Raw genomic sequence first — 50791 nt, 5'->3', positions numbered from 1 at the left:
TAACAAAAATATGCCGGTTTCCTTAATGTTAACTACAATTTTAAAAACTCAGTTTAAGAAACTGCAATTAAAACATTGTTAAAAAAACTACAACATACATAAAGACATTTATAGATATGAAGTGAATGGTTTAAATTTGTTTAACTTATTTACCCAAAAAAATGCAAAATATATTATACCTATTTGTGATTATCTTCGTCGCGCGTTAGCTTGATTATTTTTATTAATTTTTTTTTCAGCTAAAGAAGCATACTAAAAAAAAAAAAGCAATTATGACCTTAGTCCTTACACCATGTGTCATGATCTAAACAAGTTTCGTTTCTTTTTCTTATATGTGCTAAATTTGCTGTGCTGCTATATCTGCAAAATTTGCTTGGATTGTGACCTTTGTCTCGAAGCCACAACTTTTTTTTTTTTTTTCAATTTCTAGTGTGTTTTTGCCTTTTTAACAAGCTAAACACACGTGGAAATTTAACAAAATAATTTAATGATTTCTCACATTTCAAGAAAAACAAGTCAAACGCAAACCACTAAATTTGATTTTATACATTTTTGGTGATAATTCAGAAAAGAAAAAACATTAAACTGGAAAAAAAGGCGATTTTATTAAGAACATGTATTACTGAAATCATAATTATGCTGTTATCATGGGCCAGGTTTGTTAAAATTGGCCTAATTTGACGGGGCAGGCTGCACATATAAGGTTAGCTTCGTTGATTTTTGAAAGAAAAAAAATGTTTAAGGACAAGAGAACTACTCAGTTTTTTGATGACGATAAGAGAGGTAATCTATTTTTTTATTTTAATTTATAGTGAAGTAATCTTAATTCAAGATCAAAGCATGTTAAGGAGTTATTTTTGTTTTTTCGGTCGACATGCATCTTAACAAGCTTTAAGCAAGCTTACAGATATCTGGGATATGAACGCCAAATCCTTTTTGTTGACGTTTTGAATATGTTAATTGAGAAATATTTCAAGACAAAAAAAAAGAGAAATACTTAAACTAGAGTTTTTTTTTTATATATATCCGTTTTAGCTTTCATAATGTAAAATAATAACCAAGTTAAGGACTAAAGTCTTATTCATTAAATATTGAAAAAAACTAAATTGATATTTAAAATCTTCAAATATTAAATTGATATCTTTTGTATTTTCGAGGAATACTTTCCGTATTTACATCAATATAATTTTTTATTTATGATCACAACTCACAAGTATTCTTCACAATCATGTCACAATTTTTTTCGAACAGGAAACATTCATAGCATATGAAACTAATTCTTTGAATGATTTTTTTTAATTTCATACACAATTTAAAGATATTCGGATATTTAGCGCACCTGAAACATCCACCTATTGATTGTTAACTACTCAACCGTGTACAATAATTTTGTGATTATAAGGTTTTAATTTAGCTAAGATTGATGATTATAAGGTTTTAATTTTAAACTCGTGACCGTAGTGTCTGATACACGAAACATAGAATTATTGTTTTGTTAACTCTAGATTTTATGTCTCCATTTGAATTAATTTACGGCTTTTCTTAGATGAAAAATGAAATGAGTAAAGTAGAGAAATATAGGATCAAAGTTTTTGGCCATGTCTTCGACTCCTCGTCAAATATTTTTTTCCTTTGTCGTCAGATGATGGCTAAGGTGCTATTTTCTTAGAGAGGCTACATTTTCTGTTTGTTAAATTTGTTCAGAAAAAGAAAAAGAAATTAGAGATAATGCCCCATGCATGTTAGTTGGTGAGTTTTCTAGCTTCTTTGAGGATAAACCTATTGATAGTGACTTCCCTTATGGCTCATTCGGAGCTTCTACAAGCAACATAATGGACTTTATGGCTTGCAGCAAAATAATTTAACACGTTAATTTTATATATATTTAGTTAATTAATCGCTTTGTTGAAGACTGATATTTTTGCTTGATTTGATCAAACAACCAAAGAAGGAGAAAATAGACATGCCCAAAGGCCAAAGTCCTTATCCACAACACCCATGTTCTGTACACACTAGTTAAACTTCTTCATTTATGTTCTCAAACATGATGGAGATATAAGTTTGACGGAATGGAAAAAGTGAAGGAAAATGTCACCAATTCAAATCTTTCAATATTTCTAACAAAAATTAATATTTGTTAATAAAAAAAAATTCTCCACTCTCATGGATGAAATACAGAAAAGAACACGAGTGGCAAATATTCTTTACTTCTTGATGGAGAAATTCGCTATTCTCCTTAATATATACTACCCAGTGGTTGTACTGTGAAGACACTAATCAACGCAAATTTGAAGAACAATCAATCAAATTAATTTCTACGATGGAATGAACATACTGACAAATTTTATAAACATGCATTTAGATGTTGAGGGAAGAGTTTAGGAATTGCTATGTTTCGAACGTGGAATGGAATAAAGGAGAACTCCGGCTATTTTCTGCTGGAGTGATAAAACTAATTTTTCAAGATACAAATTAAGATCCTTCAACACATGATTTTTTAAATACAGATTTAGAGATTAAACTATCAAGCTCATGACCATATGCTTAAAGAGCATGATTAATCATCTCTCAGATCATGTTCGTTTTGCACGCAATAATGGTATTACAAAGAAGAAAACCATTAGAACCCCCTCCCACACAAAACAAAAACAAAAATATACAGACATAACTATGTAGCATGCATTTGGCATTGTAAAGAGATAGCAGGGTTTCAATTTTCCTTAGCCTTGCCTTAAACTACCCTTTTCTTTTCACAAGTACAATGGAAGGATCAGCAAACCGAACAGAGAAAGATCTAGAAAGATTATCTGGTTCATCAAGTGCAGTCCCTTGATCGAAATTCTGAGAGTAAGTGTATTGATCATAAGGGACCTGAAAGGATGATGCAGACTCAAAAATCTTCTTCTTCTCTTTCTTGAGCTTCATCCACAACAATTTCCACCTCAACTTATTGCTTGTTCCAGTGGCTGATAGCGAGTTTATATGCTCAATCTCATTGTAACTCTTCCCCAATTGGATTGTTCTCCTGCCAGAATTGCACCAACCTTTGATATCCATGGAATCACTTATAAAACTCAAAGTCACACGCCAAAGAGTGTAAATAAGCAAAGTGAGGAGTGACAAAAACTTTAGAATATAAAAACCCACATGGCTTTGGATTGGGTATTCTATTGGAACCTTTTTATTTTATTTTTTGGCTTCAGTTGCCAAAGTAAAAGCTAATTAACCAGCTAACCACAAGAGAATAAAACTATATATTTGGCTTTAATTGAAAATTATAGACACCCACACCCTGATTATGGGGATCACACTCTGCATACTAATAACTCAGGCACGTGACCGACTGCATGTAATTGCTACGTGGAACTGTTTACCGAGGCAACTATGCCATGTGGAACAGCCTTGAACTTGATATAATTTTCATTATTGATAGATATCATGCATTTGGACACATACATCATGGATCATGCTTAGAAGCTCAAGTTCCAGTTCCGTTGACTTAATACTGTACACTATCATGCATATGCCGCATGGATACCGAGATTGAGCAGCACTCTGCAACTTGGACAAACACCGTTAAAATTAGGCTAAAATGATGTCTAATAAATACACAAATTTTACTAGGTTAATTAACTACCTCCTGTAATCAATTATCTGAGACCATTAATTGAATACCAAAACACGAACTTTGGTAATAATTGATTTCCCAAGGCATGCTAACAAAAAGTAATTGATTACCCTGTTAAATTAATTGATTACTATACGACTTTCTATATTTTCGAGGCCTATTTGATTTGTTATATAAAGGGAAGGACCCCTTCCGCATTTTTTCATACAAAATTTTACTAGTTTACAGTGTTATTATTCTGCCAAAGTTTCTACTCAATCTCATTGATTTTGGAGAATTCTTGAAGCTCTCGTTGAAGGGAAGACACCAAAAAATGTGTCTCTGAAAATTGTGATTATAATTTTGTTTTTTTTTTTTTTGGCTTTAGGTGAGGTATCTCAAGCGACTAGGGGTGAAGAATTGTTCAGAGGGTTTTGTACTTTGGGTGAAGGGGTCCAAAATTTCTTCAAAGTGAGGTATCATGTTGAAATTTAGCGGAAATTCCAAATTTTGACTTTGGTATTGGACATAACTCTCAGTGAAGGAGTGAACCAATATAAAAATCAACTTGTGCAAATCTTTATCCTATCTCTTTATTGTTGTAATTTCTTATGATTTTTGGTCGATTGGAATTATAATTGATATGAATATGATTGTTTTGGTATAGTGGAAATGATCTTGCAACTTATTGGTTCATTTTGATATATGGAATTCTTTATTGTGATATTTGTGATTATATTGGCTTCTGAATTGCATTCCTTGCATCAAAGATTGGTTGTGATAATCAATTAGAACTTGTCACCATTTGCATTAGAAGCTTTCGTTAGAATTTCAGAAAGATTGCATTCTTAGGCATTATAGGCTATAAACTAAAAAAAAAACTTGTCATTTCGATCAAGCATTGAAAAAGAGACCTATGGGGAGTCTTTAGCTGGGGGGATATCCTTTTCCCGTATTCTTGCTTTTTAGCTTTCCTTTTGGGCTTTAAGCCACGATGATTTTTTTTTTTAAAAAAAAATATATAATTTTAAAGTACAAAAATTGTTTTGTTTAGTTCTCCTCTCTCTAAGTACATATTACCCATTTTCATAACCACATTTTACATTAAGAATTCGGGCCTTGTTTAAAGCCTTATAGCTTTGGGGATTAATTTTCAAAATAGAGTTCTAACATAAATGCTAATTAAATATGTGACAATCAACGAATCTCCAATTTTGAATGGAGTTCTCGTGTTTATTTTGTATCAGTTTTTTTTTTTATCATATCTCTTAAATTGATGATGACTTTGGCATAATTAAGTTTGGAAAAGGGGTTTAATATCAAAATTCACAAGAAAATATTTTTGAAAGACCAAAACTAGAGCTGTCAAAATTAAGCGAGCCAAATGAGGCAGTTGGACATATGAAATACAAGATCAAAAAGTACCAAACAAGGTGTTCTATTTTTTTTTCTTCTAAAATTTAAATAGAATTAATTAGGTAGAAAAAAAAAAGTGGCCCATTTTGACCTGCCGAGCTGGGTTAGACAACTTTGTTTGGATAGCCACTACCAAAAGAAGTCCATTAGAAAAACGGTCGCTAACATACTTAGGTATCAGCGACCAAAATGTCACACTAAAGTCCAAGTATGAACCGTTAGCGACCGAATAGTTTCTGCCGCTAAACAGTCACCAAATATTTCAGTCACTAATAAAAATGTTCCGTCAAAGAGTCTTTGGTTGATTCTATATTGGGAACCAGAATAGAGACCGTAATATTGGTGGCAGATTCAATTTCTGAAATGACAAAAACTAAAATCATTTGAAAATAAATAATTATTAATTCAGTCGCTAAGCTGGTCGTTGTTTTATAAGATAGCAACTATTTCTTCCGTGGCTAAATCCGGTTGCAGTTTTGCATTTTTCTAGTGAGCTCTAATAAAAACCATTCTAGTAATCTCTAGAGTAACATATTACTCATTGGCTATTGTCAAATTACCTCAAATAATTAATCAATTATCTATGACCCATAATTGATTGCCAAATTGGGGTATTTTTAACTTGGTTGGAGTAATTGGTTTTGACCCATTGAAAAAGAGAGACTAAAATTTTCAAAAAATATTTTTCTCAATCCTCTTTCCTCTCGTGATATTACTTATTTACGTATTGGCAAGTTTCTATCAAAATTATTACTTGGTTTAATTACTGTTTTTAAAAATGAGTAAATTTTTTTTCATAATTTTAAAAGAAAAATAAAATAGATGTTCTTCAAATACATTGAAATTTTTTTAAAAAAATTTTTACTTGTTTAGGAAAGTAAAAAAATGAGTTAAAAAAATACAAATATTATATATTAATTAAAAATAAATTAATTTTTATCAAAAAATAATTTAAAAAATTTGAACTTTTTATTAAATGAATTTTTAGACTTAATTGCACTTTTATTTCTTTAAATATTAAAATTGTATAATTTAAGGCCCTGAGTTTTATTTGTGCTAATTGGATTTTCTAGACATTACAAATGCACAATTTTAGTTTTTTGGATTTCAATTGTGGGTCAATTAGATCACTTAGGTATTACAATTTTAGTTTATATAAACGAACATCATTCTATTTAATATATGCGAAATAATATATATAGCCAAAGGACTAAAATTTCACAATTGTTTTTATTTTATCTTTTTCTTCTTGTTTTTTATTTTTATTTTCACTCAAAACATTCATAATCTAGATAAAGTTCATTCCCGTAGACAAATTTAATTGAAATGGTTCAGATCAATGGAGATAAATCATAAAGAAAATGATGCAACGACACTTGTGTGTTTCTAAAGATTTAAAAAGAAATAGAAATAAAAGAGAGAAAATTATAAATATAATAAATGCTAGGAGTACAATATAACAAAAAAAAAATAGATATATAAATAGTGTCAATTAGTTCATGTATCATTGCACAAATCATAAAGGGTTATTATTAGCATCCATTAATGTTCTACTTTATCTCAGTTTTATCTTGTTTTTCTTTTTATCTTTCACTTTATTTTGCCAACATATAATTTATGACATTTATTATTATTTTTTCTATCTCTCTTTGTTATCCTTGTAAATCAGAAAAATGGAATAAATACTTCCAACATTTTTTTAAAGAAAAAAAATTGAGCAGAGGAATCTACTACCTCAGACAAAACAAAGAAGATGAAAACACGTGAATAGAATTATGGATCATGCTACAAATTAAGTAGAATTTGAAACCTAGCTTGGATCCGCTTTTTAACCAAAATTGGGGGTAGGTAAATTACAGATCTAAATATCTGGGCGATATTAAGAAGAATTTCAACGAGTTATTTGACTGTAATTCAAGAGAATTTAAAGCACCTCTTAAAATCCATACCAAAAAAAGAGGAGGTCCTTTTTCAGATTAGTTATGTGTGTTCTCTGAGTACGAGGAGAGAGAAGAAATAGATGTGATTGAGAACAAGTTAAATAGTGATTCGTAGCAACTGAATTTGGAGCTACACAACACAAGCATTAATTATTACCTCTCTTTAGAGTATATAAGCACTTACATAGAATTTAGCACATGATAAATTAATTAACTGTGCAAATTCTGAAAGTACTACGTAGTTATTGATGGATAAACATAAGGACTAACAACATAGACACGAACCAATGGATCGAGAGAGAGACATAAACGAGAGGGTAGCTAATTGTTGTCGGAGCGTTTCATCCAAGAAGGTGGAGATGATGAAGCTGCGACTGATCGATGAAAACGGCACCGGAAGGAGCCTTCATGTGTCGTTGGAGAACAGAGGCACTGCCCTTTGGGCGACGACGTCGTTCCACTGTCACTTTCCGGTAAAACCGAAACACGGAGCTTGCTGATCTGAACCTGAGATTGGGAAGCCATGAGTGACGGCGGTGAAAACTGAAAAGCTTACGAGGTCAAAATACCTTATAGCACAAACTTCGCTTTTATACAAAACAATATCAATTTAAGGCTACACTGGATATTTAAGAACTACCTTTTTTTTCACCATTATCCTTTCTTGAGGTAACTTTTATATATATATATATATATATATATATATATATATAATAGGGTGGGACACTAAATATAAAGTTCTTTGGAGATTCATAAATTTAAAATATTTCTTCAAATTATAAAAGACATTTTAGAAGCACTTAGAACTTGATAGTTGGAATTATTAAAAAAGTCCGCTAACGGCTAACCAGTCATATCACTTATGGTGTGGTATCTTATTATTGAATATAATTGATTCTTTACAAATAAATTTAAGTAATTTTATATTTTTGCATAAGGAAAGTGTTGAAAAATATAAATGTTAAATATTTAAGAATACTATCTTTTGCTATTTGCTTGTGGAGACAAAATAGGAGAAGACAACAAAAATTAACCCTGGGATCCACGTGAAAGTCGATCTTTTCTTCTTAAGATAAAGAAAATAACCCTTTCTAAGTTTATCCATTTATTTTCTCTTTCACGTGGTGCGGGACTTATTTGTTTCTTCTCGTTGTATTTTAGGGGTTAAAAAAGTATTATGTCATTTATTTACTTAATTTTTCCATTTTTCTATTCAACCAATGAATAGAAAGAGAGCTCAATTTTTTTTATATTTTTTTTCCTTTTTCTTTCAATACAAACAACTTATAAATATATTTATTTTTCACTAGTTTTCCTTGTCATCCCTCACATATATTTGCACACAGTGAGTAATGCTTTGCCTTTATCACTTATCTGTCCGTTGTGTAATTAATACTTATTGATCCAAGTGATAAAAGATTTAATTCTTTTTAAACAGAGTCTTAAGTATGAGATCCATCCTCTTAAATGAGTCTTTTTACACTACACACACAAACACAAAAAAAAAGTCTCTAAAGAAATTTAGCCAAGCATGCCCCAAGCTAATATCATTCTTGACGCTGAAAAACATAGACTGACGAGATAATTTTTGAGACTGTAATTGGAGTTGCCCTAAAATGAAGGAAAGTATCTTACAAAGATAGGACTTATAAGGAGTATATGTGAGGGTGTGAATGAGAGTCATATTATACAACGTACAATGTATTAATTTTTTTTTGGTGCTAATTAGCGCTAGAGATCCTAATTAAATTCAATTCAGTCGTCCCTTATATACAATTATGTGCATAAAATAGTCTCATAATTTATAAAAGGTGTATTACATTAGTTTTTGGATAAATTACTTTTGTATCTTCTGAATATCCTTTTTTATATTTTGTTATTACCTCCTTTAATTCATATTGAGAGAAGTCTTCGTAAAATAAAAATGACAAAAATATTAAATACAGTGTTGTTAATTTATAAGCACAAAAGCATAACTTGATACAAAATTGATTAAATTTAAAAGCTAACTCATGGAGAATTTCAAAGAAAAAGTTATATATATATATATATATATCAGCTAACTTACCAGTCCAACCAACAAACTACCAGTCTTGTATAATCGTGGATTATTGTTTTTCAGCCTTAAAGCTCTCCCTTTTGTCATTACTAACACATATTTGCCTTCTCTTTTCAATCTTAGGTGCACTAAAGAAATTTTCTCCTTTTTTCCCCCATAGATCATCTAAGCTATGGCGAGGACAAGAAACAAGAGTTTACAAGCAAAACTGGTAGGTATGTCTTCCCCACCCCCACCCCTTTTTTTGATTTAATATGACGACGATCAGCTCCATTTAAAAAGTAGAAATAGCTCTTGTTTGACATATTATTTGGCCCTAAATATCACATATACTATATAGGACAGGACAAGCAAGTATTGCTTATTTAAATTCAAGTTGTTTCTTACGTTAAACTAGTGTTGGATTAAGAAACCGTGTCTGATTGTGATCGTACTTTTAATGTTTGTTTGATCATTGAAAAATGTTCTGCTTGCCCAGTTCCCCCCTTTTTTTGTTTTAAAAATTTATATTTTTTGGTCAAAATCGTTTATATACGTTAGTAGAAGTACAATTCTTGGATATAAAACCCTACGTGTATTTTGACCAAGTAAATCTTTGGGTTATGTGTGCATTGCCCACCCTTCTCTTCTGAGGGGACAAGTTACATATAAAACCATTCATGTAGAAAAATAAGATTTTTAGCTATTCATTCAGTTAGCGACTATATTAATGACATGCAGAGAGCTATTCAAGCTATATATAATACCCTTGCATGCTCTCCAACTTATGCATTCCGCTTAATCACATTTTGCAAAGTCGTTGATTAGTTCTAGCTAGTTGAATTTTGCATAACGTGTGTGCTTCTTCAATCTGCCAAGTAAAAGACTATGTATTTATGTCTATCCCCATCCATTACTTTTTTGGCCAGTTACCCAATGTAGTTTGGTTGAGAGAAAGAAAACTTCTGAAATTTGGAAAGTTCTATTGTGTAGTTGAAGTGAAAATGGAGAAAAAGTAAAGAGGAAAGAATATTTCTAAATTTTCTCTTTGGTTCAAATTTCAAATTTTTGTTCCCTCCCTCATTTTCCTACTATCAAAAGGACAAGCATTATGCATAACTGGCAGAAGATTAAACATGATTAGATCATCTATGATATCCAGGTTCTTCTTGGGGACATGGGGGCAGGGAAAACAAGTTTGGTTCTTAGATTTGTGAAAGGTGAATTTTCCGAGTACCAGGAATCAACAATTGGAGCAGCATTCTTCACTCATGTGTTGTCTTTAAACGAAGCGACTGTAAAATTTGATATATGGGACACAGCAGGGCAGGAACGATACCACAGTTTGGCTCCTATGTACTATCGAGGTGCTGCTGCTGCCATTGTTGTGTATGACATTACAAGCATGGTAACTAAATACTGTATCAACTCTCCTTCTCTCCACATGCTTTAACTTAATAGAAGTATATCATTAATTCATTATTTTTCTAATGTACGTATCCTTTAAATGATTCAGCATTATGTTTTGCTTAGATAATATCTATTAGACTATTACTACATTTACAGTGAACATGTTTGGCTGAATAAATAATGCAAACTCTGGCACAGGATTCTTTTGTACGAGCAAAGAAGTGGGTTCGAGAAGTGCAAAGACAAGGTAACTGTCCAAATGTATATATCTTTTGAACAAACTTTTAAAGCATATTGAGCTTAATATAAATTGTCTGATGCTAGAACCCTGTAAACATGTGGCATATACCATCACGACCATAAATTCATTGGTAAGAGTAAGATTTCAGATGATAAATATTGGCTGAGGGCCAGAGCAATCCACTAACATCTGAACCAGATTTCTGCATGCTTAAAAAGTTGTGAACTTAGGCTAAATTGACTTCTATATATCATTCTGAAAAAGTTCATCACAAATTCATAAAACGGTACTAATTTGATAATTCACTTCAGCAAATTCAAGTTTGACAATGTTTTTGGTGGCTAACAAGGCTGATTTGGAAGACGAGAGAAAAGTCAGATATGAGGTATTTCCAGTGAATTGTTCTCATGATTTGTTTCAGTACTCATCTTCTTTTATGTGATGTACTTTGTAATTGTATTGATGGTTGCAGGAAGGTGAGGAATATGCCAAAGAAAATGGCTTGTCTTTTCTTGAAACTTCAGCAAAAACCGCACAGAATGTGAATGAGCTTTTCTATGAAATAGGTAAAATAATTTCCCATAAACCCTCTAAAGTATTTTGGGCAAGAGGCAGTATCTCCTACGAACTATGATGCAAGAGCACTTGCATTGTGTGCTCTGTCCTTCTGTTCTGTTCAACAATATTGCAATACCAAAAATAATAAGAAGCAATTCTATCGGTAATGTTTGGATAAATTTATCAATAAATATTTATAAGAGAAGAAAATTAAAAGATAAAATAAAACAAATTTTTAAGTTAAAAAAGTAACTTACGGATAAGTTAATTTTAATTTATACCAGAAATTTAATTCATTTCATCTTCTAAAAGTACTTGTTGATAATAAGTTTATGGAAAGAGGCACTTAGGAGTATAACCAATCACTAATAATGGTTATTAACGTGTGTTAAGATTGCTTGCTTAGAAATTAAAGAAACATTTTGCAGCAAAGAGATTGGTGAAAGCTAACCCTTCACGTCAAAGTGGAATGAAGCTGCATACCAGACCTGGAGAAACAAGAAGAGGATTCTTGTGTTGTACTTAATTATTAATGGCTTTCCTCACGTCACGTGTCCATTGTTGATGTCTACGTAAATGTAATTGCTCAGACAACAAGAACAAAGCCATGTTCGGTGTACATTGTAAGATCTCACGCCCAAACTTGTTCTTTCTTTTTATTTATTTTTTCTGTTTCTGGCTTACATGTACAACGTACTCCTTCCTTTCTGTAAACACATTATTTATATTACCCACTTGTTGGTAACGCTTAGTGTTGGTCAAATTTTACTACAGGGAGATAAAGCACTTTTAGATGATTCCCATTTCATTCACTATAGGGAGACAAACCAGAAATTCAACCTTTGGCTTTTCAATCAAAATCACAATTTCTCCCTTTTTTCATTTTATGCATTGAAATTCATAAAAATACTTTCCAAATTTTTATCCAAAAAGCTTGAAGCCAGTTTGAATACGGAACGCCAATGATGTTTCTTAGTTCTGCAATTTTCTCCTTTTTACTTTTGTGTCTCAGCCAAATTTTGATACGGTATATTTATTTTTTCTGCTCGCGCTCGCAAATGAACAATTGGCCAGAAGCAACAAGTTTTTATTTTCCATGTAATGTGACTTTAAAAATTGTGTATTAAGAATTTTGCCATATATTTGAAGTAAAAATGAATTAAAAAGAAAAAAAAAAGAAATATAAAGGTGAAAAATATTTTTTTAGATTAATAGAAATGAAAAAGTAAAAGAATGAATAGAAAGGAATAAATAAATTCTCTGACAATTCTTTTAATAATTTTAAAATTACATTCAAATTAAAAAATTTAAACTTTTTTTGATAATAAATTTACAAATTAACATCCCTCCCTAGGTCGCTTTCCACCTTACCGAAGGAGAGGAGATTTATTTTTCTTGAGTAAAAAAAATCACCTTTCTTATTCCCTTTAACATATCATAGAAATTTGAAACTTTTGTATTATTTATTGCTCTTTAGTTTTATCAAACCAAAAAAAGGATTACTATATAATTTTTTACACTGAATATACAATTATACACTAATTATAAAAAAATATGCATTGAAAACTCTTAAAACATATATAAAAAAGAATTTAATGCTGTGTAAAATAATTTTATAATGTAATGTATAATTTTTTTTCTCATATAAAAATTATATACTGCATATATAAAACATTTAAGTACTACTAGACTTGTCTATTTACTCAAATTTGACCAAACAAAAGGAAGACGCAAAAAGGACTTTTCTCCATTGCCTCCGAAGGTAATGACATCCTTGGCATGTCCAATACTTTCTTCGTTGAGTTTTTGGATTTACCTTGCTTTCCCTGTGCAGTATGGTTAAACTACTCTTTTTTTTTAACGGTATGTTTAAACTAATTTGATTACTCGACACTTAAAAAGTACTTACATATGTTTAAAGGATACGATACTCACTAAGGTCAACATAAGGTCTAAAATATATACCAATTAATTTTTTTATTGATGCGTTCATTTTGCAATTTGCATATATATTCGTTATAATTTTTACGTTTATTCTATTTGCTTGATAGAGCCAAACAAGAGCATTAGTTTTCATTTCTTTTAATTTTTCATAACATACCAAGATAAATTTACTTATTTAAATTTATCTTATCTTCATTTTCTTTCTTTATTTTATATTTCAACCCAACTAAGTAGTAGTATTTCTTCATCACTTTTGCACCATTTTGCCATGATACTGCACTCCACATGCTCCCAAGTTCCCAACAAAACCGAATAATTTTCCTATTATCTCAATCAACCATAGAAAACTACTTTGACAGAATCAAGGGGAAAACTGAAGCTTCTTGCCTAATGGAGTTTGCGTTGCGGCAGAACAATGTTCTTGTCCTTATCGAAATGGACGAAAAGCTAAAGACTGTGCATGCAGATTGCAGTTGCAGCAGGTGTCAGCTTGTTTGTGGGTTTACCCTCCAATGCGCATTATTATTCATTTATTCATCGAAAACATAACTCCATGACCTCAAAAATCGAGAGAGAGAAACATTTTCATTTCATTTCTACGATTACAAACTACACGAGGAAGAAAAAATATAAAATTTCCTACTGGTGGTGGGAAATGCACCACCCAAGTTTCCAAGGAAAAACAAGCAGAGTGTACAAATGCCAATGGAAACAGAGTGTAACTAGCTAATGCAAGAAAGCCTAGATAAAGTAATAATATGCGCCTTACTAATCATTATTCTTAGAAAATTAGTTAAGAAATTAAAAAAATGTTATTATAAAAATCATGAAAAAACTTAAAAAATCATAAATAACACACTTTTATCTATTTTAATAATTTTTTAAATTTCTTAATCAATATCTTTTAAGATATTAGTTAATATTTACCTAATAATAATAAAAAAGATGAATTGCAATCATGCCATGCCATGAAGGTACTCATAGCTTCTTCTCACCCTGCTGCTATGCTGCCACTACTACTTTATTCACAAAACTACCCTCGTAACAAAATCATAATTACCATGAAGGAGAGGTACAAGGGGAAGCGGAGGATGAAGAGAGACCATTGTTGCTACGTGAATCACTGCATGAAGTGGCCAAGGACCTTGCGTCTCTTAGGGAAACGGAGGAAGCCTCTGCAGGGAGCTTCTTCATTGGCGTCAAAGGTGGGGTACATGGTGAGTGAGTAACACAAGCCTCAGCTGCTGCATCATCTTCCTCAAAAGAACCACTTCTTTCCAAGCGCGAAGGTGAAGTGTCCGGTGTCTCAAATGGGGTGTCTGCTCCACTCCCTTGGCTCTCATAAATGGGGTTGGAAATGTACACAAGGTGTTTTTCCCCGTCATTGCAAGGTTGTTTATCATCATCATGACAAAGATTTGATCTTGAGGGTGCTATGGATATGAGGGATGGTGGTGGGGAAGGGCTTGAATTTGACTCTTGGGGTTGGATTTGGATTTGAAGAAGTTGAGAATAGTGCTTCTGCTTCCTTGGCCCAGCTTTGTCTTCTTTGCAAGAAACTGCAGGGAGAAGGATGCTTCTTGGAGCTTGGAGGACTCCTTGTGCATAAATGCTGCGGAATGGTGGAGACTGTTGTTGTTGGGGGAGTGAGGCTGTGTCTGTGTGAGAAGGTGAAGCATTGGCTCTGGCGGTGGGAATAGTACTGTTGTTGGAGTTTCTGTTTCTGAGGTGGCGACGCCGGAGTAAGAGGGAACAGTAGAGCTCAGCTAGCAGCACAAATATAAGGACTAGGACCACTGCAAGGGTCACCACCATTACCAAGGTTGCACCCATAATCACTTTGGATGAGCCCTTCATCTTCGCTTGACTACTCTCTCTCTCTCTCTCTCTCTCTCTCTCTCTCTGTCTCTTCCTTCGTAGAGAAGAGGCACGGTAATATAGGGGGAGGTAAGAAGTAAGAACAAAGTCCTTTTTGGCGGGAAACAGTCCTTTTGCCTTAAGAAAGGAGGCTTGGATGCAGACGGATGCGAATCGTAAAAAGAGAAATGGTCCTAGGGAACACCAAAGGCTTTTTGTTCTGAGCTAGTTTGGTTGGACTTTTGATCAGTTTTGACATTCTAGATCAGAGCTGTCAATTTGTTACTAATTTACTGCCATATGCATTCTCGCATGGTAAAACTAACAAAAGTTTTACATCTGCATTATTCTTCCTCGATTCAGTAAAACTCTACAGATTAATTTCACTGCTTTTCTTTTTCTGAGTGTTCCTTAAAATGGGAAGTGACACATTAAAAATGACCTTTTGCACAACTTTAACCCCATGCCACATTCATGCATTAAAGTGTGAGAAATCACTTTATATTCATGTGAAGTAACAGAATTATCAAAAATTATCAAGCAATTAAATAATGTACGTATAAATGTGCAAACAACATTATCTGAAGAAAAGAAAAGGTGAGTAGGAGGCTCTGAATAGCGTCTGTCTCAGCACCATAATTTTCTTCTTACAAACACTTCTACAATCATAAAAGACAACTTGAATTGATGCTCCGTATTATGACCTATGGCCGCATCTGTAAAATAATGGCAAAGTTACTATTGTCAACCAACACAGACGGGACCATCTATAATGATTTAGCACAGCACCGAAGTAGTCAGCATTTTGCTATAAAAGCACCACCATGCAATCTTCATTCTTCAGTAATACCAGGCACTTAACATTGTAACAAGATTAAAGCGTGATGATCATAACGAGTGCAATCATGCCGATAAAAGAGGAGCATTATACTTATGCTATCCTTTATCATGCTCTTAAGGCCGCAATCCTAGCTGCTAGATCATCACAGTCAGGTAACTTAGGATGCACATGCCGAGCTTCCAGTGATCTAACAGGCTCAAATGTAGCAGCACGAGTAAATACTTTCTTCTTAATTTCCGCTTCTCTGTGTTGTTCACGAGGAAGAGAGAATGATCGTGATGCATGATGACTAACCATCTCTGGTGTCTCATCAGATCCATATCCGCTTCCATTCTGCAGCAATTCCGTGGTTGAGTCATGGGCATGGTGGACTTTAGAGTTTCTTTTTAATTTTTCAGGCACAAGGACGGATGGCTTTTTGCTATAATGGATCAGTAATTTATCTATTATCCTTTCCTCTTCTGCATTTTGATACCGCTCATCATCAAGCATAGCTTTCAGACCACGTCTTGATTCATCTCGTCTCCTGCTTCTGCTCCTTGATTTTCTATTAAGTCCAGAGTCTTCATTAGTGGCATCGTAGTAACCAGGTAGTCGTGATCTTGACTGCCTTCGCCGCATAGATCTTGGTTTCACCACTGGGACTTCTTCGGAGATTTCTTTTTCACGACTCTGTTTGCTCCGTCTCTCGTGTCTATTGCCCTGCCAATCCTGGTCAGAACTATCCAAATCTATTTGAATCCTCCTTTCCAACACAGAAGCAGCATCAGGCTTCTCATGTGCTGAATGATATGTAGAGATGCCACCACTGTCAGTAAGTGAAGATATCATATTGGCTCCACGTGTGCTGCTCTGCTGCTTAGAATTGGGATGTTTAAGATATGGAGGCGGAATGACATTACTGTAGCAGGGCTTCAGTGTAGGTGTTTCATCCCTTTGATTTTCTCTCTCGGATTTATCAGTCCCAGGTAGGCCAACATGATTAACAGCAAATGACTCGTTCACATTACTCTTGAAGCGCGACCCCGCATGACTAGAAGACTTCCTAGAAGTTGTAGTGCCCTGGTTTTCTCTTAGAGGGGTGGTATTCCCCATACTATCTTGCAGCTTGGAACCACCTTTAAATTGTTCAACTGTTTTCTGCTGAGATGGATGTCCAATTGATTTTAGCATACTACCCTGGTTTGCTCTTGAAGGGGTGATATCCGCCCTACTATAATGCAGCTTGGGACCACCTTCAAATTGTTCCACTATTTTCTGCTGAGATGGATGTCCAAACGATTTTAGCATACTGACCTGGTTTTCTCTTGGAGGGGTGGCATTCCCCCTACTTCTTTGCTGCTCGGAACCACCTTCAAATTGTTCCACATTTTTCTGCTGAGATGGATGTCCAAACAGTTTTAGCATACTACCCTGGTTGGCTCTCGGAGGGGTGATATTCCCCCTACTATACTGCAGCTTGGAACCACCTTCAAATTGTTCCACTGTTTTCTGCTGAGATGGATGTCCAATCGGTTTTAGCATACTACCCTCCTTCCAACAGCCTTTGTCACTCTTCTCAACAGTAATCTCTTGCCTTCCTGAATTATCATGGCCATCCCTTTTCCGAAGAACTTCATGACCATTTAGTGGCTTGAAGCCATTTCCAGGGAGTGTGGATTTAGAATGAAGATCGTGGTCAAGTCTGTTTAAGACAACAGCTTCCTTGCCATTCTGAAATCTGCACTCATTATTGGCAAGATCACAGTTTTTCTCTAACAAGACATCATTCCTTACTTCTTTTTGGGTAAAATCCTTCCCATGTGATGGTTTATCATGGTTAGGCACACATGCATTGTGGCCCTGTACAACAAACATTAGCAATTTTACATACGTTCTCAAAATTTGAAACAAAGTAAGAATTATCCGAGTATTCAATTTTGACAACGAAACCAGTACAAAATGCAGAAGACAGCACCTGTGCAGTAGCACAGGATCTCGACATCCTCAGTTTGAAAGCCTTGGAGTCCCAGTTTATTGAAAACTCTGATGCAATCTCCTGCATCAAGCTGACCTTGTTCTCCAATGTAGAAAACTTGAAATTCAAATTTGCAGCAAACTGATAATTTGTAATATTTAGTCAGTACAGGAAACCAGAAAAAGTCATTAATTGTATTCTAACATAAATGAAAAATCACCTCTTGATTGACATAACATTCCATGCAATTCCCATATCTCTCCTGAAATATTTGCCTAAGGTCACGTAACTCTGGTAAATCAGAAAATCTTGCAGCCCCAAACATCAGAGACGATACAGCCATCCTACATTCCTCAGGGCAACCACTGTAAAAGAAATGGAAGCAGTTGTGTCAGTTATTCAACTTCTGACTGATCAAAAAAATTATTCAACTTCTGAATTTATGGGAAAATGTACAACGACTACCCAACCATAACAATTTCGGGACGTTTGTGACAGTTACAGGTGTCCAACCCACCATTTTAGTCAACCGAAAAATAAATAAACATAACTCCAACCGCCCCCTCCTAGATCATAAACTGAATGCATCATTTATTCTGACCAGTTCATCTCACCAAAATCATTACTAAAATTAATTCATTGCTTGGGAAAACTGTAATCGGTACCTAAACATGAAAAACTGCACGCGCAAAGGCAAAAACTATGTTCAACCACACACAGAACAACTACACGCGTATAAACCTGTAGATGCACACTCTTGTATGGTGTAGTCAGTACTCAGTAGGTTGGTGACCATTAAATAGACAGAAATTAGAAAATCTTTTCCTCTAAAAATGATGCAATTTCTACAATTGTGATTGTTGATCAGACAATAAGGAAAGAAAAGTTGCTGACGATATCAAAAGATAAAACACTGCCACTAACTTACCCATAATCCTCATCTCCAGAGAAGCATGGATATGATAAGCTACACTTAGTTCCTAATTTGATTTTTATTATTCTTAATTTTTTATTTCTTATAGTGATTTTTTTAATTTTTATAATTTATATTTTAAAAGTAATTTTTTTAGTCCCTATTATTTATATTTTAAATTTTTTTAATCTCTATATTTTAAAAGTGATTTTTTTAATTTTTATATTTTATATATTAATTTATTTTTAATTCTTATCATATGTGAGTAATATTATCAATTACAATTAACTACAAAAATATTAGTAAGTAATTCGTAACTAATTTATCGTAAAATAATTTGTAATAAAAAAATAGTTGACAATTTATAACTAAAAAAATAATTTATAATATTAATAAGTAATTAAAATATAAATTATAGGGACTTAAAAAATCAATTTCAAATTAATAAAAACTAATAAAGAATTAAAATACATGTTATAAGGATTAAAAAAATACTTTTAAATTAGAAAATAAAAAAAAATATAAATTATAAAAACTAAAAAAATCACATAAAAACTAAAAAGATAAGAATGGTGAAACTAACTTAACCTTAAATTAATTTTAAAAAATGACTTGACTTAAATAAAACTAGGCGCAGCTGCATTAGATATAGGTTGAGCCCCCTGCAAAAAAAATGACAGTTTTTAAAGTAAATTTAGGGACCTTTTTATTTTGCCCTTCTCTCAAATTTTCCACGTTTTTTTTCTTCTTTATTTATTGAAACTCATTCGTTTTATTTGCGACCAGTGAGATGTGGGATACGAGTTTGATGCTTTCTATTTTATAAATGATTTTATAAATAATAAACCATTATTTTCTATTCTTCATTTATATTCTTTAAGAATTAAATCAGCGCATGTGTATCCATACCATGCATCATATATCCCCATTCAGCCGACGAATTTCAGAGTAAAATTGGTTTTCGGCCATAGCAATTATGTTACTAACGAATAGCACTGGCAGGTTGACTACACAAGTCATAATTCTGAGTTTAAATGATCATTATGAACAAAAGAGATAGAGAGGATATCAAATATCGAAGCAGAAATCGAAAACAAACTAATACCTCAGTTTCTGCATCGCAGGGAGATGCTTCAACACAAACTCACAGCATTGCTCAACGAAACCATAGCAAGAGGACAGTGTTAACTCAACCACAAGTCCTTCAGCCTGTTAAACACCTCACAACAAGACAAAACTTATAATTGAAACAAAATCATCAAACACAATTAAAAATCTATTCTATTGTAATCCATTACTCGATGCTGAACAAATTAAAACACACAAAAAAGTAAAGGTAAAAAAAAAAAAAAAGAGGATCAATTACCCTTCCATAGGCATTGATATCGAGACCGTTGAGCAATAGATCAGCAATATCTTTCTTCAGAAACTTCTCTGTCGCTCTTCTCTTCCTCCGTATCACATCGATCCGACTCTTGGTCAATTTGATCAACGATTTGCTGAAAACAAAAAAAGCAGCAGAGGAAAACACGTTTATCGTAGTGAGAAGCATAACCACACTTTCTTCATCAAACAGAGCACAGAGTGCGAACCATTTAGCGGTGAAGCCTCTGCCGAGTATTCCGTCCAACATGTTGGAAGATATCGACTCTGTGGTTTGACTCAGTGAGCTATTGGACTCGGAAGCTCAGAACGCAAGATTCGCCATTGCCGAAGCCTTCGTCGGAGAGTAACACACACTGTCTAGTTGCAATGGAAAAAGGGGAGGAAGAGAGAGAAAATATATAAATAAATACTAATGAATGAAAATAAATCCAGTTCAGGAAAAGGATCTTTCAGAAGCCACTTCTGCTGCGACGATAATGACCTTTGGCTGTTTTAATAAAGACGAAGGTTAATGCGAACGTTGGAGGGGTATTTTCGGTAGTTAAAAGGATTTTTATTACAGTGCGGATGGGAACATGAAATTAGAATGGAACCGAGTGGTTTGGTGACAGGGGAAAATTAATGAATGGTGAGGATGTAAAGTGAGTTGCTGAGCTGGATGGCACATTCGGATAAAGGAAGGGACAGAATGGGCTAAGGGGTTAAGAGCCGTTGTGCTGCGTCGCGTTGCGTCACTCTTTAGATTCTTAGTATTTAACGGTTTAACCTGAACCCGGAAATTCTCAACTCAAGAATGTGCCTCTTCTTTTTTTATTTCTTTAAATGTTTTTTATACACTGTAGTTAATTTTTATGGAATTAATTATAAATAGTAAACTATTTAACGCATCTGCGTATAAAAACTTGAATTTAAGATTAAGATTTGAGCTTACTGTAAACAACCATAAGATTTAAGCTTTTTTTATGTATAGGATTAATGTTTAAGCTGGAACAAATCTTTTAAATCATCTTGAATATAGCTACTATTAATATGGTATGAGTTTAAGTTAATGTTGTCTATATATAAATTTATTTTAGATGGGGTAATATTTTATATGAATCTATGTTTAAGTATTTAAAATTTAATAAATTATTTGTATTTGGATATTTATGTTGATAAACGCTTATACAGTTTTAAACTATTTAGATTCATTGCTACATGAATACGTATTTAGAAATTAAATAAAAATAAAAATCATTTATGATTAAAAATAAATTAAAAATTTAATAACTAACTAAATAATCAATATATTAGCATTACATATATCACAAAAAATATTAAAAATAAAAAAATCACAAGGAATCATTTACCTATTTTTAGTTTTTAAACACTGAAATAATCATTCTATTGGCCAATTTACTAAGGGTGTAATTTTTAAAATTAGGGGTGGATTCTGAAATATTATCCATTTTAGAATAAATCCAACATATGTTCCCACTTCTAAGTGGAAAGTCGTAGCATTTGTTACTACTTTTATTTTTTTAATTGAATTCGTACATCTTTACACAACTAAAATTATTTTTTTAAAAATTTATGAATTTTAAGTTGTATGTTTTTTTTAAGACTTTAAAATTGTATTTTTTTTTTTTTGCTTTTGTATGACTTCCTAGTAATTAAGTTTCTTTTTTCTTCGACTTCAAAGTTATTTTTTTTTACTTTTAATTTTTTTTTACTTCAAAATCGTATTGTTTTTTAAATTGTAAATAATTTTTTTAATTTAATTATTTAATAAATATTTTTTTTTACTTTTTTTATTGAATATTTTGCATATGGTCTTATTTAATATTTAATATATTTTTTAAATATTTTTTTACTTAATATATCTCATATATGCTTTGTATTTGGTTTTAAATTTAAATAAAATCATATACAAAAATATCAAATAAAACAAATTATTTTAAAAAATATTTATTTATTATATAATTAAATTAAAAAATGATTTACAATTTAAAAAATAATAGGAAAAACAAAAAAAAATGGAAGTAAAAAAAATGACTTTAAAGTCGTAAAAAAATTACTTATATTACTTTGAAGTCATAAAAAAACCTACAATATAGAGATAATGATTTTTTTTAAAATAATTGAAATAATAAAATAATTTACGACTTTAATTTTAAAAAAAAAATCATAACTGTTTCAACTTTCAACTCATAACACTTAAAATGGATAATAATTTAAAATCGATTCTCAATTCTTAATTTTGAAAAAAAATTACCCCACTTAATAAATTGTCCTCATTCTATTATGTGGCCTTTTAAGAGTACAAGTTACCTTAGTCCTTGCCACCCACCTTAAAATTTATATTTTAGGACAATCACAATCCAATAAATAACTCTATTTATTGAACATGTAGTTCCGTAGTTGAGTTACATTTGGGACTTGGAGTCCAGCTATGGCGCTACATGCACTCAGTGACGGAGCAACAAATTTGGACTTTCCCATTAGGTTAGGCCTAATCCAAGTTTTGTACTGAGGCCCAGTTCCATTATCAAAAGAGCCCACAATTCCTTTGGTGAATGATGATTCATTCCTTGCGTGACGGGAGTTGCGAATTGACCCCAATTCTTTTGTTATTAACTCCTAACAAGGGACGGGTACTTTTTTATTTAAAAAAAAGTATCTTTTGTATGGAAATACAATCCCGATGTATAATTGCATAATGGAACGAAATTGTGTTTATGTTGTTTATGGATGGAGTACCAAAAAATTAAACAATGAAATATGTCTTATAATTGAATAACAAAATTTGGTTTTCGTTGTTTTTTTAAGAAATGTAGAAAAAAGTAACAAAAACACAATTCTGTTTTCCTTCCTTTTGGAAGGGGATGTAAAAAAAAATAAACAACAAAATCATGATTTCATTTTTTTTCGATCCAAAAATAGAACTATGCTTTCATTCTTCATTTTCTTCTTCTTCTTCCTCTACAAGTTAAGAATTGATCTAATGGTGGTGATGAACATCTGGGTCGATGGATCTAAATTGATACAGATTGAAGGTGTTTGGTCACAGTGATGGTGAGAACACGCAACGCAAACAAAAATGCATGGCAAAGGGGTCTCACAATGTTACAAAGGTGCGGTGGGGGCAGGGCCAAGGGGACGTGCGTGTAGATCTAAAGTTAGGAGCGGTGTGTGACACTATTCGGACAATGAGTGACACACGACGTTATTGTGACGATATTGGAATCACTAAGTTTAGATCTAGACAGAGGTGGTGGTGCAAGGCGTTGGTGTGGGTGATGGGTTGAGTGGGGTGAGAAGAAGGTGGAGGGAAAGAGGGAGGGGGAAGGTTTTTTCTCACGTTTATATGGACCAATAGCAAATGGATTGGGGTCAATTACAACTCGTTTGTATGAGATTTAGCTCATACTCATACATGTGTTTTAACCTAAAACAATAGATTCAAGTAGTCAATTTTTTTCTTTCTTGTTCTTCTTGTTTCTTTTATTTTTATTTTGCTCCTTCTTTTATTTTTTGGACACACCATTTACTGATTGATTGTTCTTGATAACAGCGGAAAGGAATTTTAAATTTTTGAAAAGAAAAAAAAGAAAACTTAAAAAGTTATAAAGTTAACATTGTGGTTGAAGAGAAGAGGAAGATATCATTGGTTAGAATATTTTCTATTAACAAAAACTAACAAATTAATCATTGAAAAAAAAAATCAAATGTTACAAATAAGTTGTAAAATGTCTTAGAAAAAGATCTATTCTTTGATTGTTATTCAAATTTATAATAAATAGATAGTTTTCAATATATACTATGTTGTAATTAAAATATATAATAAATAAATATATTTGAACATATAAATTATACGTAAAAAATATATATTTTAGATTTATAATAAATAATTTATACTGTGATACAAGATTATTTTAAATTATTGATATTTTTTAAAAATAATATTAAAATTTAATTTAAAAATAAACATGATAAATTAAAAGTATAGGAGGTACTCTCATTCAATATAGGTATTGTAATGTATCTATAATCCATTATTTATAATCTATAAAAATTATAATAATGATACCCACTTTTCATGTCCATAGTTTTGGTCTATTTTACTCCTTAACTAACATTATAAACAACACCATTATTATCTTAACTTTCATCATCTTTCTTTTATTATATTTTTATTTTAAAAAATATAGAGAGATTTGTGTCACTCTTCTCCTAGTATATGCAGAGGATGTTTAATTGAGAGAATAAAAAGAGCGGGAGTCTAACCCTCTAGTATATTCTAATTATAATATAATAATAAATTTTTTATTTTCTCACATGTCTTTGTAATATTTGATAAGTAAAAAGTCTTCAACTAGACAATAATCTAATTAGTCATTTGTCTTTTGTACCTTTCTTTCATAATTAATCAATTGTCAAATTTAGGATTTTAAAACAAAAACCATAATATTTAAGTCGTAGAATCGTACTATTATTTTTTTAATGGATGTGATTAGTGGATGACTTAAGTTTCGTCCACAGTCTCAACTCTCAAGCTTAGTCTCTTTCCATATGGTTGCAATAATATATTAGAGTGGAACAGATCAGAAAGACAATAATATATAGTACAGAAAAGTAGAGGCAATACAAATATGGTAACTAATGTTGCATGGAACGTGCAGGATAAAAGACAAAGGATTTACACCACCTTCCACTCAACAATCATGACGATTTATCTTGATGTAGTTTGAAAAGGATTAAAAGGAACAACAGAGACAAAGAACACAAGACTGATAAAGGAAATTAATTAAAGGATGATATTATTTGAATATATTTATATTTTAAATATTTTATTAATATCTCTTATTCTTATTTATTTTTTTCTATCATATTATAGTGCTTATTATATTTATATTTTTTTTCTCTATACGTCAAAAGGCATTTAGATGTCTAAACATCTTTTCCTTGATTAAGAATATGGAGTTGCATATATGTAAATGGCATATCAGAGGAGTAAATGAAAGAGACCACGCAGAGGTTGAATGTGGTGAGAGACTAAGTAATTAATGGAGTATATAAGAAAAAGGTGAAATAAAAAAAAAAGGATCTGTACAACTTCCCGCTGAATAAATATGACTTTGTTATAGTACCTAAAGATATCATCATAGGGAAATTTGACTCTTTAATAAAAAGTGATGGATACATTTTAAGGAGGAAAATGTATACTTATGAGTAAGGCTTATAAAATATAAATAAAATCTTGAATGGTGAGAAAAGAGTATCAAAGAGACACGAAAGTCATACATAGAAAACATAATGTAATTATACATTAATTTTTTTTAATAAAAATAATAACACATCCTATTAAGTTTTAGGTGTAATTAGATTTTGGTTTCTTCCTATTACGATTATAGTGTCTTCTGTCTCTTAATAATTTATTGCAGCAATTGAATCCCTTAATTTGTTTATTTTTTTTTAAAAAAAAAAACGATGTCCTTTCAATCCATCGTGCCATCGCTAACAAAAGTTTATTTTATACACGACATGGCACTAAGTTAACATCTTGATAGATACTGCAGTGAGTTTGGGTGTGGGTTGTTTTCTCCCCCCTTCAGCAAAAAAGAAAAAAAATACAGTGAGTTTAATTCATTTAAATCTTTGACATAGATAGATTAATATAAGAGAGTTTTTATGGTGCACCTAATAATGTAGAGGTTATGATATTGTTAATTTTTTAACCGATCAAATTATATGCCATTTTTCTATTAATTATTATTTTCTTATTTTAAATAAGTCTTTGATTATTATTTTTTAAAATTTTTAAATTGTAATTTTTAAAATTAAAAAATATGATTAAAGATAACTTTAAGAGTTTGAATTCTAAAATCTTTTTAGTTATTTTCAACACTTTTTATAAAAAAAAAATATTTTGGAGTTTAGGGCTTAAAAATTTCTTATTGTTATTTCTTAAGCATAGATTTTATAAAAATTATTGAAAGTAATAAACTAAAAAGATATCTTAAATCATATTTTCTAATTTAAAAGTTATAATTTTAAAATTTTTAAAAATAATAATCAATGACTAATTTGAAGAAAAAAAATTAATGAAAAGATGAGATATAATTTGATTGATTAAAAAATAAATATAATCAAAATCCCCCAAATTATTGAGGGCACCATAGAAACTCTTAGTATAATATTACAAATTTAAATATAATAATATGATTTGCTTAAGTAGATTGAAATCACTAATGGGTCATTGAGATGCTATACGTAATAAAGTGTAATATCCCGTACATAAATAGTAGGTCATTTGCTAACTTTTGTTAGTAATTGGAAGATAAATTGATAGAGGGATATTTTTTAATTGAAAATTATGATATCCGGTTGCTGCAATAAAATATCAAGGAACCAAAATTGAATGTGAACCATATTTTGAGAGATAAAGCTGAAATTAAGTCTTTATATTATAATAAGTTAAGATACCATCTCTAGGATTTGAGTCACAGTTTGTACATAATAAGGCCGAAATTTTGCCCACTCCCAATATGTGTTGTGTATTTGGTTTTTTGGGTGATGAAAGTTTGTTTGTTGTTAATGTTAGTTATCATTAAGGTGGAGTTGTCCCACTTATAAACCAAACTCCTTTAACACTCATCAGCAGCCACCAATTCAAATATATATACATACATGTATACATCGAATCCCAATACAAAATCCTTTTAACTAGCTGTCTATTAGTTTCTGTTTATGCCCTGCTACTCTGTTTTCTCATCCATTCAACAAAACCAAAGTTCATACTCTTTTCAGCCTTGAAGCAAATCATACCCTTACAAACCATGTTGATTTGATCTTCAGATCAATCAAACCACAGTTTATCTCATCTGTTTCAACTTCACTCAAAGTACTATCATGTTTTTATTTTATGCAAAGTTTTAAAAAGCAGTCCGCCACTGCAATTTTGGCCTCAACATCAAGGTGTTTGAGGTCTGTCTGACCACAACGTGACTGCAATTGTGGTTGCATTTATCCACAAAATTTTCCCTTTATCAAGAATAGTCATGAAACCATGATTGTGACCGCAATTTAAAATCATGATTTAATGGTTTCACTTTGTCATGACCTCGTGCACCCCTTGAAGCTTATTCAGGCTTCAAATTCTTGAAATTATACCCCCCTCCCCACCTCTCCCTTTGATGCTTTACATGGAGTACTTGAAGGAAGTGGAAGGAAAAACTGTGCATGATTATCTTGAGGTAAAGATGGGTAAAATGACAAAGCCAATAGGTGTGGAAGGACCAGTGATAGTGGGTGCTGGTCCATCAGGGCTTGCTGCAGCAGCATGTCTTAAACAGAAAGGCATTCCAAGCCTAATCCTTGAAAGGGATGATTGCTTGGCTTCAATGTGGCAGCTCAAGACTTATGACCGACTATGCCTTCATCTACCTAAGCAATTCTGCCAACTCCCTCTAATGCCTTTCCCCCAAAACTTTCCCTCTTATCCAACCAAACAACAATTCTTGGCCTATCTCAAAGCCTATGCTGACCATTTTGACATAAAACCAGCTTTAAGCAAGACTGTGATCAGTGCCAACTTTGATCATAGATGTGGGTACTGGAGGGTGAAGACTCAAGGTGTGAAAAAGGAGGAGACAGAATATGTTTGTCAGTGGCTGATAGTAGCCACTGGAGAGAATGCTGAAGAGGTTGTGCCTCAAATTGAAGGAATGAGTGAGTTTGAAGGGCCTATCTTACACACTAGCTCATATAAGAGTGGTAGTATGTATTGTGGGAAGAATGTTTTGGTGGTTGGATGTGGTAATTCAGGCATGGAAGTTTGTTTAGATCTCTGCAACCATCATGCTCGCCCATCCCTTGTGGTTAGAGATACAGTGAGTACACTTAAAACTTATGATCTTCTAAATGACATACTCAACATCTTCATCATATATATTCTTCCTTCACTGAACCTATTTAATAACATAATAATTAGAGTTTATTTATATATCTTGTTACTTTCAACCAATCAGAGTAAATAAGACTTTTAAGATAATTACCATTAAAGTAAATAAACTAATCATAACCATTTATAATTGGATAAAAATATAAAAGCTTTTACACCAGCAATATATTGACTATTTACTCATTAATTATTGTGTTTATATATATACATTGGAAAGCATATTGGGTGTTGCTCTTACTTTCAGTTGACTGCTCCTCTTAAATCCAGTTTAAATAAGTGTTCCGGTCGAAATCGATGTAAGACTCTTGTTCAGCTGGAAAAAGTGACGTGAACAGAGTCAGCTAATGTATTACGTACATTATGGAGTAAATCATAATATGAAACTATGTTCTGAAAGACGTTTATCGTATTAATTTTTTAACGATGATGATCAGTGGCCACGCCTAAAGTTTTTAAATGTGTATGTTGTTGGTGAAGTCAGATTTCAAATATGTATTCTATTATTCAAATTAGTCTCATAAGTTATTGTGAGGGCCAAATACAAACTCCAAACGTCATTTTCATTATTAAAGAATTAGTATGACAGAAATTGATTCTCCGCGAAAACAAATTTAATTCTTTTTTAAAATTTAACTCAACTATTAACTCTAAACAAACAAAACTCTTTAAAAATGTTTTTTCTTAAGAAAAAATCTCAAAAATGTTTTGTCATGGTCCTCAATAGTTAGCATGCGCAAACAACGTCAGACACCCAAACCTTTGATATTGATAGTATGTTCTTTTCTCTCATCGAACCATTTTCTATGGTCACGGGAATCACCGAAAGCATGAAAAGATGATGGTCACTAATTTTTCTAGAAGTTTACAAAGCAACTTTTAAGATCTTTAATTTTAAACGTGATATTTTCTTTTTACTGTAGGTGCATATCTTGCCACAGCAGATGTTTGGGAAATCAACTTTTGGTTTATCTCTGAGCTTGCTCAACTGGTTCCCCATGCGTCTTGTGGACAAATTTTTACTTCTTATGTCACATCTCATTCTCGGGGACACAGCTCAATTTGGACTTAATCGTCCCAAAATTGGCCCTCTAGAGCTCAAGAACTTGTGTGGCAAGACCCCAGTTTTAGATTTTGGCACACTTGCTCACATAAAAAGTGGAAAAATTAAGGTTAGACTATTCTTCCTATCCCAATCAAATCCAAAATAATTTTCATCGTGTTCTGGTTCTTGTCAAAGTCAAACAAATTTGCCTTTTGGTTTAAGGTAAAGATTTAAAAGAAACAAAAGAAAAAAGACTTTTTTTTTCTTTCTCTTTTATTGTTTCCAACATTATATAGTCTAATATGTAATAGGTTTGCCGCGGAATTAAACAACTAGCACAACACAAGGCTGAGTTTGTAGATGGAAAAATAGAGGATTTCGATGTGATCATTCTAGCAACTGGATACAAAAGTAACGTACCCACATGGTTGAAGGTGCAGAAAACAACAGTCTTATGCTTAATGTCATCGATGATGTTAATGAAATACAATTAAACATATAATGATTGGGCTTTTGAAATTTTTTTGGTCACCAGGGCAGTGACATGTTTTGTGAGAAGGATGGATTGCCCAGGAAACCTTTCCCAAATGGATGGAGAGGTGAAAATGGACTCTATGCTGTGGGTTTCACTAAACGTGGCCTTCTTGGTGCATCTTTTGATGCAAAGAGGATTGCAGGAGATATTGAACATTGTTGGAAAGCTGCTAATTAATACCATGCGTGTGTAGGAGTTGATGCACTTTATTATATGCAACGGAATCTTTTGTGTATGGATGTACGATCGAAAAATCCCAAACCTAGATTTAATCATTTTAAGTGATAATTATAATGACTTGCTTGAATTAAGCGGTAATTATATTTTGATCTTGTTTCATTTAAATATTACACTTTTTTTTCTTAATTAAATTAAAGAACACCAGTGTCTTTTAACTAAATGAGTCAAACTAATTTTATTTGTGTTTGAAGGTCATTAATTAGCTCAAAATAATTTTAGATATGAAAGTAATCGAATATAAATTCTCTTACTAATTAAATTATTTTTCATATGTGAACATCCCAAAATTTTATACTATTTGCGTAAATCTTATAAGTTTTACTTTTCTGAGTGTATATATAAATTCATAGTGTAATTCTTTTTATATTATTATTTAATTATAAATAATTACCGAATGATAAATATTTTAATTTTAATTAAAAAATATTTTAAAAATCATATTAAAAATATTTTTTATTAATTAATTGTATAAAATAATTTTATAGAGACTGAAGCATACAAATATCAGAGACTAAAATGGAAAAAAAAAAAGAACAAAACAAAAATATACCCTATGTTATATTAAATGGAGTACAAATTTATTTAATATATATATATATATATATATATATATATATATATATATATATATATATATATATATATATATATATATGGCAAATTTTCTGTATTTGAAGGGTACCGGTACCTTGTTTGAGATGATTAATCAATATTATAAATTTATGTACTCACGTAACATGCACTTTATAGGTAATATGAAACTAATAATATGACTTTTTTGTTAACGAATTTGATGTTTTTTATTTGTTAAATGAATAGTAGGATTACTTTTGTTACTTATATCCTATTTTCAATTGTATATTTTTTCATGTTTGATATTATATTTTAAAACAAGTTGAAATACACCTCAATAGAATATTTTGCAAGTATAAAGTTTAAAACACTATTAAAATTAAATTGTAATTTATTTATGGTGAAGTTTAATTCATGGATAATTATTTTTTTTATTAGCTAGTTTCGGATGAAAATAATTTGCTGATACCCTCTTAAATATACCAAAACAATCACCAGTATAACTTCCGTGAAGCAGCTGGGCAGGGGACCATAAAATATCTTATATTCTGATATAGAACGTTGAGAAAAGCCCTTCTAAGAAAGAAAAATCCAACGGTTTCAAAAGAAAAAGCTCGTTAGACTTTGAAAGTGGCCCTCTGGTATAATTATCTATAAAACTTAGGCATATGTTATATTCTTTTCCGAACTTTACATATGTAAAATGAAATTACTTTAATACTTATCTTCATCCATAAGGCCTCATAGTCATGTCTTTTCCATTAGAAATTAGGAACTCGGACCACCATTGCTCCTGCTCTTAGAATTCCACAAAATCCATGCATTTACCACAATTTTATTCAACCTGGCCATTGCCAGCACTTAATTTTGGATGGGCTGGCCGATGGATTTCATTGAGATGTCAGGGTTGAAAATTGAAGTCCAGTGCACATGGATGTACTTAAACGTTGAATTCAATGATGAAGGGATATATAATATAATTTAAAAGCACGTTGGAAGCAGTTAAAGTTGTAGCGACTATTTGTGAGAACAAATCAAAGTTTTCGACTAGAAGATGAACGAACAGTAGGAGACTTGGGTTCCATATATTTTTCGTGCATAGATGGAATCGTTTAACATACTTCAACATATATATATATATATATATATATATATATATATATATATATATATATATATATATATATATATATATATATATATATATATATATGTTTTTGAGACTGATTTTGAATCTTCGATGCATAGAAGATTAGTAGCAATTAATCTTTCGTGCAACCCGGATATTTATTATGTAATACAGGGAAGATTAAATAACTTAATTAGAAAGAGGGCCTCTACCTAGTAGAAGTTATTGCTACAAAGAGATATTCATATACCTCAACAGCTCAACTAACTTGACTATTATCAATAATGACAAATATAGTTATTAACGTAGGGTGTTGGTTAGGGTTTTAAGATAGGATGCTGGTGTGTTCTATTCCGACCGAATTGTGTTGGTGAACACATAAGAATGGTTATATATATATATATATGCACCGGTGAGTGGTGACCATTCTAAAATCTCAAATCTCAAACCTGTAGATAGAACATCAGCATCAAGGGTTTTCTTTTCTGATGATATATATAGTCCAGGCAAGGACCAGCAGAAGTGTGCGGTGTGCCCTACTAATTATTGCTTGACCCATCAGATTTCATAATCACATCCCCTTCATTCCTCTGGCGCCCACAACCCAGCTTGATCTTCTTTTGACCTATCCTTTTATCAAATCATTATTCATCACTTCTACAATAACTTATAGAGGAATATATAGATCGACAAGCATTTAATGCAAAAGTTTAAGATAATGTTGCCATTTCTTCTCTTTTGGAATTCTTGAGCCTATGTACAATTTTTTTTTTATATAGAAAACAAATATCTAGTATTGGAGCTTATCTTGTTTGAGCCTATGTGTTCTTACCAATTTCTAGATGTTCCGAAGTACTCTAAACGATCTTCTCACGAACTACTCCTTTTGGTGTCTACCTGATCTCCTCCACGCTTGGTGGGAGTACTTGCAATAGGCTACCCACTCTTAAGTTAGAGTTTGTCCAGTTACGTATTGTATTATGTCATAACTCTTAATTACTTACCAAGTATCCCCTTTAATTTGCTTATATTACGGGTACGAAGAGAGGTTACCAACTCATTAACTCCTCCTCAACTCTGCTTGTCGATCTCTCTACTAAAGTGCACCAAATATAGAACAGGACTTATATACTAGGTTTTATTCCATAGTTTAATTTGTCTACTAAACATTAGGTTAAATTCAGCAATATCTGGTACATCGTTTAAGAAGAGAATCACGACCTATGTGCTTAACCTATATAAGATAATATTTCACGCAACATTTTATTAGAACAGTAACGAACTAATCTGGTTTATCTCGATTCACTCTTTAAACTAATCATTCCAACTCGATTTACTTAAAGTTGATTTCAAGAAAAAATAGTCTAATCCAATCAATCACAATGGTTATATATATATATATATATATATATATATATATATATATATATATATATATATATATATATATATATATATATATGTTTTTTAAAAAGAAAATTAAAAAAATATATTTTTTTATAAAAAATAAATTTGAATAAATTAAAAAATTATTAGTTAAATTGAATCTTCTACCATTCACACACCACAATACACATATTATCATAATTAAGCTAGAAACCTAGAACTATAATAATAAAGATTTGAAAATAATCTTGAATAAAATACTAAATAAAATAATGTTAAACAATATTATAAAATTTTAGACGAGGTCAAGTTTTACAATCAATTGTACTTTTTTTTACTCAAGTTGACCTGTGGGTTTAAACCTATTTTAAAAGCTCTAATATCTATATAACTTTACAAGAAGCGATAAATAATGACTAATCTTATTTTTTTAATATAATTTATTTCTTAAGTACTTTTTAGAAATTAAATCTTAGATCATTTAATTTAAGGATATAAATTACTTTCACTTGTGTCAGATTTTATTCGATTACATCTATTAGACGCATTGAGGCAAATTCAATTTTGACTTCATTTAAAAATCAAAACTACCCTATACGTTTTGGTATTAAGTTAGACTCAGACCGTATAGATCAGATATATCTAATTTTTGCGGCAGCTTGATTATTGCATACGGTTGATTAAAGTGACTGCCAACTTGTAACTAATATATACCTTTGGAATTTATTATATATAAAAGTTTAGTTTTAAATGTGATTAGTAGATTTCATCACCATTAACTAACTTTTTTTTTAACTAGCGTTAAAATTAATTGATTTTGTTCACATTTGACTTTGGAGGAGTATATCGGATAAATAATGTAAAAGTGTAAATACACATATGCATGACATAGAGGTTAAGTCTAATTGATTTGAATATTTTGGACTATATATCTCATGTTTTTCAGTCTCCGGCCATGCTAGTTTGAAGCTTCTAGCTTTTTAATTAGTTTATAAGTTTCAGTTAATCCATGAAAAATTAATTTCAATAATACTTCACTTAATTTTTTTATAAAAAAATAAATTTTAGTGTATTTTATACTAATTTGTTTCTTATAGATAGGAATGAAAGAAGTATTAATTACCCATTTTAATTTACATTTCTCTCACTTTTCATTCCATCTATCTTAGTTTGTTTAAAAGTTGTACGAAAGTATTAAATAAACAGAGTTTTTCTTAAATTTACAAACATAGCTGAATGAAAATTTCCATACGTTATAATAGACAAAGGACCATAGTCCTCCCTGGGAATTAATGAGAAATTTGCCCTACGGCAGTAATCTAGCTAGAATGCTACATGGTCCAGATCGCTATTCTGGAGTGCAAGTATACGCATGCATGGTGCACATATATATGCTCAAAAATATGGACCATGTGTTTTCAATATGTATATTTACTACCTTTAATATTTGTGGTCCAAAAAGATTTATTGTAATAATAACCGTATAATTGGGTATTCTATATCTTTCTGCAGGACCATATTTGCCATTAGTTTAATTAGATGAAGCAACGCATGACCACCGACAATGAGGATGACTAATTTTGGGCTTTTAGACTCACTGTTACTTCTTGCTTAAGTACCTAATTATTTTGCGGAGGAAGAGAAACATTTCAAGCTTAAACATCTGATCTCACCATGTGTATGTAGGACCAACCAAGGTAAGCCCTAATGTATCGCCGACTAAATACCAGATGCAAGATCATAGATCTTGCGCACGTATGATCTATTTAAGCTTTTTTTTTTTTTTTTTACAATCATCTTATTTAAGTTAGAAACTATAAATTTATCTAATTAATTTTTACGAGACAATGAAATCTGCAGATTTAATTGGCTTGCGCCAAAGTAACACTCCATAATAATTAAAAGAAAATGCTGAGAGTGATGGAAAATAAGGCGTCCATTATTTATTCTGCTTTAAAACGTTAAAAAGCTTTTATTAATTTTTCTATTTTGTTACCCGTACTTAAAATAATGTTAAGAAAACATAAATATAAGGATGTGTTTGGTTTGTATTTTTATTTTCTGTTTTCATTTCTTATTTTTTGAAAATTGTTTTCATTTTCAAAAGATTAAAATTCTGAAAACATGTTTGGTTTGATTTCTTATTTTCTGTTTTCATGAAATAAAAAATACTGGAAATTTATGATATATTGATTTCTTCTCTTTTTGTATTTTTATATTTATTTAAAATTACATTCATTATTACCGCAATTTCATTTTACCAAAATGAAGTTTTTGTTCTCGATTGAAAACACTCAAAACGAGAGTTTATTGTTTTCATTTTATGATTGTTTCCTATTTTCATTTTTAGTGAAAATATTTTCAGAAATCCAACCAAACACTTTTTTATCACCGTTTTCTGTTTTCAATGAAAATAAAAACAGAAAACAACCAAACCAAACACTCCCTAAAATTTTATTAAAAAATATTAATTGTATCAGAAATATATAACTTATTTATTTCTTTTTCTTTCTAACATCTATTTTCTTTGCTTATAATGAGAATAATGAGATTTGAATTTAAAACTTTGTACAAACTTACATCACTAATTAAACTAATCCTACTGAATTGCTGCCCTTGTGAGTCTCTTCTTTGTAACTTCCATATTCTTAAGAGTTTATCATAACAATATCTTTGGACAAAAAGAAAAGACTCGCCGATGCACATGGTATATATATATATATATATATATAAGAAAAGAAAATGTCATCTGAAATTGGTTTGATCATGTACAAGAAGAAAATGAGAGATGATGAGTGTCGAAATAGCGGTTTACAAATTGAAGACTGAAACATACGAACTGAGAATGAGAAGCTTTGGGACGTAAGGTTACTTTCATGGATGTGGCATACAGTGATTGCTTCATTTGAGATAGAGATCTGGCGGCTTAAGCAATTATTTATAGACACGAGCTTTGTTAATGTCTTGATTTCTTGTGGCAATAATATAATTAGGCCGTAAAGACAGGGTTGTTCTTCCAAATCACGGAAATTGTTTTCCTTTTAATCCATAATTGTATAAGTAAAATTATCCTTATAGTCACAAAGTCTTGTATCAATTAAAAATAAAAATCATGTATCATTAACAATATTTTTTCTTTTCAATCTCACTAAAGTGTCTTTTACAAAGATAAAACCATAAGCAAACAATATTTCGAATACAAAAATCCTAACGATGTTTCCAAACTTAAAGTCAGACTAGAAGTAAAGTTGAAAATTAAGGATGCGGTCCTGGCTGGTGGTTAGAGGAAGAGATATATATTTGCTAATCATCCTGTGCAAAACAGCTCAATGGAGAAGGTTAGGATATGATGGAAACGGCCACTTTATTACGTAGATGAAAAGGGCAAGTCATGCAGGCTGGAGTGGAGTGCGTGTGAGCGTGAGCATGACGACTCCTCAGAAGCTAGCATTAGTGAGGGGATCGCAAGAAGAAAGGGTAGCAAAAGAGAGGAGTACTATATGTGTATTTCAATGAGTTTATGTTTGAAGAATGCATATCCTCCTTATAACATTTTTTTACCTCAGAATAATTAATAATAAGCATTAAATCATGATTAAAAATAATAAATGGTTAATATCAAAATATTAAAAATTCAAATTAAATCTAATATAGCCACTAAATTTCTAAAAAATTTCACTAAACAAATAACATTTTAAAACATTCTAACAATCATTAATCCATCATCATGACTATCATTTTCACTTTTAAGACTGTAGTTGTTACTACCACCATCAAGAGTCGGAGGTGGTATCAATTAATGACAATAATGATGACAATAACAATCATAGTGATAGTTGCAATGACAATCATGGTGATAGCAACAACAACAACAATCATGACAACTAAGGTGTAATGATTGATAATAGTAGTGATAATGATAATTATTATGATGATGATTACAACGATGGCCATGGTAGTACCTCACAATGATAGTTATGATAATGGATTAATTAGAATATTTATATATTTGTTATTTAGTTAATTTTTTAAAGATTTTGATAATATATTATATTTTTATTTAAAATTTTAAATATTTTAATCTCAATCATTTATTATTTTTAATCTTAATTTAATATACAATTACTATTAATTATTCTCATATTCTTATATAAAATAGTAGTCTGAGAGTAAACATACTCTATTTTTAAATATTAATGTGTATAATTAAAAGTGAATATTTGAAACAGTTTGTATGGAATTATCTCTACTTTTATATCACAACATGTCAAAATTGAAGGCCTCCTATATGTTTACACCTTCAATCTAAAAGAAATAGTTAACACCACTACGTACTTTCATCACTTAAATGTAAGTTTTACTTTAAAATACTTTAATATATAAGTATTAAAAATAAATATGAATATAAAAGATAACTTAGAGTAAAAATATACAGAAAAATAAATACTTCACATCAAAGCATATTAATATTCACATAAAAATTTACTAGTATTTAATTTATCATATATATATATATATATATATATATATATATATATATATATATATTAAATATTTTACATAAAAACATACAAATATCGATGTTATTGTATAAAAATTACAAATTACCAATATTTTCAATATAAATTTATTTAGATTATTATTTTATTTTATTTTTATTTTCAGTTATAACTTTTTTTTTAAAAATAGTTAAAAAAATAAATTTCTTAAAATCAAAAGTTATAGTATAATATTATTGTTAGAATTTATTTAATATAATTATATAATAAATAAAATTTATAACCCATGTGATGCACGAGTCACTACATACTAGTGTGTATGTTGAAGAAAAGATTGATTTGATTAATAAAATGTTCTTTTTATAGTAAAAGTGTAAACTAAAATATAAAATTAAGTACATTTATTTAAAACATTTTACTTTTAAAATTTTATTTAATTGTTATAAAAATGATTTAAGAATTTACACTAATTAAAAAAATCAAGGAAAATAAAATCCCCTTTACTTGAATAACTAATTAAGGATAAAAAGATATTAATAAATTGATACAATAGCTTAAAACATATGTCACAAAATTATTAAAACAAATGACTACATGATAAACATGCATATAGAAGTTATCTTACTCTCTGTACCAAAAAAGAAGTTTTCTTACTCTAAACAATGATAACTCAAATTTATAACATAAGAATAAATTGCATATTTATTCCCTAACTTGTTATTAATATTGTAATTTTTTTATTCGATATAATTTGTTTTGCTTTTCCTCTGTTGTTTTCTTTTATTCATCCTTCTTTGAATCATATTGTTGACTTTATATTAGTTGAATTGGTAAAGTGGTACATAGCAATCCAATACTTGTGAGAATGATGTTTTATCTTATATATTTTTTGTTACTTTTGTGATCTGGTGTACTTGCCAAATATCAACACATCTTTCAATTGAGGAGGGTCATGCTAGGTTTACATGGACCACCACTTTCAACTTGTAATGTTCAATCATTAATTACACCAATCTTCTCTCCACATGCTCCGGATTCCAAACCAGAGATGTTACACTTAATTTCCACTTTGGTGAAACCTCTCTTTCTGTCTAACTCACCTTGAGGAGCCTTCAATTTATTATCACTCATAACAAAAAAAAAGAAACCTGTAAGGACTAGAGCAGGACAAAACAAAACAAAACAAACTAGCTACTACTGCAAATCAGTACCTGATATGCCAAACTAAATTAGATCTACAGTAAAAGTTAATTAATCAATTTGAAAAATCATGTGGTTTTCTCGCTACATGGTTTCACGTTATGACAAAATCACTGTCTATAACCTATATAATTCTAGCTATATGTAATGTGACAGATTTTGTTAAATCAATTACCTGCAATGAAGATAACATTTGAGAATTGAGTTCAGTTTTGAATTATGTCGACCCCATCATACATTCAATACTTATGTGTCTTCCGGTGTGTCTTAAATTTCTCATCATTTGATTCTGATTGCTTGTGTAATAAAGGTAGCCAGACAGGGAACTTTTCGACAGATGAAATGGAAGGAACAATTTATCATGCAGGCCTCATCTATGTTTTAATGTTAGTATTGTGTGTAGGAGCTAATAATGAGACCAAAATGGAAATGAGGGCGATTAGAACTAGCTAGAATAATATATGTTGCTAAAGAATAAAGATATATAAACATTCATATATATTAAGCATCTCATTATTAATAATAATAAGGAGATCTAGCTGACTGAGTAGGGTGCTTAAGTTATTATAAATTCTCTGTATTTGTGTTAGATATGCACCTCTATAGCATTTATTATTTTTCATCTCTTTATTCTTATCAGTTATCACATCATATTATTGTATCTATATTTTTCTTTGTAGATGTCCATGAAAGATTTTCCATTCCTAAGGAGTAAAGAGATGCCCCTTAGCTCTTCCATTTTGACAGAGACATCAGCTAAATAGTGGCCTCCTCATTTCCCTACTTCTCTGCTTGAAAGAGTAGACTTCATCCAACCAAGTGGAATTCAAAGTGACATTGACCCCATATTCTTGGAATGTCGGTGGATACCACCAGTGGACTCTTCTATACCCTATGAATATAAGGCCAGATGCACATACAATACAACACCCTCCTTTATATGCACAATTTCGTAAATCATTAATTTCCCATATTCTTGGCATTGATATGTCACTTAGATTCTTGACCCGGCTTTCCCTTCATTTTCTTGAACAATATGTAGTAGATACAATGGGATCCACTTTACGTAGTGGAGAACCTTTGAATCTGTACTTAAAAGTGTCATACTTTCTCAGACTATTGGACGTTTGTTCCAACCTCGAGTGAGTGTGTCTTTTCTTTTTCCTTTTGTTCAGTTCAATTGAACCATGTGACCATATCCAAAGCACATGCGTTGGTTCCTGCTATATTTATTAACATCATGGCCCAAGTGCAAGTAATCATCTCTCCATTTTAAGAGGGAGAATTGCCTTTAATCTATCTGTTGAGAATATTTTGTAATACTACTGAAAAACGAAAATACTTACTTGTAATCATTAGATTTAATTTCACGGCTGAGATTAGTTTGAGAGGTTTCAACACCAATTCATATTAATTCTTATACCATTGATATTGATAGATATAATATGTTTCTTTAATTTAATATTGTATTATTATTTAAATTCTCCATTTGGTTCCTATAATTATCTTCATTTTAAGTTTTAATACGAGAAAATTATAAATTTTAATCCTTATACAAATTTTTATAACAATTTATCACCATCAGAAAGTTTTTTGTAGCAGCTTCATACCCTAGGAAGTCTTTGGTGTTAGTGGCAAGAACTAGAACATTGGTAAACTTACATGTGTAGGAGTTAAAACTTACAATTTTTTCGTACAGAAACTAAAACTTAAAATAAAAACAGCTATAAGAATCAAGTAAATAGTTTAACCTTTGTTATTTTCAATGAATATTGTAAAATTTTAGAATTCATAATTTGATAATCAAACGGTTTCAAAAGTATATACACTGTCATTTTCACAAATTTCAATAACGTCTTGAAATATTTTAAATTAATATAAAATTTTATAATTATGATCTATAGGACAATAACTTTCATTCTAATAATAAATTTTAAAATACAATTACTATTAAAAGTTGTCCAGTAGTGTAAGAATTAAACACACATATATATAATGCCCTTTATATATACATTCTACCAAACATTACCTTAGTTAGTGCTCTTGGGCAATGAGTTCTCGGCTTAGATGTTTCTTGTCAGATTTTTTATACCTTCAGAACAGATCTGCCGTGTCCAAAAACAGCTAGGGCTTATTGGTATTGGGCCGAAATTGAAGTGAGCAAGGTATGACTGAATGGGTTAAGGCTCATTTTATTTTCTAGAGCAATTACTATTTATACATCTCCATCTTACTTATATACCCAGACCCTTTTGGATTTTCACTCTTAACACTTCTAATTTTTCTGAAATTTTACGTAATATCTAAACCTACCATTTTTAAAACCTTTCCCTTTTCTTCCTCCCGCGCTCTCCAGCTCACTCTTTACACATCCAACCCCATCTTCTTCCTCCTCATAAGCAGCTCACAAGGAGAAGCAATGGAAGAGTAATGAAAGACCAATGGGGTAAGGAGGAAGATGAAAGAAGAAAATTTTATAGAAGTGTATAATTACAATTAAAGTATATTTTAGAATACAATTTCAAAATAAATAATACCAATATTAACTAAAAAAATATATTATAAATATACAACTATTTAAAAATATTTTTTTAAAAGAATACAACTCAAACCCATTCTTGAAAATATAAAATCAACATAGGACCAAAGACGTTCATTAATTGTAACGGGACGTACCCCTACTGCAGTGCTATTGTGTTTAGATGTAAAAGAAATCGATCTTTATAATGGTGGAAAAGAAAGCCGAAGCCAAAGCCTTTTATGCCTTTCCGCAGATTGAGCTAATAAAAGTCTTCAATATTTCACCCTTAAGAAATACAGCAGTTTCTCAAACAAATAATGCATTCTGAATTTTAACATCCAAGTGCATGTCATATGGATCCTTCGATGATTGATCAACGAAATATATAGTTATTGAACAACAACAAAAAAATTTAAATTTTAGAAACACCAAAACATCCATGGACAGAAACATTGCAAGAACAAGACAGAGGCAAGCCTAAGACTAAGACCTGACTTTAATACTAGGAGTACGAGGTGTAACAACAGGCCTCACACCCAAAGGAGCACCAAAGAACTCAGAGTAGATTTCCATGAAGAATTTATCCACAATTTCAAGATAGACCGGGCAAGTGAGTCGAGAATAGTAATGAAGAACCTCTTCAATGTCCAGTGCATAATCCACATCGCTCATGTCCAGCATCTCCAGTTCTTTAAGCTTCTTTTCTGTCATGCAATTTCCATTTCCCTTCCTACCCTTTGTATGATCCAATTTCTGTTTCTCCCTATGATGGGTTAGGCCCATCTTGTTCTTGTTCTTTTTCTTGTCACATTCCTCACTTTTCTCAATCTGATCATGGCTTGCATTGTTCAAGCTAACGAAGCTTTCATTATTAAGTACCTCTTGGCCTTTCTTCTTGCTTCTTCGCCTTCCCTGCTTTTCCTTTTCTGAATCCCATTGCTTGGTGAAGTCACTGTAGAACTTCTCCAATTCCTCGTAGCATGGGTTATTATTAATGTCCAGAGAACAAGAGCATTGATTATGTGGAGGTGTTTTGGGAAGCTTTTGGTAACCAGGAGAGAAACAAGACTTGAAGTTCTCAAGAGCCCTTTGAAAGAACTTCTTGGTGGTGTTGGAAATGGAGCTTCCAAGCAGCATTGATGATAGATTTTATATATGCCGTGTACTTTGGTGTTGATAAGGGACACAGCAGAATGTACCTGCTGCTGTGTAAATGTGATCGATGTTCGGATATGAATGAAATGACCTTAGTGAAGATTTTTCTTTATACAGATGATATAAGGAGAGGAGCCATGAAAGATTCTTTAGCTTTTTTCTTTTGAATGATCGATGGCCTCGGCTTCCTTTGCTTTTTTGCTCTCTTTTGTCTTCACACGCTCCTTTGTTGCCCTTGTTTACTTTCTGCTTCCTAACGGGGCCCCACATCCTCCATAAGCCAAATGGAATTTTTAAAGCTTTGTTGCTTTTGCTTTTGATGAAAGGAGCGGGTGGTTGTTGACTTGTGTCTCTCTTGTTCTATATTTTATGGCTGCTTTTCTCCTAATCAGTAATCACTGATCACGTTGGTTGGCTAAATTCACTGTGCTGCAAGGTTTAATTAACTTTCCTGTATACCATCAAATTGAGTCTTTCTTCTTTTAGGAATACGAGTTTTAATTGTATTAAACACTGATAGGGAGAACTTTATTCCCTTTAGGCTATAGTGGTCTCGCCTATTTCAAATCCAAATAAAGACTGACTTAAAACAAGTTGATTGTTGCAAAAGTTTGATTACATCGTAAAGACGTTAGCCAATTTTTTTATTACTTTGGATTCTTTAGGATGTTTTAAGACTTGAATGAACTAGATCATAACTTTCTTACTCCCATTATCCACTTTATCCTAAGTAAAAATTTATTGAAAACTTATGACAAAATATATGTTCAAAAAATTCTAGAGTTGTGACAAAGGAAAAGACTTGTCTTACCTACTAACGGGGAGTGTAGAATAATGGGAAGACATTCTGACACTATTCCTTGAGACCTTCTGAGCGGAGCTAATTAGTACGAAAAACATCAGTATAAATTCACACGAATTTCAAATTACTTCATCACAGTATTTTATAATAATTCAGGTAAGAAAGAAAGTAAAATTTGTGTCTAATAAAGTTATACCATTTAAGATTCGTGTGAATTCGTTTATTTATCTTTCACACTGAATATCATTTTCCTATTATATATGGTTAGTTATAGGAAGTTTGTGATTCTAATTTTAAATATGTATGTATATATTTCTCATTAATTACTGTATTTGGAGGGGAAAAATCAATTCATATATGTATATATATATTCAAGCATTAAACAAATGTCGTATAAATGTTACTTGACATTATTAGTAGGGCATTTATATTATTTAGGATGTTACACACACATACATGCTATCGTAATGGTTTAGTTGAAGGATTTAGTTTTTAACTAGAAGTATACCCCTGCTCTTGCGCATTGAGAGATAATAAGAGATGGGTGAAGAGATATAAAAAAAGGACCCGTCTTGCATAAACAAATATGACAGTAGTAGGCAAGAGTTTCACATTGTTTAGAAAGCTTTCAAAGTGACTAGTAGAAGTGTGGAACCTAGTAGAAATTTGATTATTTATCTTTTTCTGTGTAATTTACTTTTTCTTTAAAAGACTATACAATTTACTTATAGCTTTGTAAAATATATATAGATTTGAATATATTATAGACAATCTAAATAATGAATTTTTTTATAGCTTGAAAGAATATAATTATAACTTATACCCTAAACATAACAAGATGTGCCAAAATTTAGAAACATCGACTCAAACATTACAAGGAAACAGAGGTACAACACAGCCCAAAAAGAACACCCACCAAGAATAACTTGGAAAATCTTGACAATATATTTAATGTGTGTTTGAATGGATGTTAATAAAATTAATAAATTAAATTTGATTAAAATTAATTTTAAGGTGACTAGATTTATATGTTATTAAAAATGATGGTGCAACTTTTTTCTCTAATCTCGGGTTTGGAACCTGCGTCTGGAAAAATGAAGAGGATGTTATGTTAGTCAACAGTCTATACTCGTGGCTATTTCTTAACGAATATATGATTGATTACAATCATTGTGGTCTCCGTCTAAACCTTTCATTTTTATTTTTGTTGATTTCCTTTCATTTCTTGGTACGTGTTCCCAATTACCCTAACGCCCCCGTTAATCGTTTTCCCTCCTCTATTTTATTTTTTCTATCTTCCTCCTTTTCTGGGTTTTGTCTAAAGAATAATATGCTGATGATGGCCGATGCTTATTTTGGCATGCTAACTCGTTGCTTTAATTAAATGCTGTAATTCTAAGTTTGATGTTATTGTGAATAAATTTTCTCGTGGTATTTCTATTACTATATTTCTAAAAGGTAAATGATAATAATTATTCTTAAAATATTCGTTAAGAAATTAAGAGAATAAATGTTTTTTTATTAAAATATGTAAATTATATTATTCATAATATCTTTAACGTTTTTTTTATGATTTTTATCATAAATATTTTTTCTTTTTAATTTTTTAACTAATGTCTTATAAATATAGTTACCCGGACCCTTTATGAAATTATACGTTTGCATATACAGTTCATTATGAGTAATGTTACCTGCACAACTTCAACATACATTCATAAATATATGCACTAGGTACATGAGTAGCTACTAGCTAGGCCTCAGTATTGTAGCAACAGTAACTTCAAGTCTTCGACATTCAAATAATACACATACATGGCACATGCACCATTTAATATACTAATTTTATAATTTATACTTGTACAACAAAACTATTTTTCGTAATTATATACAAATAGTAAAGCATAGTATATTAAAATACTATATATTTCATTATTGCTAACTCAACGATTTAACTAAGGTGGAACTCAATCTAATTTATTTCCATTTCAATTTTAAAAACATGAAACCTGTAGAGTGTGATGTGAAACGGAAAGCCTCTTACAGAGAGAGAGAGAGAGAGAGAGAGAGAGCAAAATATGGGTGCAGCGAAGCGAAGGTGCAGAGTTAGTTACTGGTTGGCAGTGCTCTTATTTAAGAAGCCAAAGGCAGTGTAGTTGTGGGTTTTTTCGTCAGTTCTCTTTTGTCATGTTGTAGAAGCAGAGTCAAGATACATATAATAAAGAATTATAGAATCGTGTCTGTCTGACCCTGACCAGTTTTTTTCTTCTTTTTTTTCTGCCCTCCAGAACCGGATTTGCTCAACAGGCAGAGGAAGCGACAACAACCCCCAAAACTTCAAAATTTTAAACTTCTCTCTCTCTTTTTTTTTTCTTTCATTAATAATTTAAACTCCTTAAAAATTATGTTTCGCCCCCAAAAAAGTCCCCTCCCAGCACCACCTATACACATTTCTATTTGGTACTCGGTGCTTAGAACATTGCTCAATTGTATCAACATTACATTACACGAGTACAACACTGATTGCTGAGCCTCTACACTCTAAATATATGAGGGACCACATCGTGTTTAAACCAAGAAAGTTTTACCTTTTCATTTTCCTGTAGTCCCTATAATATTTTGAATGAGAGTGAGGCTATCTATCTCTAAAGATTTTATGCGATTATGTTACATGTACAATTACTCTTTTAGTCAATCATGTGAGTGAAAAATAGCTCAGACGTACAATACATTGATGAAATTCAATTCTTAATATTTGACATTATTCTGTTGATAGTGAAGTATAAAAATAACTATCAAAAGTCACTGACATCCCTGAGGCAGTGAGCGGGAGCTGAGAGAATGGTTTGATTTAAAATACTATTTGATTTCTTAAAAGATGCTATCCTTAAAAAAAATTGATACATTGTCTAGTTAACGGTGGAAAGTAGTCCTTTTTAGTTACTGAAATTGTTCAGTAGAAAAGATATAGACACAATGCTCATGTGCTCTGGAAAATTCCGGCAACAGGAGAGAATTCGAACCCGTTAAAGGCATGTTATGAACGCCATACCCGTGAGTAAATTTATTTTTGAAATTTTTGTTTGTACTTAATCCAAAATAGTAAGATAAGAATATAGGAAGGACAGCGACAATGTTAAAGAAAGGTAGCCCAAAGGGAAGATAGGTATTTAACGACAAGGAGTATAGAAAGAGGTAGGGCAGCCCAATTATGTAGCGATGAGGCCCATGTTCAGAAACCGACACCCAATGCAGCTAATTAATTGGCCCTTTTTACGGCCAAAAATTAATTGCACATATTTGGTTGTGTGCATTGACAAGGAGATTTGGGGCTCACGAACCCAAAAAATGCGATCCTAATGAGAGTGGCAACCAAACCAAGACATAATGGATTCGCCACTAGAAGACATTCTATAATCTTCCTTCATTTGAGGCTATGCCCATTGCCACCCAAATGAATGTGACGTCCTAGGCTAGATTGCACCCTTTTCTAATTTTGTTTTCTTTCCTCTCATGTGTGACATGTCACATAACTATCATCGGGGGGTAATTGGGTGATGATACCATGCATTAAGTAGAGTAGGGATGCAGTCCCCACAACTAATCGAAAGATAGAAACGTTTTAGTTTTATATTCTTTCTGCAAACCCTCTTCACAGACTTTCTCATTCCATTCCATCGTGCCTTCTCTTTCATTTCAGTTTTTAAGCTGCACCCATTCATTTGACACCGACCTTACGCTCCCAAATTGATGTTTCAGCTTCAGATTACAGTATAATGGAATGCCAAGTGTACGCCTTCAACCTCTGACAAACACATGACCAATGCCTTTCCCTTTCTTCAATTCCTTTCTCTTTTTAAATATACTAGTTATATTTTCTTTTAAACTACTAGGAAATTAAATTACTTAGTAATCTTTTTAATTTAAAGTTTTGCTTTAGTTTTTGCTACCCTTGTTTGTTTTCCATTAGTATGTTGTACTAATTTGCTGCAGTCTATAGTCCAATAAGGACACAAACTTATCTTTGCTTGTCATTGATATATGTACATGATCAGTCCAAGATCCTACCTTGAGACAATTATTTTGAGATCTCTTCAATCTTCAAGTATATAGTGAAAGGCAAACGACATGATCTCCTCCGTCTGGGACAGTTTTTGATGTTAAGGGTGCATGTGTGTGTTTGTTCTGTCCTGTCTTGCTCGCTCATAACAATACATGCAATTTGGTTAATAATGCATTCATAGACATGAATTTGGTTAACAGTACAAACTTAAAATGTTTTTACCTAACAATTATATATTTTGTCTCTTGTGTACGTGTACCAACTGCATACAAGGCCAAAAAGTACTTATTTTCCCTTTTCTCATTTTTTATGAGAAATTATATTTGTATATTAATTCTGTAGAATTTTTCTTATAATTGATATAGAGATTAAAAAACAAAACATGAGATAAGATAGATTATATGATAGAGAAAGATAAAAAGAACAAAAAAAAACTATATAAAATATTATAAAAATTTATTGTAGAAATAATTATCCGTTTTGGCAGGATGCTTTGTATGACTTCTAAATTATGTTGTCTCAGCATGGTGACAAACTCATCACTAAATTATTGTACAAATGCTTTTTTTTCTTTGACCAAAGAGATGTATACCCATTTGAAAAGAATAATTCAATGAATCTTTTCAGCGGCTATTGGCTAATAATTGTTCGTATTAACCTGGAGTTACTCATGAAACAAGACACAAAAAATTGTTGTTCAGCAATATCTGCATCTTGATCTCCAAGTTGATAGTATTTCTTAATTAGAAACAGGTAAGTTTCAAATTAAATAAGAGATGGGGACATAAAAACATTTGCACCATGTGAATCCCCTTATGTTTCAGGAGAATTGTAGATTATTCTTGTAGAAATAAGGTCAACACTGTCACTGGCTTATTTTTCTTGTTTTTAGCTATCTAAAACAATCGTCTTGGTTAAAAACTTTCTAATTTTGTAAAAAATAAACCTTTTACTTTAATTATTCCTTAATCAATACTTTAATATTGGTGACGCGAAGAAAGAGAAACTCAAACCATTAAGAAAAATAAATGTTAGCAAATATTCCTTTTCTGATAGATAATACTTATCTTTAAATTTAACAAGATGCTATATTTTTTTTAAAATTTTTGACGAATTTAGCAAGATATTGTAGATGAAAATAATTCTGAATCTATCCTCGTCAAGTATTTTTTAAATAATCTTAATTATTCAATTAAAAATATTAAATATGTTTTTGTGTTTTTAAATGATTAAGTATATTTTCTCTCAATTTCAATACTTTTTATTATAAAATAATAAGTTTAGAATATCTAATTAATTAAGGAGTACTTATTATTTTATATGGAGTTACTCTTTGCTTTTATCTTGATAACTAATTAGAACTAGTCCTTTTTAATTATTACAATAGTTGTACGTGTTAGAATATCTTTTAGAATAGTGGTCACAAGTGCATAAAGTTGATCCATAGTAGTAGTATTTTGTTAACTTAATCCGATGCAGATCTTACTCACTCCATGAACTCTAAAGTCTCACCCCCATGTGGAAGTTTTCTAATGATAACCTCCTAATTCCAATGGAATGAGGATAGTATCTCTTCCTTTTCTGTGATTTTTATGGAGGGGGACTTTAGAAAATGAAAACAACAAGCTAGTCTTTTTGTATTCTTTTGGCGCATCCAGATGAAAAGAATTTGAAAAGGTCCAATTCAACAACACACACACACACGGGAGAGTAAGACAGCTTTGGTGCTTTCAACCACTTTCTTTCTTTCCCCCATTCAAATAAAAAGAAGCACCCCCATCCAACGACCCTTGCTTCCCCCATTTCCATTGAGTAATCTTTTCCATAAGCATAAATAAAGCTGGCACCCCCAATAACAAGACAAGTGCCCTTTTTTTTAGGTCTTTTCACAATCTTACCATCACCTTCCCAAACCAAGCCCCTTGTCAGTATATCCACACATACGAAAGAAAGACTCCATTCTTAAACAATAACAACTTCCAAAGTCTGGTGCATGATTAGCAGATAATCATATTTTACGGCTTTAAATATGTGATCACATGTTCAATTTATATATATATATATATATATATGAAATACTATCTGTCGCTTAAATAAACTTTAAATTTTAACATTTTGACAAATTAGTTTCTTAGTCAGATTATTCTCGTAGTTAGCTCAAATGATTAGATTCAATAGGAAAAATGAATACTATGAGAAAGGTTCAGTAATAAAATTGAGAAGCAGAAGATGGAATATCATATCATACATGCAAAGCAAGTTAGAAGGACTGAACTAATTAATTCCCTTAGGAACGAACTAATTAACATTAACACAAATAACAGAGAGAAAGAAGATAAGATAGTGGTTATTTTCTTTCTCCCTCTTATTTAATCTCTCTCTAATATCAAAACCAGTCAGAGAACAGAGCCTCCCAAATCTCGGTGAAGACATGGACAATGATCTTATGGTGGTGATGCGAATTCAGCGACAGAAAACACTGCAAGAGATTCTCCAAATCCGCGGGCGAAAAAATCTGCTTCTCGACTATCATTTCGAGCATCGAAGTCCTGAAATCACTGTAAGGGTCGCTGGAGCGCTTCACCACCGCGAACGTGTCCTTCACCTTCCCGTGCAGCGGCAGAACACCCATGTCGGAGCTCCGGTCATTTTCGCGGCGCCGGCATCGGCGCCGGGAGCGTGAGGAATCCGAGGAGAGGCTTTTGGAGGAGAAAAGGGTGTCGGTTTCGTCATCTTCGTCGCTGCTATACCACCAGTATCCACCAAAGTTGGTGTCTCTGGCGCATGAATTGAAAGGGAAAAACTCCCTTTTGTTCTGGGCACGTCTCTTCTTCTTCTTCTTCTTCTTCTTGGTCCTCGAGTTTTTCGTTGAAACCTTCTTTTTGTCGTCGTAACCGAAATCTTGTTCGTGGACTGTGTTGAGGGAAATGTTTGAGGAAGTGGGTGGGCACGGCATGACACCGAGGTTAAGGTTGAGGTTGTTGTTTTTGTTTTTGCTGCCGCCACCCAAGACAAAAGGTGATGACCACTCCGAGATTTTGCGCCTGGGAAGAGAATCCTTAAACGACAGGATGCAAGTGTTGTTGATGGTTTTGGGGGAGGGTTGTTCGACTTCGATGGGGTTGGGTGGTGCAAACACCGCTTTTTCCATTACATCGGTTAGGTTACGAGTCCTGCACGACCCGAATGAGGATCGGAACATGCGAGAGATTCGAAGTTTGAGACGGTTTTGGTTTTCCATGGCCAACAGTGAGTGATTGAGACGGTACTACTTACTACTGCAAAGAGTGAGAGGATTATGGGGAGAGACCAGGGAAGGGAGGTGATATAAATGCATGAGAAACCGCAACCAAAGGGAAGTCTTATTTCAAATCAAAGGAAAATTATTTTTAATAATAAAATGCACTGATGCAACTTTATGCTGTTTTTTCTCGTCCTCTTCTTTGTCCTCACTGCGGCACTGAGTGGATCAATGACTAATGAGAGAATTTTGGTTTAGTTTAATAAATACTTGCAACAGTTGTAATTGACCTTGGATCTTAACGTGGCCACCGGGTTTACGTTTACCTTTTTTTTTTTGGAAAAACAAAACTCACTAG

General features: G+C 31.5%; 7 protein-coding genes across 9 annotated transcripts; 2 read left to right on the top strand and 5 right to left on the bottom strand.

Moving 5' to 3' along the window:
- Window positions 1-2736: 2736 nt before the first annotated feature.
- LOC114411413 lies at window positions 2737-3057 on the bottom strand. Its single transcript, XM_028375105.1, has one exon. It carries the CDS (start codon window positions 3055-3057, stop codon window positions 2737-2739), a length of 321 nt encoding a protein of 106 aa, XP_028230906.1.
- A 5990-nt stretch (window positions 3058-9047) lies between these two features.
- Window positions 9048-11955, top strand: LOC114413589 (ras-related protein RHN1-like). 2 transcript variants are annotated; one of them, XM_028378059.1, is made up of 6 exons: window positions 9048-9233; window positions 10164-10409; window positions 10610-10658; window positions 10964-11037; window positions 11125-11218; window positions 11639-11955. In XM_028378059.1, exons 1-6 carry the CDS (start codon window positions 9195-9197, stop codon window positions 11734-11736), a joined length of 600 nt encoding a protein of 199 aa, XP_028233860.1. In that variant the 5' UTR covers window positions 9048-9194; the 3' UTR covers window positions 11737-11955. The 2 variants fall into 2 exon arrangements, with proteins under 2 accessions (XP_028233860.1, XP_028233861.1); XM_028378060.1 differs by having other exon boundaries at window positions 9050-9237.
- Window positions 11956-14210: 2255 nt separating this feature from the next.
- LOC114411412 lies at window positions 14211-15011 on the bottom strand. Its single transcript, XM_028375104.1, has one exon. It carries the CDS (start codon window positions 15009-15011, stop codon window positions 14211-14213), a length of 801 nt encoding a protein of 266 aa, XP_028230905.1.
- A 523-nt stretch (window positions 15012-15534) lies between these two features.
- On the bottom strand, window positions 15535-20500 carry LOC114413588. The gene is made up of 6 exons (XM_028378058.1): window positions 20315-20500; window positions 20089-20221; window positions 19828-19931; window positions 18030-18174; window positions 17810-17950; window positions 15535-17694 (listed from the first exon to the last, which is right to left on the bottom strand). The coding sequence occupies exons 1-6, from the start codon at window positions 20353-20355 to the stop codon at window positions 15958-15960; spliced, it is 2301 nt and encodes a 766-aa protein (XP_028233859.1). The 5' UTR covers window positions 20356-20500; the 3' UTR covers window positions 15535-15957.
- A 6133-nt stretch (window positions 20501-26633) lies between these two features.
- Window positions 26634-29964, top strand: LOC114413584 (indole-3-pyruvate monooxygenase YUCCA2-like). Its single transcript, XM_028378053.1, has 4 exons — window positions 26634-27979; window positions 28971-29219; window positions 29404-29526; window positions 29628-29964. Exons 1-4 carry the CDS (start codon window positions 27284-27286, stop codon window positions 29802-29804), a joined length of 1245 nt encoding a protein of 414 aa, XP_028233854.1. The 5' UTR covers window positions 26634-27283; the 3' UTR covers window positions 29805-29964.
- Window positions 29965-32842: 2878 nt separating this feature from the next.
- On the bottom strand, window positions 32843-50579 carry LOC114413585 (transcription repressor OFP8-like). Of its 2 annotated transcripts, XR_003666946.1 has the most exons (2): window positions 49488-50579; window positions 32843-32856 (listed from the first exon to the last, which is right to left on the bottom strand). XR_003666946.1 is itself a non-coding variant. In XM_028378054.1 (1 exon), the coding sequence occupies exon 1, from the start codon at window positions 50431-50433 to the stop codon at window positions 49579-49581; it is 855 nt and encodes a 284-aa protein (XP_028233855.1). In that variant the 5' UTR covers window positions 50434-50579; the 3' UTR covers window positions 49395-49578. The 2 variants fall into 2 exon arrangements, 1 of the variants encoding a protein (XP_028233855.1); XM_028378054.1 differs by lacking the exon at window positions 32843-32856 and having other exon boundaries at window positions 49395-50579.
- Window positions 41430-42520, bottom strand: LOC114413587. The gene has a single exon (XM_028378057.1). The coding sequence runs from the start codon at window positions 42310-42312 to the stop codon at window positions 41659-41661; it is 654 nt and encodes a 217-aa protein (XP_028233858.1). The 5' UTR covers window positions 42313-42520; the 3' UTR covers window positions 41430-41658.
- Window positions 50580-50791: the final 212 nt, after the last annotated feature.

This window comes from Glycine soja, chromosome 5 (assembly GCF_004193775.1).
Source record: "Glycine soja cultivar W05 chromosome 5, ASM419377v2, whole genome shotgun sequence".
Classification (NCBI taxonomy): Eukaryota; Viridiplantae; Streptophyta; class Magnoliopsida; order Fabales; family Fabaceae; genus Glycine; species Glycine soja.
Note: the sequence above shows the minus strand (reverse complement) of the source record. Positions and strands in the feature narration are given on the sequence as shown.

Coding starts and splice junctions, on each gene's coding strand:
- LOC114411413 (XM_028375105.1), bottom strand. CDS start 3,057: ATGGATATCAAAGGTTGGTGCAATTCTGGCAGGAGAACAATCCAATTG.
- LOC114413589 (XM_028378059.1), top strand. CDS start 9,195: ATGGCGAGGACAAGAAACAAGAGTTTACAAGCAAAACTG. Junction 10,410..10,609: donor TGTATGACATTACAAGCATG/GTAACTAAATAC, acceptor ACTCTGGCACAG/GATTCTTTTGTACGAGCAAA. Junction 10,659..10,963: donor TCGAGAAGTGCAAAGACAAG/GTAACTGTCCAA, acceptor AATTCACTTCAG/CAAATTCAAGTTTGACAATG.
- LOC114411412 (XM_028375104.1), bottom strand. CDS start 15,011: ATGAAGGGCTCATCCAAAGTGATTATGGGTGCAACCTTGGTAATGGTG.
- LOC114413588 (XM_028378058.1), bottom strand. CDS start 20,355: ATGTTGGACGGAATACTCGGCAGAGGCTTCACCGCTAAATG. Junction 19,932..20,088: donor ATATCAATGCCTATGGAAGG/GTAATTGATCCT, acceptor GGTGTTTAACAG/GCTGAAGGACTTGTGGTTGA. Junction 17,951..18,029: donor AATGTTATGTCAATCAAGAG/GTGATTTTTCAT, acceptor ACAAATTATCAG/TTTGCTGCAAATTTGAATTT.
- LOC114413584 (XM_028378053.1), top strand. CDS start 27,284: ATGCTTTACATGGAGTACTTGAAGGAAGTGGAAGGAAAAACTGTGCAT. Junction 27,980..28,970: donor CCCTTGTGGTTAGAGATACA/GTGAGTACACTT, acceptor TTTTTACTGTAG/GTGCATATCTTGCCACAGCA. Junction 29,527..29,627: donor ACGTACCCACATGGTTGAAG/GTGCAGAAAACA, acceptor TTTGGTCACCAG/GGCAGTGACATGTTTTGTGA.
- LOC114413587 (XM_028378057.1), bottom strand. CDS start 42,312: ATGCTGCTTGGAAGCTCCATTTCCAACACCACCAAGAAGTTCTTTCAA.
- LOC114413585 (XM_028378054.1), bottom strand. CDS start 50,433: ATGGAAAACCAAAACCGTCTCAAACTTCGAATCTCTCGCATGTTCCGA.